At 43.0% G+C, this 66,056-nt stretch overlaps 1 protein-coding gene across 1 annotated transcript; it reads left to right on the top strand.

Annotated features, from left to right (window-relative positions):
• Positions 1–12,397: 12,397 nt before the first annotated feature.
• On the top strand, positions 12,398–32,640 carry SSR1 (signal sequence receptor subunit 1). The gene is made up of 8 exons (XM_056854410.1): positions 12,398–12,503; positions 21,071–21,198; positions 23,034–23,121; positions 23,246–23,508; positions 25,133–25,209; positions 25,668–25,746; positions 26,622–26,715; positions 31,785–32,640. The coding sequence occupies exons 1-8, from the start codon at positions 12,416–12,418 to the stop codon at positions 31,850–31,852; spliced, it is 885 nt and encodes a 294-aa protein (XP_056710388.1). The 5' UTR covers positions 12,398–12,415; the 3' UTR covers positions 31,853–32,640.
• Positions 32,641–66,056: the final 33,416 nt, after the last annotated feature.

The following is a 66,056-nucleotide window of genomic DNA, read 5'->3' as shown; positions in this document are numbered from 1 at the left end:
AGCCAGTTTGATTCTCCTTAAAAGGTAGAAAAAGTCAGCATATAGAAAGCAACTCTTCTTCTTCTATCAAGTCGCAGCCAATAGACATTCAGAGGTGGTTTGCCACTGCCTCCCTCTGCATAGCAACCCTGGACTACCTTGGTAGTCTCCCGTCCAAGTACTAACTTGCTTAACTTATGAGATCTGGCAAAATTGGGCTAGCCTGGGCCATCCAGATCAGGGCACAAAATACAATAAAACCCCTTTTATAAGTACAGGGGATACGATAATTATTGAGCATATGTACTACAGTTGTTGCGATATGAACAAGAAATGGTGGAGATTACCAATTTGCAGCTATTTTTGATGGGAAGTGGGTGCAGTTATCCATTCTGACAGCCAGTGTGATTGTAGTGCTTAGAGTCTCAGACTGGGATCTGGGAAACCCAGGTTCAGGCCCACACTCTGCCATGTGAGGTTGCTGGGTAACCTTGGGCCAGACACACACACACGCCTAATCTACCTGCCAGGGTTTTTGTGAGAATGGTGTACGGTAAGATGCTTTGAGTCTCCAATGGAGGGAAATTCAAGATGTAAATAAAGTCCAGCAGAAGTCTTATTCATGAGAATTTATTGCATCAGCAAATGGACTTCACAAGACCCTTCCGCAAACTAGTCATATATACCAATAATGGTACATTTTAACCATCAAATTCAATCCCCATCCATCATTCAAAATAAGACAAAACTGGCTGTCTAGCCCATGCCCTAAATACAGAAACTGGCCTCTGGGGTACAAACGAAAGTGCATTTGTACAATAGAAGTGATTTGATATTATGGATAAAATTTACTGCTTGTGGGAGGAGATGTATAATATACCCTACTTTCAAGCTTTGTGATTTATAGTTGCTGTAAGACTGGTTTGGTTAAAAACAAAACACAACTGAATGAAATATATTAGTTTTGTCTTTCCCTTTGTCCCAGGGATAATTTATCACTATCAATGTTTACTTGCAGAAACACAAGAAGAACCCAGCAGCCATACAGGAGTTAATAATTAAGGCGAGATCGCCTGAAGGCACCTATACTGTGGTGAGTTCTATGGAAGGAAGAGCACAGATACTTAAAAGAGAAGCTAAGGAAGGGGTTTGGGGTTTTTGCTGAATGTTTTTTGCAGGGTTTATTTTAGTATTTTACATTTCTGAGAGAAACACTGCATCCTAAGCGTACTTTTACCCTTTTAAGTGTGTTGAAGTCAATAGGCTTATAAGGGTGTAACTAGTTTGAGTGGCATTGAAAGTGTCTTAGATGATTCTGTAGTACTTGTATGTTACATGGCTGCCTAACTGTACTTGGTGGACTATGTCTTCTGGGTCCCACTGAAATATACACTTAGAACACGTTCCTCAAAGGAGCCACAATGCCCCCTGGCACCTTTCCTGGTGCCTGCCAAATGTCTTTAGAAAGTAGGCAGGGCCAAGTGGGGCTTTTGCACAGCATGGCTTCTGATTTGCCACTGGAGGTCTGGCTAACGGTGGAATTCCAAAACAAAAATCATTTCTTTGGCAACAGCTGCCACCGCAGCACTGGCACTTTCACGGCATGACTAAAGGTATGAAAGCCAGAAAATGTTTTTAAACAATATGTTCATTTTAAAAAGGCATCCTGTTAAGCAGAGCTTCTGCCTGAAATGTTGAAAGTTACTGTTAGCGTTATGCATAACCTCACTCCCTGACATTTTGTGGTTGGTTCCATCTCCTGCAACAACAATTTTGTGGTTGGCTCCACCTCCTTTGGCAGCCATCATTTTGGGGTTACGCCCACCACCCTATGTCAGAATTCCTAAGGTGCCCACAGGCTTCAAAAGGTTTGGGGAATTCTGACTTAGAACAACAAAGTGCAAGTAAAAACAAGGACTGAAAATGTGGTGATTAACCAGTTTTTAAATTCTGTTTAAACTTTTGATTGTGTATAAATTTCCAAAATGTCAACATGGGTGTCTCTTTGTGAGAGACACACATCTCCCCCCACTTCAGTAGAGTCCATCTTCTCCTACAGCCCTCCTGCTGACCAGACCCCCAATCAGCTGGGTGTCAGAGGAGAAGAGGGAAGGTTAAAGGCTAGGGTTGCCAGGTCCCTCTTCACCACCTGTGGAAGGTTTTTGGGGCGGAGCCTGAGGAGGGCGGGGTTTGGGGAGTGGAGGGACTTAGTGTCTAATTGCCAAAGCGGCCATTTTTCTCCAGGTGAACCGATCTCTAGCAGTAGCAAAATCTCAGTTGTAATAGCAGGAGATCTCCAGCTAGTACCTGGAGACTGGCAACCCTATTAAAGGCACAAAGTGCATCCTCCATGCTTCCTACCTAAAGCATCTTGCTGTTGACACCACCATCCGCCTGCTGAGGGACAGGGGGATGGAGAAGAAATCCTGTTCCGCCTCCCCTCTGCAGGTGGATGGCAGTGAAAGTGGCAAGAAGTTTTGAGCAAGAAGCATGGAAGTTGCACTTTCTGCTTCAGCCATTCCTCCCTTCCCATGCCCCGCTGATTAGCGGTTGACAATTCAAAGTGCGGCTGTTGCTGCTGCTGTTCTTCTCCTCCACTGCGGCTCCTCATCCTCTCCTTACCTCCAGCCATTACCCTGTCTTTGTTATCCTACCTCTTTGGCCATTAACGCATGGCCAGAGAGTCGTTTGCTCATCCCTCTCATGTCGCACACTTTTAAAATCCGCACGCCATAAACTGAACACATAAGAGGGACTTGAGTAGCTGCTGTGACCTCTCTCTGCCCCTCCACCTTGCCTTTCTTCTCCTGCGGCAATAAGAGGTGGTGGCTGTAGCAGCGGCTGGTCCGCTGCCTCTCTCGGCCTTCCGCCTCGCCTCCCCCCCAACTGTGGCTGCTGCAGTGGCGGCCGGTCCGCCGGCACGCTGCCACCACCTCTGTCCTAAGGTTTCTTTAAATCTTCTTTCTAATGCTAACCATGATCTCGCAAGATCTCAGCATTTCTTCACTAGAGTTGTAAGGTCTCCACAGGGCAGACCTTGCTTCTATGGTTTGGGAAGGGGTGGAGTTTAAAAATGTTTAAAACTTTGTTGTTGTTACAAAACTAGGCATTTTCCTAGATTTGGAGGAAATTTTCTTTCTGTACATGGACCCAGAATGCTTATATTTTATCTGTATTCTAGGGGCATTGAACAGGATTACAGATATATGTGGCCTAGAGGCTTTAAGCAGTAGCAAAAGTAAAGGCTGATAGTTTATTCTGAATTTCTATTTTATTCACAGGATGCAGGAACTGGCCAAGAGGAATCTCCCCATGGTTCAGACCTGCCTGATCTTCTACGAACGAAGCTGGGGGAATACCACAACCAAACCGACGATAACTGGAGTGCGGTGAGGAAAATCAGAGATGAGAAAGAGGGGCCTGGGAATAATTTCAGTGGGATCAAATGCAAGGAGGAAGTCCTCATTCCAATTTAGTTAATTCGTTAGTTCATTCAAGAGATATTTACTTTTCAAAGGAAAAAGGAATTGAAGTTGGCACATTTTGAAGTGCAGAAAAAGTAAGTAGCAACAGACTACTACCACTGCTTCTCAGCACGTTTAGCACCAGTGATGTGCCAGGCAGTGTAGGAACCCAAAAATGACATGGGTTCAACCCCAGAAGACCTGCAGTTTATTACAGATTACCAACACTAGGATGGGGGGCGGGATCGTGAGTTAGACATAAAAGAGTGAGAAGTAATTATGAGGAAGGTTAGGTAAGAGGGCTGGTGTAGGCAAGGGTATGTTTTTCTTGAGCAAAAGGAAGAGCAGGAGGTAGCCAGATAAATTCAGAAGGGAATGCTATTTGAGATGGGAGAGCTATCAGGGCCACCATGGGATGGCCATACACAAATATAGTAGCTATGAATTTAAGCAAAGGGTCCCTAAGGCTTGAGTTTCTGAGTCTGAAATGCAACAAGTTAAAGGCAATACTTTATTAACCAGGCAAAGACAGAAGACAGACTGCTAATAGTTATACTAGGCCCAGCCAGTTCAGAGGCTCTGGACTACCTGCTATTCATGGATGTTAATCTGAGCCCACCTGATTAGATCTTAGACTCACGACCAAACCTCTTTTTTTTTTTTAAGAGTTCGGTCAAGATTCCCTGCAGGCACACAACAGCTGTGGGGAATGGCTTTTAAAAATAAAAAAGAGCCCAAATGGGCTTGGAATGCTATCGCAAAGGGAGGAAGGGCTCTTGCTTTCCTCCTCCAAGCCAGTTTCCCATACCAAAAGAGTGCTGGGGGGGATTATTTCTCTATTTTTGCTGCTCCATGAGAAGTACTCTGTGCATGAGGAACAGCAAAAATGGGAAAATAACTCCCTCCCTGAGCTATTTTGGCGAGGGAAAACGGCTTGGGGGAGAAGGCAGGAGCCCCCCCCCCCGGGGCAGTGTTCCAAGCTTATTTGGGCTTTATTTTTTAAAAGACATTCCCCTCAACTGCTGTGTGGCTGTGAGGAACCAAATGTGGGTCCAGGGAAACCAGACCCAGCTCTTTGAAAACACAAACATGTCATTTGGCCCTAAGATCCCAAGGTTCCTGGTTTATGTTCCAGGGCCCTTGAGAAGGAGCAGCATGACACAATACGTATAGGGGGCAGCCCATTCCTGAAGGGGCGGTAGATCCGCGGTGGCCAGGAGTGCGCAGCTGCGCCTCCTCCTCAGAGGCTTCCTGGTTTCAAAAGGAAAGAAAAAAGAATTAATTAAATTAAAAACCAAAAATGCCACCATTGAGCAAAGGAAGGCTACACTACCAAAAAAGGTGGCGTAGCAACTCCACTGCTTGAGGGGATGTTCCCGGGCGAAAGGGGTCAGAAAGCTGACTAATGTCAGCTCCACTCCCTGGAACACCCACACACGCCGGCACGGGCTCCCACCTCCAGGATTTCGCTGCTGGCATAGCAGCGCCAGCAACAGAATCCTACGCAGCTGTGTGGCTTACTGGCGCCAGCGTGAATGCTCCCCATGCCAGCATAAGTGCCCCTTATCTGGGCACTTACGTCGGCGCAGGGTCATGCTGGCTCCTAAACTGATTTGCCCCCCCTTCAGGATTGCAGCCTGAAACAGAATGAAGAGACTCAGAAGCAATAATTTAGCAGTTTTTACAATCTGATTCTAGCTTAAGGAAAGTTATGAGGATTATTTAGGCTGCCAAATGATTTTTGCTACTAGATTTTAGTGTGGTTTTCAAAAGGTTATTACTTTTAATATTTTTATGTGTGTTTTTAAATTTATCTTTTTATGTTGTAAGCTGTCTCAAGCAGGTCTCTAAAGATGCGGAATATAAATGTTTTAATTAAAAATATAGGGGTCCAGCTACCAGTAATATTAATTTGGAAGCAGAACTTTCTTTATGCCAGTCGTGTTCACAACCTAGGTAGGAAGTGGTTCAGTTCCATTCGGTGTCTGTTGACCATCACAAGCATTTACAGCAGGAATAAATCAGAAGTGATTTGAATCTGACATGTGCCCAGAGGGTATACAGCCTTCATAAGAAACAGATGGCCATTAACAAGCCAAGGTTAGAAAAATACACGTTTCACTTTAGTATTCAGATTTACTCAAACAGACATGGCCACCAATATAATGTCACTGAAACACTATTATTGCCTTGACAGCTAAATAGCCTCATTTTTTTTTAAGTTTAAAGATTTGGAAAGTAATTTGGCATCCAAAGAAGAAGAGTGCAAAACTGTTACTGGGCAAAACAAAAAGCTTCAGAATGATTTTGGTAGCTTCGCATGCAAGGTATGAATATGTGTTGATGTTATTTTGACAAGGTTAGTAAAACTGGTAACTTTCACTGCAATCAGATGCTGAGAACACTAGAATTGGTGGATCAGAGAATGTCTGTGTAGTCCAGCATTGTTTATGGCAATGACCAGATCCCTCTAGAAGTTCTTTTATGAGCTTCTTTCTTGAAACAAAACCTAGTACTGATAACCCTAGTAAGGCATTGCTTGGGATGAGGTTCAGGCTGCATCAGCTATTCCCAGCAAGCCCAGCGACAGATTACAAGATAAACATCTGGTGCAGACACATCCTTGTGTGAAATTTCCTCTCATTTGTCTCAGTTTCCTTCTATCTGATAAGTCATATTACAAATTGTTATTCCTGGCCATGAGTAAAGGAATCCTGAGGGTGTAACTACTTAGTTATTTCTGCTCTAAATTTTGGGACCATCTGAACAGCTGAAGCTGAGAAATCACTGTAGGCCAGGGGTGTCAAAGTGGTGGCCCGAGGGCTGCTCACCGGCCTGCGAGCCAAGCCTGCCCACCCCATTCTCCCGAGCAATCCTGGCCTCGTGATGCTCTAGGAATTGAGCCTATCTGTATGAGACTGGGTCAGTTTTAGAGCATCATAGGAGGCAGGAGGTGACAGCATCAGTGACATACCCACCTAAGCTCCACCCCCAACAACTCCCAAGGATCACGGGGACAGGCCTATTAAAAGGTGACATCGTATGAGAAAGGACTGAATATGCTGATTGAAGACTAGAGATAGCCAATTCCAAAATATCATGGTAAGTTGAGTGAATTATGTCCCTTGTCATTTTATTTTATTATATTTATACTTTTTCCTACAGGCTTCAGGTGCCTTACAGCAAGTTCATCATAACTGTCATGGTACCCAGCGGGTACACCATCTACCTAATGGATATGGACGGTTTTGAGAAAGGATGATAAAACAGAATAAATAAATACATAATTTCAGTTCCCTAGCATTTTCATGTCTCTTTTATGGCCCCTTTCCGTAAATGTAATATATAGTTTGTCAAAACAGGACACAGTATTTGCTTAGGGTGGTCAAGAAAGAATAATCGTCCTTCCCCCACATACCACCAACCAATAATATTATAAGGAGCATAGGAAAGCAGAGGTCCCATGGGACATCATCATTGGCTGCCTTTCTAGATACTTTTGTCAGTGAAAGGGGTCTCACCTGTCATTTTTCTGCACCTATTAAATCAACTGAGCCCAGAGATCAGAATATGGGGCAGCAAATATGATTAGGATATAGATATTTATTTTATTTTAAACCATTTTTGTGCCACCTTTCCACCCAATCAGGGCTTACAAAGTGGTGAATATAAAGGAATTAAAAAATTTCAACAATTAAAAAATAGAGTTAAAATTATAATTGTAACATTCAGTTAAAAACATAAACAACACTAGAAGGAGGGCCAATAACTGTTATTGGGGGTATGCCAGACGAAACAAAGAAGTCTTCACTTGCTGGTGAAAGATGCTGATAGAGGGAGACAAACAAATCTCCGTGGCAGGAAGTTCCAAAGTTGTGGTGCCACGACGGAGCAGGCCCTTTCTTGGGTTGCCACCCATAGACGGCAGGGGCACAAAAATCAGGGCCTCTGGGGATGGCTGGAGTGAGCGGGGAGGTTCGCATGGGAGAAGGTGGTTATGATGCTTCCCCCTCCCTTTTGCATTTGCTGAGTGGCTCCTTTTTCTTCTCCCCCCCTTCTCTCTGTCCCCCAGATGTTAAAATGTATATATATTCTGACCCAGCCTAGGATGCTGAGGAACTGAAACACCCTTCGTTGATATATATATATATATATATATATATATATATATATATATATATATATATATATATATAGTACACAAAAGGCTGATATGAATTCACAACACAAACTGTTTTATTTCACTCTTACGGGGAAAGACTGGGGGTTACCACATTATGTATTCCCAGCGATGTATTAAGAGTTTGAAAATGTTATAAAAAATACTGTTCGCACTTTGTTTGGCCCCTTTAGCTGTGAAGAAGTCTTCCAACCATTTTTTAGCCGTGGCATCCAAAACCCCTTTTAAAGCGATGTTTTTTATAACATTTTCAAACTCTTAATACATCGCTCGGAATACATAATGCGGTAACCCCCACTACTGTCAGGAGGTTTCAGTTTTAAACTTGGCAGGTAAAAAGGCAACAGGAATGAGGGAAACTTCATATACCTATATACAGTAGATAGGGCGTTACTGCACTTTGTATTCCCAGTGATGTATTAAGAGTTTGAAAATGTTATAAAAAAAACATCGCTTTAAAAGGGTTTTTGGATACCACGGCTTATAAATGGTTGGAAGCCGTCTTCACAGCTAAAGGGGCCAAACAAAGTGCGAACAGTATTTTTTATAACGTTTTCAAACTCTTAATACATTGCTGGGAATACAAGTGCGGTAACCCCCATAGTTTGAGGCAAAAAAATGTAGCTGTTTTGTTGTGCCAATAGGTGTTTGTAAATGTTGATAGACATCACTTGGCTGTCACTCCTTAGATAAACAAGCCCAATCTTATTTGACACAAAATTGCTAAAGTCTGTGAAGGTAGGTCCCAATTTTCCTTCTTTAAACACTTGATAGGGATCACCCCCCCTTTCCTAGGAGCTATTTCCCTCAGGGAAGGACTACCAGTTCCGCTTCCCTATTTCAGAATCCTCTCCCATCCTTTGCTCTCCTTTCTCCACTTCCCAGCTGCCAGCTTAACCGCTGTTTTCCAACTGGCTCTCTAACTTAGGGAGAGGAGAAGCCTAGCCTGTCCATCACAGTGGTCCTTAAAGTATGTTGGTCCCAGGCCGAATAGGGCTTTAAAGGTCAACACCAGCCAGCACCTTGAATTGAGCCCAGAAGCAAACTTGGAAGCCAGTGTAGGTAGCACAAGACTGGAGTAATATGGTCCTTACACCCAACTCCAAGTCATCATTTTGGCTGCAGCATTCTGTACCAACTGTAGCTCCCATACATCCTTCACAGGTGGACCAACATAAGAGTACATGGCAGCCAGTGCGGTGTAGTGGTTAAGAGTGGTGGTTTGGCACAGTGGACTCTGATCTGGAGAACTGGGTTTGATTCCCCTCTGCTCCACATGAGCGGCGGACACTAATCTGGTGAACTGGGTTGGTTTCCCCACTCCTACACACGAAGCCAGCTGGGTGACCTTGAGCTAGTCACAGTTCTATTAAGAGCTCACTGAGCCACATCTACCTCACAGGGTGTCTGTTGTGGGCAGGGGAAGGGAAGGTGATTGTAAGCTGGTTTGATTCTGCCTTAAATGGCAGAGAAAGTCTGCATATAAAAACCAACTCTTCTTCTAAATAATAAATAAATGTGTGTGTAAAGTTCCATCAAGTCTCAGCTGACTTATGGCGACCCTTGCAAGGAGTTTTCATGGCAAGTGAGAAACAGAGGTGGTTTGACATCGCTGTCCTCTGCAGAGTCTTCTTTGGTGTTCCCCCTTCCAAGTTCTGACCCTGCTTAGCTTCCAAGATCTGATGAGATCGGGCTATACCATGCTACCTTCCCACCCAAATAAATAAATAGGTATAAAATAATGTTTATTTTTTCCCTTTGTGTCTTTGCTGGTTAGCTCTTAAAAGACTGAAATTTTGATCTGTGAGCACGTACAGTTGCAAGTTCTGTGATCTGTGAGCACGTACAGTTGCAAGTTCATCCAGTGGTGCTGTTCAATGAACTAAAGATAAATATTACATTTCCCCCCTGAACACATATTACTTACATTCAGGTGAAAGAATTTCCCTCAGTTTGACCAAGTTAAATTCTGATACTGAACAAGAATCATGCATTGGATTGGGGGCAGGGCAGTTCTCAGTGGGTCAAACAAAGGTTTTATAGTAGGGTAAGATAAAATAATGATTACAATTAAGACTGTGATTCTTTGCAGATTTGCTTAGGAGTCAGTTCATCTCCATTCAGAGGCCTTCCCTTTTAAATCAATGTGCATGTGTTGCACGGCTGCAGTCCCAAGCAAACTTGCTTAGGAATAAGTCCATTTAGATTCAGCAACACTTACTTCCATACAGAATCAAGGACAGGGTTGTTAGCTTGAACTAGGCTAAAACCAAATCCAACTCCACCCTGTAATGTAATTATGCATCTGAGGCTGCAATCCTAGATCCTAAGGAGTAATGTCAATAAGACTTTTCTGAGTTAAATGAATGCATTATACAGGAACACTTGTGTAGGGAACTACTGATACTTATGTGCAACACAGTTAGCTAGTACTAGAAGCTAACTGGATTATACCCAGAGTTATGCCTCTGACAACAGTTAACTTTTGACAGTAGCTTTGACTAGAAATGTAAGAGTGTGCTCAAGTCCTTATGGTTTATTACTAGCTTGCAGGCACTGAAGCGATACACATGCTCAGTCTAACTAGTAGTTCTGTATCACTACAGTCTTGTGATGACTCCTGGATTTATCCATTCAGTTTCCTGGTCATCAAACTAGTAAGATGAAGCTGGATCCTGGACTGTTTTATTAGCAGATACTATGGATAAACTATCTTGTGCATGCAACAGATCTGAGAATCTTATTGTACCAAGGTCACTTTCATGACAGTTACTACGTAATTATATAGCTCCATCTTCCCAGGGGTTCCCTTAAGTCTGAGAACTATATCAACTGTGACAAAATAGTCAAATGGAATGTTGAATGCATTTCATGTAACATCTCTGCTTTTTATTCCCAAGGAATAGTTTTAGGGACTGAATTTTCATTAAGATAAATAAAAGCAGCGGCTATGCATTTCTTTGATGTACGTTCCTTTGTCCAGTTAGCATACAAAGAAGTGCAACTTGGCTCGCTGCTGGTTTCTTGGCACTTATCCCAATGAGCTCCAAATGCCCAGGTGCTCCCATTCTCACAGGGCTTTTCCTTCCCAACATGTAGTTTCCAAGGCAAAGTGTTATGTTATTCAAACAGATCATGCTGATAATTGTGTTCCAGTGTTTGGTACAAATGCAAATACACCTAGAAAACAGATATGGTACCTATTGATGCTTGACTCCATGCATGTTTGCTCAAAAGTATGTTCCTCTGTTCAATGACATAGCTTTCTCTGTAAGTGTGCTTAGTACTGCAAATCTGCAATCAGTCCTATATGATTACTCAGAAGTAAGTGGGGTTTAGTCCCAAATATGCATACACATAATTGCATTCTAAGACTGTGACCCTATGTTCTCTTATTAGGGAGTAAGCCTACTGATCTCAACGTACTTTTGTGTTAACCTGCATAAGATGATAACACTAAACATAGTTAAACAGCAAGTGAACTTCAGGAGTTTCTTGCAGCTTTTGCTTTACTGCCTTACAAGCTAACAGTTACTCACAACAGGCGGGCCCATCCTGTTTTCTTCCTGGTTTTATCACGCATTATGTTTTCACTAGTAGAAAAGGGCAAGAGTCCAGTAGCACCTTAAAGACTAACAAAAATATTTTCTGGTAGGGTATGAGTTTCGTGAGCCACAGCTCACTTCTTCAGATACAGCTAGAATGTGAATCCATCGGTCTTTAAGTAGAGGAGAGTGAATTCAGACAAGCATTAGTATGTAAATGTTAACAGTATGTAAATGTGAATAGCAGGCATGATGGGATTAGGTGTGGTATGCAGAAGAGTCTGTGATGTCCAGGGGAGAGATGGGTGTGGAGAAATCAGCATTGGCCATGAGCCATGAATGCAAGGTCTTTATTCAGCCCAGGTAAATGCATTGACTTTAGTTTTGAATATCAACTGTAATTCAGCAGTTTCTCTTTCCAATCTCCCTTTGAAATTCCTTTGTAAGAGAACGGCTACTCTTAAATCTGCAACAGAATGTCCTGGAAGGTTGAAATGTTCTCCCACTGGTTTTTGAATATTGTGGTTTCTGATGTCAGACTTATGTCCATTTAATCTTTTGTCTAAGAGACTGACCTGTTTGTCCAATGTAGATTGTGGAAGGGCATTGCTGGCATGTGATGGCATAAATCACATTAGAAGATGAGCAGGAGTATGAACCTGAGATAGTATGGCTGACATTGGTGGGTCACTGTTTTCACTGTAATCATTACCCATGAACCTCACGTGCCTCAAATGTTCTCAGGGAAAGGAATTCTTACGGAGAAGAATCTATGATAAGGTTCTAGAAAGATATGCTTTAGTTCAGTGCAATGAGGCCCCGTATGCGTTGCAAGAACCTGAAACCGGAGGACTCTCCCTGAACATTACCTGAGCAGATGCAACAGCAACAGATCTAAAAGTTGCGCATGCGCCCTGACCACCTGTCGGGGAAGAAAGGGCGTTCGACAAGAGGAGCGCGCGCACGCGCACTTACTCGTAGCGTGCTCCTTGAAAAGGAAAGGAAAACGGACAGGACGGACGCTAAAGGAAACCACGTGACTGTTCTTCTCCTTCCACGGGAAGCCACGTCCTCCGTACGGGAGGGGGAAGGGGCGGGGCCAAGGGGCCGTGCGTGACTGAGCGGTGACGCGAGGGCGCCACAGGGTTAGGAAGGCGGGACGTTGGCCGGATGGGAGCTCCTCGCCATTTGCTTAGCGGTAGCAAGAAGCAGCGCTCGCCGCCGAGGGCGCTAGTCGGCTCGCCGCCATGAGGAGGTCGCTGCCCCGGCTGCTGCTGCTCGTGCTGCTGGCCTTCCCCGCCGCCTTGCTGCTCGGAGGTGCCCGCAGCGGTTCAGGTGAGCGGAGCCAGCGTGTGACCCGCAGGCGCAGCGGCAGAAGCGGGCGCGCGCGCTCAGGCACGCGGGTAGAGGAGGGGGCGGCGGCGGCGGTTGAGGGTTCAAAATTTTGAAATGGGAGCGTTGCCTGACGCGCGCCGTTTTGGCTTGGTGGGTGGTCGGGGAGCGGGAGGAGCGCTCCTTCGCCCTCCGCAGGGCTTGTCCCGGGGAAGGGGGCTGCGCTTCTCCCGCCCTCCTCCTCCTCCTCCAAGGGGCTGACGTGTCATTTCGCCGACTGCCCCTGTCTCTCCCCCGTGGTGGCCCTTGCCTGCCCTTCCTTTCCCTTGGCTCTTCGTTCTCCCTTCCCCTCCCTTGCGGTCCTCAATCACGGCACGTGGCAAACTCGGGCGCTGCGTTAGCTTCCTTTCGCCTCCTCCAAAATCACGCCTGTTCCTCCTCGCTTGCTTCATAGTTGCCCTCTGAAGGCTAGCCTGCGAGGCTAACTGCAAAACCACCTCTCTGAAGAAGCGAGCCGTGGCTCACGAAAGCTCACACCCTACCAGAAAATATTTTGGTTAGCCTTTAAGGTGCTACTGGACTCTTGCCCTTTTCTACTCCTACTGAATGTGAATCCATCTGTCTTTAAGTATAGTATATAAGTCCTCTCCTCTACTTAAAGACAGATGGATTCACATTCTAGCTGTATCTGAAGAAGTGAGCTGTGGCTCACGAAAGCTCACCCTACCAGAAAATATTTTGGTTAGCCTTTAAGGTGCTACTGGACTCTTGCCCTTTTCTACTCCTACTGAATGTGAATCCATCTGTCTTTAAGTATAGTATATAAGTCCTCTACTTAAAGACAGATGGATTCACATTCGAGCTGTATCTGAAGAAGTGAGCTGTGGCTCACGAAAGCTCACACCCTACCAGAAAATATTTTTTGGTTAGTCTTTAAGGTGCTACTGGACTCTTGCCCTTTTCTACTCCTGCAAAACCACCGGACAGCTTTTGTTTTCAAATTTAGTTTTCGGAAACTTTTTGGGGGGTTCCCTTTGAAATGCGTACAGGTGGTGTTTCCCAATGATCGTGGAGCACAATTTGCAGCGCTGGCCCTGAGTTAACTGCGTGAGTTCCTTTTTCTGGTTGGAAGGAAAGGTCAACACTAACTGATGCTCACCTGTGGAATTCACTCCGCTTCGATCAAGTCGTCTCACAAATAGCCTTAAACCGCAGTCGTTGGCTAGTGAGAGGCATTTTCTCAAATATTTTGGCCTGTTGAAGGAAGTTTTTTATGTTCATGAAACTTGTGTGAAGGTTAATTTAAGTAGCTGGATTCAGTTGGTAGAAAATGTAGCTCTTATACACCAATACATAGATTGTCAAGTAAATGTATGCAGTTAGCAGATGTCATTTGGACAGCTAAGAAAGTAAGGCAACGGCTAGTAGGAAATAATGTCAGAAATACATTTGTTTAGGTTTATATCCCACCCTTTCCCTGCCAGGGCCAGGCTCAGGGCTGCTCACAACAACAATACAATAAATACAAGAAATAAATTAATTAGAATTGAATAAAACATACAAAATTATAACACTGTTGATAAAATATCCAAGTCTTATATCCCTGGTTAAAAGGTGGCAGCCACATCTAGTCTGATCCCGCATATTATATTAAAACTAATATTTTCCAGCAGAAGCAGTAAAACCCTCATAATACTTATTGGTGCTGGCAACATGAATTGGTCATAATTACTAGACTGCATTTTGTTGCCCAAAGCCTCAGTTTCAGTCTGCACCCAGTGAATGCAGTACCGTAACTGCATTGTTAGTTATAGTACAGCAAAGCTGGTTTCCCAGAAGTGTGTGCTGATGAACAGATCACTTTGTGTCTTAGATGTTGACTGAGTCTTCTAGACCAGTGGTTCCCAACCTTTTTTTGACCAGGGACCACTAGGACTTTTTTGTTCGGTGCAGGGACCCCAAGGTTCAAAATAAAAATTCCGGGAATTTGAAAATAAACTTTAATCATAACTGTTAGTTAAACATTAAACTTAGAATTATATTTGGATATATATATTTTATAATAGAGAACTTTTAATTGAAAATATTAATTTATTATGGGTTTATAACTTTGTTTCGCGGACCTTAATTTAGTTCTCGCAGACCCCTGGGGGTCCATGGACCCCTGGTTGGGAACCAGTGTTCTAGACTGTTCTGCAGTAGTGCTGATGAATTAGGTGAAGGGAGTTTCACTGTGCTTCCATCTTTGAAGTTTACCTAGCCCCATGTAACCTGATTGCTTACATCCCTATGGATAAATATTTTATTTACTTCAAATATTTATATCCCACCTTATTTCTTGGACTCAAATTTTAAAATTTATACAAAATACTTAACACCTTTAACCACATGCATGGCACAAGGATGGATTTTTGTTTACTTTCACAAGCCATATTTGTAGAAGGTTCTAATGCAGTGCTGGCAAACCTTTTAGAGACTGAGTGCCCAAACTGCAACCCAAAACCCACTTATTTATCGCAAAGTGCCAACACACTGTGAGCTATGCTCCCCTCCAACCTAGCTCCTCTCCAACCCCACCACTGGAATCACCTTTGCCACAGACTCAACATGCTGCCGTCCGCACCGCACCCTCATGCCACATGTGAGCCGCCCTTCCGCATGTGACAGGGGAGGGAGGAAGTGCTCCCATTGGGCTGCTGGGCAGAGAGGCGGGTGATGTGAGAATTGCCCTCAGGCACGCGTGGAGAGGGGGAGGGGAACAGCCCGGCCCCGCGTCCCTCTGGCTTTCTAGTAATGAACTCAGGCGAACTCTGTGCTGGGGCGATGACGTGTGTGCCCACAGAGAGGGCTCTGAGTGCCCCCTATGGCACGTGTGCCATAGGTTCGCCACCACTGTTCTAATGTATGTGGGTGGGTGAACTGGACAGGCTGACTGAAGATAAATAATTCAGAATTAAATGAAATGGTATACAGAGTTTATAAGGTACATAGGTAGTACACTTCATGATCTAAGCCAATCTGGTATGTGCTATCCAGTAGTACATGGTAGTCTACATGAACATTTAGCAATAAAAACATGTTCCTTTGCCTCTTGAGATTTTCTTTAATCAAAACTTGTGTGCAGTAGCTTGCTCCTGCAAGTGGTAGCTATTTCCACTTGTAACAAATCCATACACATTGCATTTGTTTTGGAAGAATTCTGAATCACATAAATTGATGGACACAAACCAAAGTGTAACTATTTTGAGTATTCTATATGTTGTAAATATCATTCTTATCTATTTCAGCATATTCCTTATTTATGATCCCTTCAAAGAAATACACATCATCATGAATATCAGAATTGAAGGGGAGAAAAACAAACATTGCATCCAGTAATCTCTGTGGAAAGCATACAATAGAATACATAGTATGCACAATAAATTAAATATCAATTAGCTGTTTGCATCATACAATACGTTTGATATTGTATGACATGAAAGAACTTGGAACGTGCAGTGTTTTGGGTTTTTCTTCTGATAGTAACTACATGGATATCTCTTGACTTCACTGGTGTGTTTTAAATTGTTTTAATTACAGCTAGCATGCTTTTAACAAGACAGAAGACCAGTGGCACCTTAAAAACTAATGAATATTATTCCAGCATAAGCTTTAATGAGTCAGAGCTTGCTTCATCAGATGCAAAATAGCGTGCGCCTATAAGGGTGATAATATTTATATTCACAATATTAAGGTGGGGTGGGCGGAGAGGCTACAAAAAGGTTCCAAACTAATCAGTAGCTATTTGTATTTAGAATTTTGCTTAGGTATATCATAGGGAATTTGCATTTCCATTTATACTTATTCATACAACTTGGATGCATGTTTGTGTGTGGTATCTACTTCTACTCCCCATGCAGTGATAGTAGTTCTTTTAGAGGTTTCATGTTGTATTGTAGGCGATCCTGTTTCATATGTCTGATTAGTGCCAGATCAAGGTCATATCTTCGAGCAAGCTACAGTTCTTTATGCAAATATTTGATCAGTTTGTTGAAGGGATTTGTGTGTGTATCCTCCTCTCCCACGTTGAGCGGCACCGAGGGTGGTGCAGACATCCTAATACTACTTCTAACACGAAAACAAAAAAAGGTTGAGATTGTAACGTACTGTCAGACTCTAGGACTCCGTTGCCTCTCAAGAATCATCAGCTTTACTCCAGACGTTTGCAGAGAGTTAAAGTAGAATTTATTTGAAAGGGAGAGTACAGTAATCTAGGAAACACAACGTTACAATGGCGCAAAATCATTTGGAGGGAATTCTTATAGAGTACACAAGCTAGAAATGTTTACAAGTAAAAGCTTTGAAATGCAAAACATTAGAGGTTCCTCAACACCAAGAGAGAGAATTCACACCTTGAGATCAGAGCAGGATTACAATCGGGAAGTCACTTTGAAATGGGGATTTATCGAGCCTCTGGCTATTGCCCCTTCCTTCCTTTCTCTTTCTCACGGGAAGGAGAGGTGAAAAGAAAGTCACCTCGCTATCCAGGGTTCGATTGCATGCCCTCGCTGACAAGTACTTGTGGTATTGTATGCTCTTGCTGTTTGTCCAGTGAGATGTTCTGATTGTGAACTGTAGAGATATTTCCACTGATTGGGAACAGATGAGGAAATGCTCAATCGAGTTGATTCTCATTTACAATATAGTTGTTGCTGTTGCTATAATACTAGTTCAGGGCAGCTTTTCTTAATTCTTGGAGAAATATCTGGCTGTTGAGTACATTCCTTGTCCCACAAGAGAAGCTTCCCTCCCACCATCATGATGCCACATCATCACTCACTCTAAAATATATAGGGGAGATCTAAGGAAGTTGGGAAACATTTGATGCTTGAAAAAGTTCAGACATTTGGTTGTATTTACTTATAACATTGTGAATATTTGTCTCTAAGAAAATAATGAGAGACTATCATACCAGAGGTATTTAAATTATTAATACTAGTTAAGAAAGGAAAGACTTGACATATTTCCACCTGAACATTCATTTATGTGCTTAATTCCAGATCTTAACTTCATACTCCTTTAAAATGATCTCAAGTCTTTGCACAGTCAACAGCCAGATTAAACCTATATAGTGATAACAGTGCTGGGGGCAACTGTTTGACTCTGTACACGTGTGCTAGAGAATCCTTCAGCATTCTGTTTTGTTCCTCTTGGTTCATAACTGCAAGGATAGGTTATCTAAGAAGTGCAGTGAGATATCATTTGCATACTGGTGACACTTGATTCTATTTTTCCTTTTCAGCATCAGGTAAGACATTGAATGTGTTAGTATGTATCCAACCATGCAGTTCTTAAACAAAATGGTATTTCCAGTTGTAGAAGAGGGTACAACAATTTCTCTTAATTCCTCTGCAGTCTCCCACTGTCTCCTATGCTGTTCCTAAGGGTCTGCTGACCCCCCCTGAAGAGTGTTTGGTGATGCTCAGTGGAATGTGGGAGGAGTGGGAAGCAGGAAACTCCTCCTCTGACATGTCCATGGATGGTTGGATACATGCTGCTACTGTTGGTTACTTGGAGGTGATAATTGGTTGTATTTGAGCCACTAAACGGAAGCGTAATCCAAATAAGAATGAAGCGTTGTTGGCTGATTATTGCCAATCAAGGCGAGAAGTTAGTCTGTGTAAGATGGGCTGCCAATCCCCTTAAGAATATGTTTGTAGTTTGAAGGCGCTATTAGATCCACGTCTACTGTGGAAGCCTCCCGTCAGGTTAATAGAACCTTTAGCCAACTTTGGAAGGAGAGCTGGCCATGGTCTCTTCCTTGAAAGACATGATTTGGCTTCATGGATAACATCCTAGCTGCATTACAGTAATGTACTCTATATGAGATTGCCTGAGGAAGCTGTTTAGAAGCTGGTAAAAAACACTGGCGAATTGCACCAGTTTTAGAAGCTGCAGTGATTGGTAGGTTGTTTCTGAACCCAATTCAAAGTGCCTTTGAAGTCCTAAATAGCCAAGGAACATGGTATGTATACTTACTCCCATATATGAGCCTGCATTTCCACTGAGGTCTGTGAAGTCCCTGCTCTGTGCCTCCCTACATTTTGAAGGGAAGTAGATGGCTATAAAGAAGAAGGTCTTCCAGTTAGTGGCACCTCAGCTCTAAATCCCCCCCCCCCCCGCCGCTGCCATTTTCCAGGTGCTAAATCTCTTAATGTAACTCTGCTTTTTACTTGGGTTTGTATATTGATCCTGCTTTTTTTTTTTTTTTTTTTTTTTTACTGATTCTGAACCTGAGTTGTTTTTTTATTGGCTTAGATCCTGTGGGTCATTTTTTCTGATGGAAGAGATTTTCTTCACCTCACCCTTCCCTTTGCAGGCCAAAATTCCCCTTGAAATACTCCTTCTGGGGCAGCAGTGGACCCCCAGGAACAGAGGAGAAATTGTGGAGGTCTGTAGTAGTAGGAGAGAATCAGCTAAGACGCTGACCTGGAGAACCAGGTTCGATTCCTCACTCCTCCACATGAAGTCTGGTGGGTTACCTTGGGCCACTCATAGCTCTTTCAGAACTCTCTCAGCCCACGCAGCAGCATGCAATGGCAAACCATCTCTGAAGGTCTCGTGTCTTGAAAAACCTATGGCAGGGATGGGGAACCTTTTTTCTGCCAAGGGCCATTTGGATATTTATAACATTCGCGGGCCATACAAAATTATCAACTTAAAAATTAGCCTGCTATATTTGGTCAAACATTTAGTCAAGAGACACGACAAAAGATGGCTTCGAGTGTCTGCCATGTAGAGCGACTTGCTTTTGAGCTCTGTCATCCCCAGCTGGGCCCAAGAGATTCAGGCAGGGCAGCAAACACAAGACGGAGTGAGTGACAAGCCGCTCGGGGCTTATAGGCAAAGGAGCCTGGTCCAGTAACACCCCGATCTGGCATTTTCCTGCCCTAAGCGTCTTCTGCAGAACTTAGAGGGGAAAGAACCAGAAGGGGGAGAGGGTACGACCAAGCCCCAAGCAGGCAGCTGCCCAGATGACCCCCCCGTGCGCGAGCAAGCAGGCAGGCATCCAGCTGATGGTGCACTTGCCCACTTGGTGGCACAGGATGGTCTGTTGCACCAGCCGGGAGTAGCCATCCAGCCGCACGCCGGAGTTGCTCCTGCTCCACATGGTTGGGGCTGGATTCTACAGCCGGCTCCTGCTACCTCCGCCTGCAGGGATGAAATGAGGATACACTGGCTAAGAACTCGCCCCCGTGCTCCCTTTAACCCCTCCATTGTTGCCACTTCTGCCCCCAACCCTCTTGTAGTACAGAGGGAATACCTTCCTCCACGGCCCGGGTGGGAAAGGGTTAGTACAGTTTCTTGGGCGGTCCTAGCAGCTCCATAGTTAATGACTTTTCCGCAAGGGGGAAAGAAGGTTCCTTTTCTCGGCAAAACAAACTCACATCCGCTTTGAATAGAAGCTATTCCTGTCCGCTGAAGGCAGTGGATCTGAGCTAGAGATCTGCCAGGACCCATGAAGGGCCAGACCAACTGATTTCGTGGGCCTAACGTTCCCCACCCTTGCCCTATGAGGTCGCCATAAGTCAGCTGTGATGGCACGTGCGCACAACTAGATAATAGGAAACGTTGTGTTACTGTGAAGAAATATCTTTTCGTTTTGAGTTCAGCAACTGTTCAATATGTATTTATTTACAATTTTTTCACTATCATTTCACAACTGCTAACATTTAATATTTTATTCACCCTATTTTTAATGCTCATCACTGTAATCATCTTCGGAGTTCTCAAAGTCCAAATCTTTTTTTTTCTCGTAGCTACATGTCTATAGTTTACAAATAGCAGTGCAAGTAAGTCCATAGGACAGGCATGATCAGGTTGGCAGTTAACAAGCAATGCATGCACTTGCATAATAACATCTCCTAAATTGCAATTGGCACAAGTAGTTGCATCCAGTCGAAGACATTACCTTTTTCTATAAATTTGTATTAATTACATGATTATGGGGAGGGAGAATGCCCACCAACTGTGTCTTGAAATGTCCAAAGGGTGTTAACCTCCCGTATCTCCTGCTTACAAGATACTTATGTGCCAAAACACTGCAAATTTTCCTATGTGTGTGTTCCGTCTTTTCTCTTTTTTGTATCTTTAAGATGTGAGGGGAATAGGGTCTGAAGCAATCGGTTGAAAATATGTTCTTGGGCTACATCAAAATGTTAAGAGTTGTCAACAGACGAAGGCTTCATTCCGTTGCATATGAAGGATTAAGTCGCACTGAAATCAATGGACTTCATTTCTGGATGAAATTCATTGTAAAGTTTACAATGCTTCTCTATGGAGGAGGAGGCCTTTTTCGAGTTTATTTTCGGTTCAAGTTTATCAATATGCACAACCCTAGCTGCTACTACTGTCTGATGGGGCCCTCAGGAACAGCATGGTGGGTGGTTTGGGTGTTCTGCAATAAGGACAAAAATTTCCCCAACCTGTTCTTTTGGTAGAATAGTGCCTTTGAATTCAAGCTTTTGTAAGTAAATTAATTCATAATTCTAAGGGATGTCTGTTCAATTTCCCATTTAACCTTTCTGTAGGTTCTAGCTTGCTAGTAGCTGCTCAAGATGCCACAGAAGATGAGGAAACAATGGAAGCAATGGAAGATACAGTAGTTGAAGATGAAGATGATGAAGCGGAAGTTGAGGAGGATGAACCCACAGAGCTGGTATGTTCCAAAGGATTTTTCTGTTCCTGAAACTGATGTGTTTAAAGCAGATGGCTCTTACCAAAATGCTCCAATTGCCATGGTTAGCTTCCATATATCAAAATATTTGCAGCACTTCAGATGTAAATATACATTTACAAAACTATTTCACTTAGTAAATAAATCAAGAACTGCATTGCCAAAATTGGTGCTTCAAAGAGAGAAATGCAGCACTAATTTGGAGGGAAGAAACCTGTGGTGAGAGTTTGGCATGACTTCCTGGCTTGATTGTGGATGGGCCACACTTTAGAAAACCTGTAATTAGATGTGTGATCTGCTTCCTCTAGTATTGGGAGCATCTGTTCCTTTTTATTGGTGGAACGTATGGATTGGTACGATGTTCTGGAACTAAGTTTTTTCATCTTTTATATTGTATGTAGCTAGCATATCTAATTATTTGGTTCAGGAGTGTCTGATGTTTTGGAAATTTTAGGGATAGGTTGCAAACTATTGCTACAGAAACAAAATCATGTCTATAAAGGGAATGGCTTTATAATGAGGGCATTTTCAAGTCAGGTGGTAGTTGGTACATGTCAGGGTTTAGACTCATGGACACTTGGAACCTCTGCAAGGATGGGGGGCTGGTTAAGAGGGTCTGACTGGGTTATTGATGGATCCTGACTTCTCTTTGGGATTTCCAGTAAGCAAAGCTGGTATTCCTGTTGTAGCTTTGGTCAACCTGTGGAATGCAATATTTACCCAGGCAGTGAACATAATTGCTCCAGAGCATCCCCTCCCCTTCTGGGTCCAGTATGCCTCTTGGTTTATTAAGGAGATTGCCCAAGTAAAATGATTGAGCAGATGTTTAGAACATCAGTGGAGAAAGGCTTGAAGTGAGCACAACTGAACATGAGTTAAAGCTCATTGTTATGTCTATCCTCTGGTGCCAGCCCAACTTCTCTCCCACCATTGCATCTGTGCAATGCCATCTGATGGAGCTTTCTCAGGTTGTAAAGGGACATTTATCCCAGGTGCCTGAGGTTGTAGAATCAGAAAATGTATGTGCCCACTGGGTGACTTTTGTGATGCATTGTGGAGATAGAATAGCTTTCATCCATGACAAATGCCATGGTTGGCTCAGTTCAATCTCAGGATGTATTGGAACACAGTCTGTTCCCAGCTATAGTGGATGGCTTTGTCAGGGTTGACTGAAGTAGAGAAGGGGCTTAAAAATATTGTCGAAGGCTTTCACGGTCAGAGTTCATTGGTTCTTGTAGGTTATCTGGGCTGTGTGACCGTGGTCTTGATATTTTCTTTCCCGATGTTTCTGAAGGACAGTGTTACTCCTCTGAAGATGCCTGCCACAGCTGCTGGCGAAACGTCGGGAAAGAAAATATCAAGACCATGGTCACCAGCCCGGATAACCTACAAGAACCAATGGGCTTAAAAATCTCTGGCCCCTATGTCTAAGCCCCAACCCTTGCCCATTGGGGCTGATAGTATCAAGCTGTGTTGGTAGGTCAAGTGGATCTGGGAAGTAATAAATTCCTCTCTGCTTTGAAATAATTGGTCAGTGACCAAAACAGCTATTGCCCTGCGGTCAGCATCCCATTCTTGGGCAAGGTGCTCAAGAGAGTGGTTAGCTATAGAGTTTCAAGTGGTCTTGGCGATTAATTATCTAGACCCATTTTAGTCTGGTCTTGGCTAGGGACAGTAACTGTTTGATCACCCTAACCGATCTTCACCAGAAGAGTGATAAGAACACGTTTCTGTTCATTCTTCTGGACCACCTTCACTGAAAATTCATTGCTTCAATGTTCATCATAGGGTTTTCAAAAAGCCTTCTCTTGTCTTAGACAGAAGAGAAAGAGGAAGAAGACCTATCGGGAGAGCCTAAAGCATCACCCAATGCTGATACAACCATCTTATTTGTGAAAGGAGAAGGTAAAACATGGCTGAGTTTGACATAGCACATCTTCCTTTCTGTGGACTCCTAAATCAGTTTAATTACATTTTGCAAATTTCCATTATGCATATCCGTGTTAAGCACGTCCTGATTTTTCCCTAGATTTTCCAGCAAACGACATTGTAAAGTTTTTGGTAGGCTTTACCAACAAGGGTACAGAAGACTTCATTGTGGAATCACTGGATGCTTCGTTCCGGTACCCTCAAGACTACCAGTTCTTCATTCAGAATTTCACTGCTCTTCCACTGAACACAGTTGTTCCACCACAGAGACAAGCCACATTTGAATATTCATTCATTCCTGCAGAACCTATGGGTGGTCGGCCCTTTGGGCTAGTCATCAACCTGAATTACAAGGACCAAAATGTGAGTTGTGAATTAGGGTCTGGTGATTTCAGACGGGAAAGATTTCTTTTCAACAGCGTTGACCTTGGCATTTGTTGGTCATGCAAATGGTGCTCATCAGCATGTCCATCTTGACACTGTTGGGGCTCTGGCTATTATTCTGTAGGTCCCATTCTATAGTTACATTTCTGGATAATCTAGAATTTGAAATAGTTGGCTTAGGACCAATGTCAATATAGTTTAGGACCTGCATTTTAAACTCTGTTTTGCCTCTAAAATTTTTCTAGTGACATTATTCGCACTATAAATTAGAACGGGTAGGGGGAGGCATAACTCTAACTCAATTATCTTTACCGCTTTCCCAGGCCAGGTAGAAAGTGGCTTCACTCTCCAGTTGCTATGCTACTTGTTTTGTTCAAATACTTTTTACATCTCGTATTCATAGTGTTGAGCTATGTTGAATATTCCTCACCTCTTGTGTGTCCAGATAAAGCTTTGAAAGTGGGTGTTGACAGCCTGGTGTTTACACAGCGTCTAGGCTCATTGTACAGTAAACTTGACATACTGTTGCTCATTTATGCAGCAAAAATGTTCTTGCTTTCAGCTAGCTCTTGCTATCACCAAACATCTCTCTGCTCTTGGCTCTCCCAGTCTGCCTTGCACCAGGCTCTTCACTCCATTCCTATGTCCATTCTCTTAAAGATACAGTAACATAGCAAGTGTCTTTCAGGCATGCCTAAAGGGGAGGGGATTGGCACCAATGGAGCCTTGGCTATCTTAATTGCCTGTGTTCCATCTGCAAAGTGAGTTAACCTTAGCCAAGCACCCTAATCATATTTTGAACACAGAAACAATGAAAGGGGGTGGGTAGTGGGAAGACACACTTTCAACCCTGTTGTTTCCTGTATCATAATCTGTCCTCTCCCCCCGCCCTCGGGTTTATATTCCACCTATCAATATTAGCATTCACGGCTTACTGCTTGGAACTTGCTTTCTCTGTCCCTTAAAGTGCATTTAACATAATTTACTTTTGTGTTTATTATGTAATTGGAAATCGTTATGATGTGTGAACAAAAGCAGGGGGGCAGAAATTATACAGGAGCAGCTGCTAGTGTCACATGGAGCAAAGTTGGGATGATTGGATAAGTATGATGGTTTTAGAATTGTGTATTTTAAATTTTATATTGGTATATTTATTATTATTGACTATGTTATAAGCCGCCCTGAGCCTGGCCTTGCTGGAAATGGGCGGGGTATAAATCAAATATTATAATAATAAGGAATTGAAGATTCTGTGACCTTAGGCAGATGATTAGAGGGAAGACATCTTGGTCATCTTCTGGTCACTGGGGGTGTGGCGGGGAGGTAGTTGTGAATGTCCTGCATTGTGCAGGGGGTTGGACTAGATGACCCTGGTGGTCCCTTCCAACTCGATAATTCTACGATTCTAAGAGCTGTAAACAGGTAAAGAATGCTAGTCATCCCTGAATGCCTACAGTATCATTAGTGCCATCTGCTGGGCAGACATAATTATTGCATTAAAGTGGTTGTTAAAAATTAAGAGGGCCTCTTAATAATCTAGCCTACCTATTGTTAAATTAAATCTTATCAAAAGATTTAACTGTTAGTGTGTTTTTCATTTTAGGGGAACTTTTTCCAAGATGCTGTTTTCAATCAAACTGTTACAATTATTGAAAAAGAAGATGGATTGGATGGTGAAACGTAAGATTAATAATATTTTTATTTGCTAATGTATAGTTGTTTGCTAGTGCTTTAAAACTTGAGGTTGTTTTTTTCCCTTTAGTACTAGTAAGGACTGTTCTTGGTTTTAGCCATCAAAGCTTTGAGAGGGATTGACGAAAGTTTTATTTTCTGCATTAGAAAACTAAGTGGACCATTATCGAAGTGACAGTTTACTCTGACTCTGAATGTGTACCTTAATCTGGATGTGCATTTGGCTGGCTATCCAGTGTTATCTAGATGGAACTGGTGTCTCATGATTCACCATCATAATCTGGCTCCTGCCATATGGAGATGAACTTTAGGAGTATTCATATTATTGTAGGCTACGTGTATTGGGTGGTATGTGTTAAGATGCTCCGTTTTAATCTGACCAGTGTAGTTTTTGTAGCTTTCTGGAGTTAAATCAACTTTCTGGACTTTTTCCCTCTTTAAATAAGGATCTTCATGTATATGTTCCTTGGTGGACTTGGCCTTCTTGTGATTGTTGGTCTGCATCAGCTGTTAGAATCTAGAAAGGTAAGTAAATAATTTTACATAGCCACTTTCCTCGACTAAAAGAATAAATGTTGCTAGCCCTGTTCATAGATGGTCAGAAAGTAACAAGGAAAGCTTTGTATTCTGTTCTTGATTCCTCAATGGAAAGGTCACACCATGTTGCAGGGAGAGGGGTTCTTAACCCAAAATCAGCCATGTAACTAATAAATCCTTTAAGTCAGTGGTATTGTTTCTGATTATCTTTGCAACTGACAACTTCATTGGACTACAGCTACTAAAACTGTAACTAAATAACTTTAAGATAAGACTAGAATTTATGTTTCACTGCATTAGGCAGTTAAAGATGCAGTCCTTCATTATGTCAGAAAGGTGAAATGCAGTTGTGGTATGGGGAATGTGTGGCATTCCTGCAAATCCTCAAGGTCTACATGCCAGGCCTGTTCCTGATCTTCAGACATGAGGCATGTATCTGGCATGGCTTAACTCAACGCTAAAAGTGGCAAAAACAGAAAAATCTTAGTTTGTGATAGGTCTCAGCGGTGCTACTGAAAATGTCCTTTAACCGTTTTAGATAGATTTTTGAATGTGAGCTGCCAAATTTTGTTTAACCCTTGAGGTGTTTTAATAGTTTAAAATCTGGCAAGAGGAGCTCTTGCTATAATTTTGGAACAAGAAAGAAGACAAAGACTTAAGGGGCAGTGATGTGCTAAAACCACACTTCAGTTAACATAATCTTGGGTTCATAGTTGGTTAATGCTTCTGAACATATTAAATGAACATAAGTTTTATTTCCCTTAGATTTGCACATTAATTTGGAAATTGTGGGAGTGCCCTTTATAGAGTCGAAAATCTCATTCATTCTCCAGAAGAAATAACTTTGTTTCTAATACTTCCAGAGAAAAAGACCAGCTCAAAAAGTAGAGATGGGGACATCAAATCAGAATGATGTTGACATGAGTTGGATTCCTCAAGAAACTTTAAATCAAATCAGTAAGTATTAAGGCTTTTATAGACTAATAGTTTAACAAATGAAAACATTCTTACATGTTCTCTTTACAAAGGAATGCTATAATTATCTTCCTGAATTTGCTTCCTGGAAAGATTGACCTCGTAACAACTTGTGTCTTTTAGTCAAGTGATTAAAGTTGGTGTCAAAACCACTTTCACAAGTTCACTAGAAAGCACTTTTCAGAAGGAGTTCCCTTTTTACTACTAGATTGCTTTAACTTTTTCATCAGTAAGCCTCAATCTAAAATTGAGATTGCATAAGAGTCTGAAGACCTTAATATTGAAATAGCTTTCATACTAGTTAGAACAGGGATCCCCAACCCCTTTGTGCATATAGACGTGCGTGCGTAAAGTGCCATCAAGTCGCAGCCGACTTATGGCGCCCCCGTTGGGGGTTTCATGGCAAGAGACTAACAGAGGCGGTTTGCCAGTGCCTTCCTCTGCACAGCAACCCTTCTATTCCTTGGTGGTCTCCCATCCAAAGACTAACCAGGGCTGACCCTGCTTAGCTTCCGAGATCTGACGAGATTGGGCTAGCCTGGGCCACCCAGGTCAGGGCGTGCATATAGGCACCTTTGGAATTTTGAGAGGTGATGGTGAGTGCCACTCCAAAATGGCTGTCACAGAAGGCAGAGCCTCTCTCCTAAAGCCTCCTGGGAAGAAGAAAAGCTTGAAGGGGTGATAGAACTACACACTGACTAAGGATAGCCAGGTGCTTACCAGTCTTCCTGATCCTCCAGTAGAAAACCCTTTCATTTGAATGAGGGTAGCCAGTAACAAGCCCTGCCGTACAATGTTCCCACCCACTTTCTAAAAAGCTTGATGGGTGCCAAGGGAAGTCCTGGTGGGCACTCATGGGCACCACATTGAGGATTGAGGAACCCTGACTTACTAATATTGTAATTTTGTTAAATATTACTTAGGTTCAGATTGAGACAAAATTATGACTAGGAATACTACATTAGAGTAATCTTTTTTAAGGGGAGGGAGAGAGAAGTGTAGAGGTTTAGACAAGGAATCCAAATTTTGCTGGCTTCAATTCAGATATGTGGTGTTAAGTTTTTTATCTACTTTGTGGACTTCTAACATCTTTGCTGTCTCTTCTGTTTCGCTTTTCCTGTGGCTTCAGTGCAAAGTAGAAGAGGTGAGACAAACTTTGTTAGACTGAGGGTTGCTTCTAAAATAAATAAATTGCATTGGTTTCTTTATTGAACTTCCTATTTGGCAGTTGGTATACTTCTAATAACTGCACATAGTATTAAAACTTTGCACATCAACTTCAATAATCTCAGATGTGAAAGGAAAGACCAGATGCAACACTGCTCACATTTTAAGAGAAGAAATGTTCAAGCACAGACTTAACTCTGTGTAACCAGAAAGACTACTGAGGTAACCCTTCACCAATCCACTCCCAACTATTTAACCATCTTATTTGTATAGATTGACCTTTGTGGTACCTCCAAACCTTTTAGGGAAATACTAACAGTATTAAGCTCCTGCCAACTTCCTATCTACTCAGGTAGAACTGATTAACATCAAAACTGATTATTTCTATCCTACTTCTCCAGAGTATGTTTGAGATAAGTAACGAAAAAGAGCTAGCTGCCCCCTCAAAAGGGATAAGACTTGAAGATCTGCCTAAAGTTGGCAGGGGGTAAGGAAAGCTGCAAAAGGGGACAGGAATGTAAAAGCTTGCCCCATCGTGCCTGAGTTTGATCATTTGGTGGTGCTGTTTGAGGACCACTGACAACTTCATTTATTTATTTCATTTAGGGTCCTTTCTTGCTTAGACTGAAGGCAGATGATTTAAAAACAATGTATTAACAGCATTATAAAATTAGAGAATGCAAAACTGACATCAATATAACAATGCAATAAAACGACTGCAAAATGGAAAGAATGCAATAAATGGCATAATATATAGAATAAACAATGTAATAAGGCTGGATTTAAAGATGTGCTATATTAAAAATGCATGTGTGCAATTATTTTGTTCCTGAGATAGGCAGAACAGTAGCTAGCTGATAGCAAGAATACTTTAATCAGTGCTCTTCAGCTCAGATTGTACATTTCAGTATGTGTGTTCTCTTTAGTGCATGTCCTGTACAAAGTTAAGCTGCTTAAATCCCAATAAAATGAATTGGATTTAAGTAGCCTGACTTTATCGGAGTTACTAGATTTGAGTTCAGTAGCACCTTAGAGACCAACAAGATTCTTGGTATGTGACCTTTTGAGAGTCAAACAGCCCATTCCTGTAAAGAGGCAGTGGCGCCTCTTCCTAAGCCGATTCGCGCACCCCGCGGGAACAAAAGTATTTTCAAGGCTTTTTTTGTTTTCAACGGGGCCAAAAGCCCCATTGAAATCAGCAAGGCTGCGCCTGCTCAAAAACAGGTGCAGCACCGCTGTTCCCGGTACCGGCGTATCCGGTTGAGACGGGATAGGAAGCCGCCTAACCAGCAGCTTTTCCCCCCGGCCCGGCCCTAGAATGCCCCCCTGCACCGGCACGGCCTCTCTATGCCGTGGCCAGCACTACGGAGAAGCCGCACTGGTGGAGGGGGGAGGCGCAGTCCTGTGGCGCCCTGCTGCCGGCGGGCCTGGCCTTGCCTCCAGCGTAAATGCGTGTAATTGCGCGATTACATGAACTTACGCTGGTGGCGAGGTCACGCCGCCTCCTATGGACTTTCAGCCCATTTTTCAGGAATGGGCAGAAAGCTCCCTTCGTCAAGTATCTGATGAAGGGTGCTTTGACTCTAGAAAGCTAATAACCCCAAAATCTTTTTGGTCTCTGAGGTGCTAGTGGACTTGAATCTAGCTGTTCTACAGCAGACCAACATGGCTACCCTGTGAAACTGTCAGGATTGCAGCTTTATTTAAGCAAAAGATAATGTAGAAGATGGAAAAGGAATTTGGCTGTATAATTATCCTAAATAGTCATTTAAAAAGACAGGTACCAAATGCATTGGCTTTTAATTACGCTTTGGAATGATGTTCCAGTTCCAAATACTTGGCACCCTTACTACAATGATCTTAATTTCACAAGCTCAAGTTGCTACTAATTTTAGCCTATGGTCTCCTATTTCTAAACTCTACAGCCATGAGCCATGGGGATGTAATGTTTCTTTCTCCAAAGAGTATAACTTTTTCTGTAAGGCTGGTCTGTTCTTTCTTTATTCATATGATGAAAATAAAACCTTGAGTGAATTACTGCAATGTTAGCATAGTGCTATCTACATGTTGTTGACAGAAGTAGACCGATTCTCACATTCTGTATCAAAATATCAAGCTAGTATAAAAACGTCTATGTAGGTTTGCTGCAACTTCTCATACCTACTTTCATAAGGTAAACATTGCATCATAATTTTTGAATTGCCAGAAACTAGGTAGATGCTGGACAATGTTCTGAATGTATGCTGTTTGATATTAATGATTTTCTAGAGACACTTTTGTTCTGTTTGACTAGAAAATCATTGAGTTCCTGGAAGCTTTTAAAATGCTTTCAGATACCTGCTTGAATTTGGTATGCTTTAGCAAAAAGCCAGTAATTGTATTGTGCTTGTGCTGGTAAAGCTTCTGATTTTGACTGGCTGAATTGGACTGGTGTCATAGAATGATTCTATGAGAGAAGGGAAAGTAGGGGGTTAAAGTCTTGGCTAGGAAGAGTCCCAGGATGTGGGAAGTTGAGAGATGAAGCTCAGAGGCATGAACTGAAGGAAATGTGGGTGGCAGGTGAAAGCTAAAAGACAGACGTAGAAAACTGAGGGATACTCTGAAGGTATAGCATAAAGTCAGGAGAACCTACATGGTATGAAGAGAGGAAGAGGAAAGTTGCAGTTGCTGGTTGAGGGCAGAGCAGCTGAATGAAACAGGACAAAGTAATGACATGAAGAGCAGCAACCTAAGGAAACAATGAATGTGAGAATGGGGCAAAACTGTTCTTAAGGCATAGACAGGAGGGACTGTGCCAACTGTGGTAAGACAGTGGGCAGATAAGGAAGGTCTGGAAGCTTGGAGATTGTGGGCCGGGAGCTGAGGGGTATAGAGAGGTCAGCACCCTTTCAGAACTGTTGTGCCAGATCTTCTCTAAATTTAAGACTTGACTGCTTGGCTCTTCCTGCTTCTCCTGTCCCATCCTCTGTATAGGTCTGGGGCCAGTGAGAGGGAAACAGCTGTTCCCGCAGAGTTACTTCCGGCAGTCCCATTCAGCACAGAGCAGCTGAAGGATGGGTTCTAGTGTTACATGTGGTACCTTAAAAGTTAACAAATATATTGTATCTTTTGCTATTGTATATTTTACACTCTGGGATGCAATGGGACTTCTTGTATTTGCTGCAGAAGATTAAAAGGACTGCCTCTGTAGGTAAAAGTAGTCCCCTGTGCAAGTACCGGGTGATTACTGACCCGTGGGGTGACATCACATCCCGACGTTTACTAGGCAGAGTGTGTTTATGGGATGGCTTGTCATTGCCTGCCCCAGTCGTCTGCACTTTACCGCCAGCAAGCTGGGTATTCATTTTACTGGCCTTGGAAGGCTAGAAGCGGAGTCAACCTTGAGCCGGCAACCTGAAACCGACTTCTCTTGGGATCGAACTCAGGTCGTGAGCAGAACTTTGACTGCAGTACTGCAGCTGACCACTCTGCTCCACACGGCTTCACTAATAATACTGGGCATTCTTTTTACTTCATGGAAATTTTATTTCTACAGCTATTAAGCTTCAGGTTTTTAATCAAAATATTTATAGATTTACATGCCATGGGGAAAAAGTGGGACATAGTACTTCCTTCATCCTTAGAATCACTATGAAAGGTAGTACCTGATTGAGCAAAAACATCTTGGTCAGCATCCATTGTTCTTAACTGAACTAATACTGAATGCCTTGGTCTCCCATTGTCTTAAGAACATATAGATAAATCACTACGTTGCATGTACATAACTGACAAAGCACATAGTATTTCATAGTCACCTCTTGCATGATAGCTCTGAGTAAATAAAATTAAATTTTCCCCTCTTCACAGGATTTTAGTAACTGTTCTGTATTTCTCTTCTCTTCCAGACAAAGCTTCACCAAGGCGGTTGCCCCGCAAAAGGGCACAAAAGAGATCAGTAGGGTCTGATGAATAATTTTTGTTGATACAGTGAGCCTTTACTAACCCAGCCATCCAATCCAATCCCTCTTGTGTTTGCTTGAATTGGGAGTTGTGCTGAAAAGCCATATCAACTGAAGAGAATACTATGAAACATTTGGACTCTGCATTTGAGTTGTGTTCAGAGAACATTGCTAAAAATGCACTTCTCGTTCCTTATAAGAAACTTTTAATTAAGAATCATTGTGCTATCTGAAATGTGCCTTTAGAGTCTTTTCATAATGCTGATCTGTCATCTGCACGCCTTTGTTTCTGATTTTCTTTCAGAAATGCAAATGTTTCCTGTCCTGTTCTGATTGTATCCTGTTGTATAAAAAGGTCTTCATGCATTTTCCTATCTCTCCAAAGTCATTGAGCTCATTCTTTGCTACATGTATGCAACTACTTTTTGGTATGCATGCTAAATCTTGTCATAAAGCACTGAACTGCATTTTGTGTAGCTAGTATTCTAAAGGCACAAGCAGGGGTGTGACTGCTTTAAGCAGTCTAGTTTTTTTTTTTTTTTGCTGCTGCTGTTTGACAAAGCGCACACTGAATGAGATCCCCAGTATTCTTGCATATGTGTCAAAAAGGGATTTCTGTAGCAGCGGAATTCGAAATAACGGAATGTGTGCTCACTTTGGCATTTAACATCCCTTTTTATTGCAATATAACTGTACATCTGTATAAATTGTTAGTAGTTTGATTTTAGTCAATAGATCTGGTGACAGTAGCCAGATGAATTACTTTGGAATGCTAAGTCTAATGGATGCAAATTGAGCCTCACCAGTAGGGACTTTCCCATCCCTTGGAAATCGCTTGGAAATCATGGATAGAAAAATGCATTAATTCTTCAATAAAGCTGGATACAAGGTATGCTGGATACAAGATCTGGTTTTCATGAAGGTGTCTTTGGGCAACGGCTTACAAGATACACAACGGAAGTGTGCTCTTTATGTTCCCATGTTTGATTGTATACAAAAGAATAAGTTCTAAAATGACAGTAAAAAACATAAATTAACAGTTTTATTTTTGAGGTGTGTGGCTCCTCTTCTCTTTTTCCGCTGGTCTAGTTGCCTTTTTAGAGTGAAATTCAGAGCTAGATTTCACCTACATCAAAGGGAGATCCCAGCTAGAAACTTGGTTCCATTATTAACCACTAGACTTGATGATAAGAATTGGAAAGCATGTTAAACTTTAAATTCTGTAGAACCTTTTCATAATTTAAGATTATATAATATCTTCTCAGATTAACATGGTTATTCTGATGTATATATGATATTAACTTCAATGCTGAATTTGAAAGTGTAAGGAGAATTCAAACAAACGTATAAAACAGTAACTTGAAATGTGGAATTCAGCTTCTACTTTCTGCTTGCCTCACTGTATTGTTTGTTCTGCTAAAATGGATGAATTTATGAGTCAAAGGGCTAGATCCTACAGTCCATTTCTGCCAACAGAAGAGTTTCTTATTGATGCCCTGTTGCTGCTGCAGATACATGCATTGTGCCCAGCAGTGTTCCTGGGCGTTCTCTGAACCAAGAGGGCAATATTGGGGGGGGGGTTTAAAGTGAGAGAGGGAAGGGGAGGAGAAGCTTATGCCTCTTGGCTAGAGCTCATAAAATCCAGCCCAAAGACACAAGAATACTTAAGTTTAAATTAGTCTAAAATGCTGGCTCTACTTTACAGCTCAATGAAATATATCAGTCATTTTGCTCTTAAGTTTCACTTTAAGAATTTATCAGGAGTACCATTATAATATTCATGGATAATTAAGTCAGTATTCTCAAAATATGACTCCTGAGCGTAGTTTATCTTATTAACCCTGTCTGGGTTGAATATTTGTGTCGGACATATCCTGCAGTGGGTGGAAATCGATGGTAGATCAGCAATATACTTAGCTGAGTTTTGAGGATCACTGACTATATTAATAGTTGTAGGAGGGTAGACAGCATTCCACAGGATTTTTTCAGTCATTCAGTTACTTGCCCCTGCCCCATCCCAGTGCACCAGGGTATCCCTGTGGGATATGAAAAAGGGTTTGAGGGGATGGAATCGGGGGTTGATTCTATACCTACCTAAGCCTGGATTGATAACTGATTCAAGTAGAGTTTCCAGTCCCCCAGTGGGAGTGAGGGATTCCCCATTTCCCACGGTGGGAGAAAAATAAAATAAATGGCCACCCGCATCACATTCAAAATTTGCTCTTAAGAGTGTGAACAAAGACTGAACTTGTATGTGGAATGACTTAAGCTAAATAAGATGATGCTTCCTTTCAAGCTACATTTTTAGTAGTGTAGGGGTAGGTTATTGATGTACATACATCTTTATGTGTTCAATATCACTGTGACTACTAGGCCTGTATGTGTAACTTTTCCCAGAAAAGTTATGGCGTAGAACTGGAATGCTGTGGTAACAGGCAAGTTGGATATGCCCTTAGGTTACAATAAGCCCAAACTCAACTTTGGCTAGCTTTTATAACATGGTTCAAAGTACCATTTAATATAATTGCTAGTGAGTCCAAACTATTGTTCTTTGGCTAGAACTTCCTGTAAAATATGCAACTTTTGAGGAAGAGGAGCAGTAATCTATAAATCACAGTTCGCTGTATTTTATTCCTTCAAAAATCAACTTTTGTGTCCGAGTTACAAAAGTAAAACTAGATTCTGAAGTTCTAGTCAAAGTGACAAGACTATTACCTTTTTGCTGAGGCTCAAGACTTGCTAGAGTATAAAATAATTTTGCCATAAGTGCTTGGGGAGATTGTTTCCATTGAGGCAGAGCTTTTACTGTTTTGCCTGCTTTGCTCCCTGGAACCTCCTAGACTTTGTCTTGTGCAAGGCAGACATTAGTAATACAGCACTGGGCTGGATCAATCTTGAAAGAGAATTCACCACATAACCTGTAGATAAATCTTTGTTCTATTAAACCTTCTGCTTCAGTGATCTCTATCGTCACGTACAATACAAAACTTACAGTAGCAACCCAGAACCCTTACACTTGCTACCCTAAGAACATCTTGTAACTGAGAGCAAGGTTTATAGCACAAAACTAAGTAGTTCCCCAAATTCATCAGACTGGCAGTGTGGGTTCCCCTTGGTTTCAAGAAAGGGCCTGTCATAGTAAGCAACAGCAAAAAAAAAAAAGATCTAGAAACAGCACTCCAGACAAGCAACTCTCTCTATATACATTCATGATATATAAACAGAAATACCCTGGTCTCAGAGATTTAATGAGACTTTTGTACCTGATGGCCATCAGCTAACTCTTAAATCTTAAGTTTGATTTCTTTTTGGTGTGTGCCACTTTTACGGACCCCAGAGAGAAATCTGAGATTTTATTGCTAATGCAATATAAAACAACTCTTGCTTGCTACTAGAAGCCATTGCAAGGGGCTGCCTTAAACCTCCCATCATTTGCCCCCTACCCCAAGTTTTATATGCCCCTCAAGATTTGTAGGTTCTTCCCATCAGCAGTCACTGCTCTATGTGCTTCCTTTTTGTAATGAATACCCTTCATAAACTTTAAGGATAGATAGTAATTGAAATACAATTGGGCAACAATTACACATAAACTTGTCTGTTGGCAGAAATTAACAGCAAGATTTCCTAATCATCTGAATGAAAGCAAATTAATTGATCAAACTCAATTTTACAGATTTCAGTTTGTCAGATCCGGTGTAGTGAATATGATTAAGTTTAATTAAGTGCATGTTGCAAAATAACATGTTGATGGTAGAGGGTGAAAAATCCCACCAGAGCAGTTCTGGATTTCTATTGGCATGTTGAAATCACTTGCTGGGGTTGAGGGAGGCTTAGACAGAATTAATACAAACCAGATCTCATTTTGGAGAGAAGTTACTTTACTCAATGTGAGTTTGGGGGATGTCTTCTTAACAGGCAGGTGTGAAAGTACAGTGGGGCTGAACCCACTACTTGATTGGTGTTCAATCATGAAAGATTCTAGTAATGTAGCTCTTGGAAAACAAATGAAGTTTTCCTGATATTTGCTTTGTTTTTGTCTGCCACATCAGCAAACAAGACCTATGCATGTTGGCTTTTGTTGCTGCTGTGCATTAAGAGCCAGAGAAAGAGGCTGATTTATCAAGGAGATTCTCCCATCTGGGCTCTCAACCTTGCACTATTAGAGCATTGCAGAACCTGCTGCTAACTAGCTTGCCTAGTAGGATCAGAAATATGGTAGCACTCAGAAGATGGGTTTCTCCAGCAACTGCAGAGCATGTTTAATATTATAGTTGCTGGATCACTAACTTGAATGCAATCTTGTCCTTTTGAACTATTAGCACCAAGCATGGCACTTCCCTGAATGAGAACAAAAAAGTCTGCGCTAGAAGAAAGAAACTAGACTTTCATACTCTTGTCAGAGGTTGGAGGAGGAGGGAAAAGAGATTTGCTAAATTCCATCTCTCAGGACTGATTGGCAGACAGTTAATTGCCAAAAGCTGCCACACTGTGGCGCTGTCTGGAAGCAAATTACTGTGTGTGATAAGGACAACATAGTTCCCCAAAAGAATGTCAGGGTTTTCCCCAGCAGTAAAGAAGCCACCGAGTCATGCCATGCCATGCCACACCTTAACCGCCTACCTATTTGGGGCTGAAATGATGAGCCCTGGAACTCTGAGGCTTAAACTGGCCATACTTCATCCACAGGCTATGCCATGATTTTTGAATTCAAACTTTTTGATCAACGCAAAGCTTTGTGGAGATATGGCAACTCCCTGGCCTGACAGGAAGGCATCTTCTCAAGATTTGTGTAGGGTGACAGTTGAGACTGAAAGTTGCTAAGCATCAGTCTATCGTGGCATGAATTTGTTTCAGAGATAAGAATTCAGATTCATGAGATGATTGACAGGTGATGAATTAATCAATACCCCATGTTCTTCAGCCGAAACTGGCAATAATTAAATGGCTGTCATTTATTCAGGACTTAAATCAGCAGTGAACAACTTACCTTTGCCATATTAAAATCCAGGTCATCAATCTCTTTTAGGATTATTTCACAGGAGAAATGCTGCTTTGTAATATCAGTATTCTGTTCTGTACATTCCCCTGTGCACGTGTAGGGGAGATTCTTGCAGTTAGCACCAAAACAGGGTGCTAGCAAGAAAATGGCACATAATCTCTGCTGCTGAAACTATTCATCAAAATGTTGCTACAAGGACCCATTGTTAAGTACTATAGGCAGGTCAGGAGCAGCTGCCAACCTGAACCCCTTATAATTCAGAATCTGTTGGTTTAAGAGAGAACTTTAGTTTCCTCTACAAGTGGCCACTGGTCGCAGATTCTGGCAGAAGAAAATACTGGAAAATGACACAAGCCTGGGCACCAGTGGGTTTGCCTGCAATATTCCTAAATAGAGGCACAATTCAAATGTGATATTCTGAATGCTTGCCCCTGGATATTTTCCAGCTCTGTTTCTATGGATGCACCCATAATGAAATTGAGATAATTGTCTATAGGATTATTGTGGCTTCAGCATGAGCTGATATAGTGTAGTGTTGCAGAGACAGTATCAGAAAATCTATGAATTCACTTAACAGCCTTAGAAAGTCACGCTCTACCTCATTCCTCCCCCCACATTATGGAAGTGCTTTTTCTGGGGAGATAGGGGACCCCCAGGAACAGTGTGAAGAGGGCGTTGGTAACCCCTCTCCCCTTCCACCTTTAGAATTCTCTGCAGGAGCCAACCCACTAGCATCAAAGCAGGGTTAATATTTACTTACAGGGCTGCTATAATTTGATAATGTCCTTTAAGTGCTTTGAATACTTGAAAGCACTTCATAAATGCTAAGTATTATTAAATAATGTGATGCTATAACCATTTAGGTCTGAAGAGTATTAAGAGCTCTACAAGCAGAAAACAGCCTTGAGCCTGGTGCTTTCATTTTAGATGTATAGACCTACATGGGAATGTGGCTGGCTGCTAGTAGAGAAGCTTTTGGATCGCACGTGCTCAGAAAGCAGGCTGCATTAAGGGCCAAACTAAGAATATCCTACATTTTGCTTGAATTGTAAAAGCCTCTGAAGAGTGAAGAGAATCCAGATTAATGCTGTGGCACACAGGGAGGAGGATTTAACTCCTTTTTTGCATGATTTCTTCCCAACACTAATTCCCCTCTTCCTCCCAAGTTGCTTTTGCTCCAGAGTGTACATAAGTGAGTGCATGCACAGGTCCCTGTGTAGTGTCTCTCAGCTTAACAGAGTAGTTTTGTGAACAAGATGGGAGAAGGAAGAACCACATAAGCTGTCCCAACCTCCTTGGAGGAAGGACGGGATAAAAATGGTTATGATAGATGGGTCACTTGACTGGGAATTAGATTTCCTGTTGTTGGTGATTTCTTTCTCTTGGAAATGAAATCTTTGAAACTTAACCTCTACAGTTCTCCACTGGGCTCATCTTGTAAGGGTTTGAATATCTCCCCATCACCACCATGCACAAAGTAGTTTTCACAGGAGGGCCAATGAAGTTCCTTTAGTTGACCCCATCTCAAATGAGTATTTTTAGTGTACAAGTAATGACACAGGTGTAAAGCTGCCTTATATCTATAGGGGGACAAGCAAGTACGTACTAAATATACAGGGACAGTTCACATGTTACAAAGTCTTTGTGTCCCCCATATACCTCCCTCTAGGTCCTGTCAATCAGCTGCGCTGCAAGAGCTTAGTGCCTGGAACAATTCCCAGGAATGTATGGCCTGATTTAGATTAGGACCATAGCATGCAGGGAAACAGCTTCTTCCAGTGCCATTTTCCCAACCTGAAACAGCCACATGGAGCTGCGATTTAGGGAAGAGGTCCTTAAAAGAAGGTTTGGACTACAGTGACAGTACTACTTAACCTCTTCCCTCCCACCCCCTACAAGACACCAATCTTCTCCCTAACCAGCCTGTAATTGTTCCCCAGCAAGAATTCTGCAGGCAGAGCAAGAGAAATGAGACAGGCCTGATTATTCCTGTCTGCCAACTCTGGCTGCTTGGGACTTGATTTGGCTATCAGTAATTAGTGCTGGCTTCTCCACTTTTACCCTGCGTTAAAGTCCAGACCCAACTCCATGTTTGTTGATTTTGTTTATATTCTACCTTTCTCCCCAATGGGGGGCCAGAGCAGTTGACATTCTCGTCTCCATTTTATCCTCACAGCATCATCTCTGTGAGGTAGGTCGGGCTGAGAGCATGCGACTGGCCCAAGATGTCCGTCCCAACCTAATTGAGCCAAGCACTATTTCTAACCCTCAGCCCATCCATTTGACACAACTGCTAAACCTGTTTCCCTTTTTCAAATAACTGCTAGTGCAGCCTCCCTGTGCACCCTGCCCTTTTCCAGCACAGATGTCCTAAATCAAAATTAGCAGAGTATATTTTTTAAATGCCCCCTTGAGGCAACTTGCTCTACAACATCTAAAATGTACCCTGTGGAACCTGCTCAGTGGATGCAGCATAATTATAACCAAGTCTAAAATGTGGTGCATTTTTTCAACAAACATGCTTAATCCAGCTTCCTACTTAAGTGACAACGGTTGTTTCAGCTGCAGGGGCCTGATGTATTTGGCAGCTAGTGAGATGCCTCATATGAGAGCAGGGGCGCCTCGTTTGACAAGAAAGCTGGTCAGATGTGGGAAAGCCCCCCCCCCCAAAAAAAACCCTCTGGTTTAGTAACAGGCGAATTCTGTCCCCCTCCCCCTTTTTGCCTGAGATTCCATTTAATTACCTTGTTTCCTCTGAGCTGCTTGGCAAATGGCCTTGTGTCTGGACCAAAGCGCTAAGCATCTTACACGCATCTGTTCTATCTAATCCCCAATAACTAGGCCCTGTGTTTTAAAGCAGGGGGAGGGGAGTAAGCACTAGTGGAATTCCCGTTTATGCTGCCTTGCGCTGTATGGACAACAACTGGGCGGGAAGGTTCGCAGGAATGCTCAGGACTGCAGCTTTATTATAGATTTCCATGAAGCTGCAGGGTCTTGCGGCACCTTAAAGAATAACAAATGATTACAGCATAGGTGTTTTGTAAGCCAAAATCCTCAAAAACTGCTATTTTTTCAAATGCCACAAGACTGGTCTATAGCTTCATATAAGTCTGCAGTTCCGATCAACCCGGGAAAGCACCTTGCGCTCTCTCCCACCCAATGGCTGCAGAGACGTGCACACTGTTTCTGCCAGTGCTTCCTTCCCTTCCGTAAGACTCTTGTTATTTTGGCTGTAGCAGATTAACACGGCTGTGCCTCTGGAATCTGAATGTGTGGTATTCCCAAGATAATGAATGTTAATTTATGAAGGGTTGGATCAGCTACGTGCTAGAGCAAAATACGGATGACTTCAAGTAATGAAATTAGGCCTCAGTTTTTATGTGCAATCCCTTAGACATAAATGCCGTCAGGAAAGAGTGGGATGAGCCAACATGCATGGGAACGGGCTATGAATAGTGCTGTGGGTTACGTAGGACTGCTGTTCTTTCACCTCTACCCAAATCATGGGGAGAAGAACTTTTTGTACATTTCATTGTATCTGTGCAGACACCAATTTCCCCTTTGCTGTAATCTTGAAAGATTTATTATCTTCTAAGAGTGACTGCCAAAAGGAAATGTTCTCACGCCTGGCCTGCATTATTTTAAAAAAGTACATTTTAAGCACAGCTGAAGTACTGTTAAAGAGGTGGTTGGTGGGTAGAAGATGAAGGGGGCTGTTTTATAGACATCTGGCCATGGTGGAGGGAGGGGGAGATTTCACTGAGCAGTAGCAGGAGCTAATTTGATATATGGGATAAACAGGCCTGTTTGCCAGTGGGCTGGTTGTTGCATCTGGAATTTCCTCACTTGATTGGTAGCCACAGTTGTGTTTGGTTCATGACGGACAATAAAATATATTTACAGTTGAAGTTCTTGTAATAGAAAAGTCCATGTGAAGAAACATCCCTGACCTTCCTCCTCACCCTAATATTCACTCTCTGAATTTGATCCTGCTTAAAATGTCCTGACAAGTGTGTGACTTTTGCCAATTTTCTACTCCATTGGCAAACCCTTCTTGGGTTGCCACCTGTTCCTTTTAGTTATAACACTCGTTCATCTTTCATTTCCAATTGTCTTTAGTGTGAAACATATACAGTGAAGCTGTTATTTCTTTACTTTCTATCCAACAGCGACGAATTTTTCAGAGTCATTACAACTCACATAGATCTGATAGATCACAATGGATAGCCATGTTAGTCTGTCTGTGGTGGCTGGAGATACCTGGATATATTTAACCATTTGAACGTATACATGTTGTAAAATGTGGTGCACGTGCATACATTACAAAACCACAGCACAACATAATAGAGAACACTATATATTGTAAAATGTGTAAACAACATGTTGGTTGTCAGTTCAAATATGTATCACTTACATTTTGCATATTCTGTCTTTGATATATATGCAGTTCTTTATAATAGTGAATACCATGTGATGCTCTTTAAAATTTTGCATTTTAGCCCAATCCAGTTTTAGTCATGCACACCTTATCTAGTGTGCAATAAGAAAATTACACAGAAGGCCAGTGGCACCTTAAAAGCTAACAAAATGTCTTCTAGCATTAGTTTTGGTGAGTCAGAATTCCCTTTATCACAATGATGAGTTGTCCTTAGTGGGAATGCAATGCCATCCCTATTTAGATCAAAAGGAGCACCCAGAAAGTTCAGTGGGAGCTGGAGTTTTATCCATATTAATTCTGTATGTGGAAGCCATTAACTATCAACTATTATTTGGAACAAAGGTGGGACAATGGTGCTGCAGTCTTGTTTGTGGGCTTCCTAGAGGTACCTGGTTGGCCACTGTGTGAACAGACTGCTGGACTTTATGGACCTTGGTCTGATCCAGCATGGCCTTTCTTATGTTCTTATGTCCCTATCCCACTCTTCCTCCAAGGTGCTAACATTGTTGCACATAGTTCTCCCTTCATTCTATCCTTGTAACAGCCCTGTGAGTTAGGTTAGGCGAAGAGAGACTGACCAGCCAACCAACTGACCAAAGGACACCCAGTGAACTTGACGACAGCATGGGGCTCTGGACTGGGTGTCTCCAACTTTAGTCTGGATCTTTGTGATTGGATCAGGACAATTGCATTTATCATATAGTGATAGCAGCTCTTCAAATCTTGGACTCTGTCCATTTCTCCCTTCCCGCCAGAAGGGAATGAAATTCAAAGGCGTTCCCATTCCAAGATTCAGCTTCATAATTGCTAAGAAAGAAGAATGCCTTTCAGGTCTTTCACTTACAAGTTCCTCAAAACAGTTCAAACAAATCAATTTGCTAACCACATATTATTGTCTCTGGCTGACCAGGTGGGTTGCAAACTGCAGTGTGGAGCCATTGCCCAGTGAGAAGGGAGACTGCCCAGATCACAGCAGCTTGGGGAAGGGGGAGTTTTTCACTACTGGGATCTTAAAGGTAAAAGAACTCCGTTCCAGTCTGGGATCTGTCAACCCCTGTTATCACATCAAAGCACACATAATTCCCATTCCTTTCAACAACAATTGCATGTATGCGTTTGATAAGCATGATCAGATCCAGTAGTCCTGGCACTCAAGACTCATACCGATATACACAGAACCACAGCCTACTACAGGCAGGGAAATCAGAATGGGCAGAAGTCCCCCCCCCCATGCCCTAATAAATTCCATACAATGTTTTTCATCCCCCCAGCCACGTGTATCACATTTATACAAGCTGGTATTCTGGGCTGCAGCGTAATAATGCAAATGCTGGGGAGCTATTCAGAATTATGCACCTGAGGGCTGTTCTCAGTCACATGGCTGATTCAGGCCTGCCATGGACTGGCCAAGACCCAGCTCGATTCAGACACTACAAACTAAACCATTTATGACAGACATGAACCTGGTTGCCTGCTAGCCTCATGTACTTCCTTTTTCCTTTTCCCTCCCATGTGTATCCAGGTTGTTGTGACATCCCAAAGCAGGCACCTTTTAGGGTTGCCAACTTCCAGGTGTTAGCTGGAGATCTCCTGCTATTACAACTGATCTCCAGCCGATAGAGATCAGTTCACCTGGAGAAAATGGCCGCTTTGGAAATTGGACTCTATGGCATTGAAGCCCCTCCCCTCCTCAACCCTCACCCTCCTCAGGCTCCACCTCCAAACCCTCCTGCCAGGGGCGAAGAGGGACCTGGCAACCCTAAGGCACTATCACTAATGCAGGCTAGTGTCTACCCCAGCCACTGGGATTCTAAACCATGGTTTAAGTGAGATGACTGCTATGTACAGAAACACCAATCAGGAAAAAATATTATTTGGCACAAACGTGCTAAATTTTCTGGTTGAAGAGTGTACCTATCAGTCACATATCTACCCTCACTGCTCCTCCTTTACTCCAGGCAAACAAACTTTCAGAACTCAGGGAAATAGAAACTTAAAGCAGAGAGCTGCTGCAGACGTCATGGTACTGCTAGCCAGAAGTAGCCTATTGGCTCAGGTCTGGAAGTCAGAGGAAATTTAATTTAGATCAGGTACTCCTAGGTTAAACCAACAGGGTGTGCTTGACTCAGATTTTAATTCATTATTATCTGAAAGCACATCCTTTTTGAATAATTTATTTTGAGAATGTGAGTTTTCTTGGTGCAAAATTCCTTCTTCCGTTCTATTAATCTTGCAAAAATCATCTTGTACTTATAGCCCAAGTTCCCTGATTTGACCAATAATGCAGTTAGTATTTTAAGATAATAAGTAGTGTGAAACATTATAAAGCCACCATTCAACAGCAAACTCTTGAATGGACAGAAAACTCTTTGCATATGAAGACATGTGACGGCCTTTAAATCTGTTACAGGAAGGAAGCAAGCAATGTACCAGTTAATGTTTGCTTTATGGAGAATGGGCCATCGATGAGAAGGAAGCAAAATAATAACTTTATTGTATGTGACTGCAAATTATTCAAGGGTTCTCTGTTTTCATTAAAGACATGTCCCCCCACGCCAGGATAAAATATTAATGTATTTCCAGTTTGTAAGGCATCTGGAATGGGAAGTTGGGAGGGGGGATAAGTATCCTAAAGATGAACTCTGCAGGCACAGTTGTATGAACAGCATTCTATTAAAAATGTGGGAACCCGCAAGGACTTGCAGGAGGCATCTCATTTTCCCTCCCTCACTATTCTTTCCCTTTCCTGAAAGCCCCCATAGCCTCTTCCCTTTTCCTGCTTCTTTCTCCCCTTCCCACCCAACAGCCAACCTACATTTATCTGCCCCTTTGTCTTCAGGTTTCCCTCTCCCCCCATCAGCAGCCTCTACCTAGGAAACCTATGGCCCAGTTGTGTGGTGCTGGCCACTGGAGGACCAACTTGCATGGTAGCAACCCTCAAGAACTAGTGTGGGTGGTACCTCACTTTCCCCTGTATCTTCCTCCTCACACTATTTCCTCTTTCCCTCCTCCTGTCAACCTCCATATCCTCTCCCCTTCCCTTCCCTCATTCTTACCTTCTCGGCCATTCACCAACCTCCCTTTTGTCTGCCTCCTATCTTCAGCTATATTTATTATTTAATTCCTTCATTTATACCCCACCTTTCTCCACAGTGGGGACCAAAGCACATTATTCTCCTTTTTTCTCCTCACAACAACCCTGTGAGGCAGGTTAGTCTGAAAGCACGTGATTGGCCCAAAATTATCCAGTGAGCTTCCACAGGAAGATGAGGATTCCAACCTGGGTATCCCAGATCCTACTTTGAAGCTCTAACTGCTACACCACACTAGCTTTCATAAGGTGGCTGCTGTTGAACAGTAGCAAGCAGCCAATCCTAGTTGAGTCATGCAAGTTGGGTGGTATCAAGTCACCCAAAGGTTGATTCCAGGCCTGGGGTTGCTGCCCTCCAGGTAGGACCTGGAGATCTCCCAGAATTACACCTAAGCTCTAGACTACAGAGATCTGTCCCCCTGGAAAAAATAACTGCTTCCGAGGGTAGACTTGCATTATATTCAGCGGAGGCCTCTTCCCTCCCAAACCCTTCCCTCCTCAGACTCCACCACAAAATCTCCAGGAATTTCCCAACCTATAGCTGGCAATGCTAGGACTCATGCCTGGCCCCAAGGTGCCCTCTCTCAAAGGCCAAAATAGGCCTGGAAAGGGCTCTGCCTCCCCCTTGCTTTTACTGACAGAACCAAGCCTTGAAATGCAGTTGTTGCCTAGCAAAAGCCACTGAGGGAGTCTGTTGTTTAAAGCTACAGACATTCCTTTTATAATTTTGGGGGTTTTTTTAAACCTATTTTTTAATTTTTAGATTTCACATTTTCCTGCAAACCTGGACCCTTTTTCAGGTTATTAAAAAGATCCATCTTGCCTGTTCACAGCTCCAGTCACTGGATTTAACTATCCAAAGATTTGGCCGACTTCACCATTAGGATAGAAGATGGTGATATTAAAATTCTGATCCAGAATATCTAAATTATGCACCAAGAAAAGGTGAATTCTGTGATCAGTTGAGACAATGCAAACAAACAGATTTGCATCATTTATCTTATTTTGCAAATTCTGCCATTGTTACTATTTTGCATAATTACCTCTAGTGCTAGAAGTGACATTACCTTTCCAGTTTCAAGAATATCTTCAGTAAAATGAAAGCTATGATTCTTAGGAAGTTAAATTCTGCTTTCTGTCCATCACCCTGTACTTTTCCGAGCTGCTGCAAAATCACAGTTTACATAGACCTTTGCCCATGGGGAGGGTCAGCAAGGGAGACCTATTGGGATATTTGGTTAATACAGCAGAGTTTGCCCAGTCTCAGAAGAGTGATATTGAGTGAAGTAAATAATCCTACCAAGAACTATACTGGAAAAAGTAAAACTTACATTTATTCAAGTAGATTCTGTTCACATGCAGGTTGTAGTCGAAAGGAAGAAAGAGAAACCTAATCCAAAGAGTACTTTCCCTATCACAATTGGCCAGCTGATCCAGCATCATGTGTATGGGATTATGGGGCATTGTTTCTAAAGTAGAGGCCAGTATATATGTGTGACTCCATGAAGATCCATGTAGAGTGGGGAAAGAACAATAGACACAGAGAGGAGGGGTCAGAGGGCAGCTCCCAGGTTAAGACAAGGAGAGGGACATCTAGGGTTGCCAGGTCCCTTTTCACAACCGACGGGAGGTTTTTGGGTGGAGCTGAGGAGGACAGGGTTTAGGGAGGGGAGGGACTTCAATGCCATAGAGTCCAATTGCCAAAGCGGCCATTTTCTCCAGGTGAACTGATCTCTATCGGCTGGAGATCAGTTGTAATAGCGGGAGATCTCCAGCTAGTACCTAGAGGTTGGCAACCCTAGCGACATCCCATTTGAGGAGATAACATTTATACATACTTAGAGTGATGTAGCACACACCCCCAAAGTCCAGGGAGCTTCAGTGTATGTCCACCACTATTACAATGTCCAGAGATTTTCAGTATATGTCCATTACTATTAATCTGGCAACTTTAAAAAAAAACCATGAATAAGCGGTGTCTGCATTTTAAGATAGGACAGTAGCGTGGGCACTTGAGCAGGCTTACTATTGCGCAAAACATAATGCGACCCTTACCCCCTCCCCCATTCTTGCGATTCTCACCTAAAAATGGTTTCTCACCTAAAAAAGGTTTCTGCAGGCCATAGCATTCGTGCAGCTGTCCTTACATGCTCTTCAGGTCATATGTTACACCCTAGCGCTAAGGCTTAGGTATACTAATAACTATGCCAACATGATATCGCAACACTTGACATTTTCATGGCAATGTACAGGTAGAGTTGCTTGTGCAAATATTTATACACATAGGTTTAGATTAACCTCAGGAAGTCATAAATAAGATCCAAGCCAATACTGCCTCCCATCACACCAGTGTTTACTGAGAAGGAAATTCTATTGTGATTCAACTGTGTTACATATATTCTTAACTGAATGGGCTGCGGTTGCTGTCATGATCCTAGGCCCAAGGCTAATACGTGCAGCTGCCTGTAGCCTCAAGGTTTTGGAGGGGTGACTACCTGCTCTACAATCAGCACAAGGGGCACTGCACGCCATCTTGGGTTTTGATTTTTAATTTCATGATTTTATGCCTTAGGGTTTTCTATAACTGTTCTGTGGATAGGGTTGCCCAGAAGTGCCGCATCGCAACAGGCCATTTACCACCCAAACTCCCAGTTTGGGTGGTAAAAGGCCCATTGCGATACGGCGCTTCCGGGTGTAAAATGGAAGTGACGTGATCACATCGCTGCGGCCACGCGCATGCAATCCCTGCCTCAGCTCTGCCCCAAAAACCTCCCGCTGGAGTCGAGGGGGGACCTGGCAACCCTATCTATGGATGTTTTATGGATGTTATGAATTTTTATATGGTTTTAGAGGTTGTTACCTGGCCTGAGCTGGCTGCGGACAGAGAGGGCAGATTAGAAATATGGCAGACAGACAGACAGACAGACAGACAGACAGACAGACAGACAGACAGACAGATAGATAGATAGATAGATAGATAGATAGATAGATAGAGGCATCCTCAGGCCTTGCTGCCAGTTCCCCTGCAGGCTTACATTTCCCAGGCACCCTCCAAGCCTTATGATTAGGCTGGGGGGAACGGAAGGAAAAGCAAAAGGCAGTGATTAGTAGATCGTCAACCTCCAGGTGGTGGCTAGAGAACTCCTTGGACTACAGCTAGTTTCCAGATGACGGAGATCAGTTCCCCTGGAGAAAATAGAAGAAAAGAGCAAGAGTCCAGTAGCACCTTAAAGACTAACAAAAATATTTTCTGGCAGGGTATGAGCTTTCGTGAGCCACAGCTCGCTTCTTCACCTGCCAGAAAATATTTTCTTGCTCTTTTCTACTACTGCAGACAGACTAACACGGCTACCCACTGTGGATTATCTTCCTGGAGAAAAGGGCTGCTTTGGAAGGTGGTCTTCATGGCATTATACCCTGCTGAAGGCCCTCCCCTCCCCAAACTCTGCCCTTCTCAGGCTCCACCCCCAAAATCTCCAGGTGTTTCCCAACCCAGAGCTGGCAGGAGGAAGAGCTTGGGCACAAAGCGCAGAAGGCCCTGCACAGGGAGGGAGGGCGGCTCGTTCCCTGAAGCTGAACGGCGATGAGGCTGCTGTTAGAGGAACTTCATCCCTTGCCCGTCGCTGGGGTGAGTCTGGCCTTCCAGAGATCAGATCTTGGGACAGGAACAGGAGCCAAGTCAAGCAGTTGCATTACGGAGATGTGCTGTTTTCCAGCTGGTTTCTTTTCTGCATGAGTTTTGCCCTGTGCAGGTGTAGTCCCTTTATTAACTCTGCCCCATTTTCACAACTGTTCTTCTATTTACTTAACTTAGGGTTGCCAGGTCCCTCTTCGCCACCGGCAGGAAGTTCTTGGGGCAGAGCCTGAGGAGGGCGTGGTTTGGGAAGGGGAGGGACTTCAATGCCATAGAGTCCAATTGCCAAAGCGGCCATTTTCTCCAGGGGAACTGATCTCTATTGGCTGGAGATCAGTTGTAATAGCAGGAGGTCTCCAGGTAGTACCTGGAGGTTGGCGACCCTGTATTTGTTTAATAAACTGTTTCTTGTTTATTCTGCCTAGGTCCTCATGCTTCAGGTTCAGGCTTACACCTGGCAATGCCCCACCAGCAGGGCCACTGATAGGGGAGACAGGGGGGTACAAAATTCCCCGGGGCCCAAGTCAGCTTGAGGGCCCCGTGAAGCTAGATTCATCCTACATTTTTTAAAAATGCCTTTTTTCTCTTTTAATGCAATTCTGCACTGCAGCCACTAGAGGCACAGCCGAGCAAACAGAAAGAAGTTCTGATTTCCTGATGCTGTTTGCTTTTGGGGTTTTTTTAGCAGCGGTTTTGATTTTAGAAAGCCCTCCATGGCTGCAAACTTTTTTAAACTACAAGGCTGAGGAAGACATTTTTCTATCATGAGTTGTTACTAAGCTTATCAACCAGCTTGGTATGCCTTCATTTCTCTCTCTTCTGATTTTGTCTACTCCCCTCCCCTGCTTTGCAGCCTCATTCCTTCTCATCTTTACCCTGGCTAGAGAGTTACAACATACTTAATAGTGAAGTGCCCTGGTTGTCTTATAGCACTGGTTTCCAACCGGGGGTCTGTGGACCCCCAGGGGTCCGCAAGATCTAAATTAAGGTCCGCGAAACAAAGTTATAAACCCATAATAAATTAATATTTTCAATTAAAATTTCTCTATTATAAAAAATAGATTTAAATATTATTCTAAGTTTAATGTTTAACTAACAGTTATGATTAAAGTTTATTTTCAAATTCTCGGGATTTTTATTTTGAACCTTGGGGTCCCTGCACCGAACAAAAAAGTCCTAGTGGTCCCTGGTCAAAAAAAGGTTGGGAACCACTGTCTTATAGAGTCCAATGAAGACAACTAGGAGGAGGTTAAAAAGAGCAACAGTTCTTTATTTAGCTAAACACAGACCTGGGGGTGAAATAACCCACAAATAAGATGCAGAGTTACTCACCCGAGAAACAAAGGAAAGTTAGTATCATTTGTGCATGTGCATGGGGCAGGCCCATGGCTGCTGCCAAGCAGATTGATACACAAAAGCACCAATGCACATTCAGTGTCTACTTCACTCTAATTAGCATAACCTAGAGATCTTGGCCGAAGGCTGTCTCTAAGCAAGTTCTAGGTCTCGTGATCTTAGTAACTAGAAAACACATTCTTAAGGATGAAGGTAATTCAGAGCTCTGTACTGGTGAGAGGCCGTACCAAGCACAGAGAGCATGATTTGTTGGTTCATGGCCAACTTCCCAAAGCTTCCATGTGTGTGCGTATGAATACATAGTGTTCTAAACCAGCCCTTATATTTGGGCATTACAATAGTAGAACAGAAAACCTCTTTGTCACGTTAGTATTTGCAAAGAATGAATAAAAGCAGTGAAAGAGTGTGTCCCCCCCCGCACACACACACTTTACATGCCTTGTGATCTGTATTCATCTATATTAGAGGTTATAAACATGGAATGCCTCAGTTGAATGCCTTATTTTCAGTTTATATCACATGCTGGATAATTAGGGCTGCCAGGTCCCTCTTCACCACCGGCAGGAGGTTTTTGGGGAGGGACTTCAGTGCCATAGAGTCCAATTGACAAAGCGGCCATTTTCTCCAGGTGAACTGTATACGGTATTGGCTGGAGATAGGGTTGCCAGGTGCCCGCTGGTGGCGGGCAAACCCCCGGCAATTGCCCCCTCTGCCCACCGACCACCTGAGGGTCGGGGGGGCAAATGTACATGCGCGCGTGCATACAGCCTCGCAAAGAGCCTTTACCTCTTCGTTTGAGTGGTTAAGGACCTCTTTACCACTGAAACGAAGAGGTAAAGGCCCTTTGCGAGGTGGAACTTCCGGTTCTAAACCGGAAGTGCCACGCGGGCGTCGTCCCATGCTGGATATCACATGCTGGATAATTAGGGTTTAGCGCACGCGCTAAAACGCGAAAGCGTCCCGCCGGAGGTAAAGAGGGACCTGGCAACCCTAGCTGGAGATCAGTTGTAATAGCAGGAGATCTCCAGCTACTACCTGGAGGTTGAAATCCAAAACAATACCCTATGCTGTACTGAGAGTGACTCAAAACAAAAAAACACCATTGGGGAATGGAGGGAACTCAGCAGGGATGTGGTGATGTTCTAGGATGCCTGTTTCTTGTAGACTGTACCGTATACTACAGAGTCTGCACTCTGAAGCTGCCATTGCTTGCACGGGAGGTATCTGGAGACCAATTGTAATTCTGGGAGAACACCAGGCCTAAGCTGGAAATTGGTAACCAAGAATGGGCCCTTAGAACCAAACTCATGTTCGTTTCAGTATCCGTCTTGAGTCTTTGCAAGAAAGACAGACCATAAATGAAATGAGTAAATAACATTTCATCTTATTATAGGATTTATATTCTGTTTATGGCTCCTTATATTCGGCTTCTGGCTCGGGGGGGGGGGGGCTTTGTTGTGTACATGGTGTTTTGTATTGCTTTTTACAGGCAAAAACGCTAGCTTGTTTTCCCCCTCCAAGCTTGTTTTTCCTCCTCCAAGCTCTTAGTTGTAGATCAAGTCTTTCAGAACAGTTCATCACAAATGAGGACCTGAATAATGAATATATAATTAGATGCAGCAGATCCTAACTATAGGTGCTGTGTGCCTTTCTTCCCTCTTAAAGGGTCCCTCAGCATCTGTAAACATAGCCTTTTGCTTTTGCTAAGAACATGCTCTCTGTTAGTTCAATGAGATTAGTTTACACAAGTGCTCTCGTGGGAACAGAGCAAGGAGGGATTCCAGGCATGTATACTTCATAATCTTACTGGGATGGAATAGCGGTCTTCGCTCCATATTACTGAAGTCGCTTTTCTTTTTTGGTTTGTGTTTGTACGTCTCGGGAGACCAAGCACAAAGGTGGACGAGGCTCCTGTACTTTTAACAGTGGTCTATCCCAAGCCAAATGAGGCAGGTCAGGAGCAACCCCAGGTGTTTATTCACATATCTGCCCTGTTCATGCATAAAGCAGGGTGAGGAGGGGAATTTATTCTTTACATGGAAAAGATGATATCCCCTGCTCCCATATTGTAGTGTTGTGGGGGTTTTTTTATAAATTTTTTATTGCATTTTATGATTAAACAAAAAATAAAACAAAAATAAAATCATAATACAGTACAAAAAATACATAAAAAATACAAAATCACACAAAGAGCACTATTACATCCAATGCTAGTACATTATATACTATCCTTTATAAAATATATAGTGCCCAAACCTCCACCACCCACCTTTGTGCCCTCCACCCTTGGACTTCCGGAGCGGTGTTATGACAGTATTTAAAAACCTATTATTATATTCATTTATTAAAAACACATTAATCTATAATTCATTAACTATACCTGTAAAATCCATTTTTGCCAATTTATCCCAATATGCAGCGGCCTTTGACCATATTTTTTTAAATTCATCCATATCTTTACCATGTAAAGAGTCTGTAAGTTTGGCCATCCGCATATATATCCATAACTTTTCTCTCCAGTCTTTGATTGAAGGCTTATTTATTTGCTTCCAGTTCTTAGCAATTGTAATTCTAGCTGCAGCAAAGCTATATTGGCATATGACTCTATCACCTTTATCTACCATACATTCTTTTTAGGAATACCCAATAAACAAAAGGCAGGATCTTTTTTTATTTGGTAGTGTTGTGTTTTGATTACTAAAGCACCCCTCCCATCCGTCTTGTATCAGAGCCTTTCTGAGGTTAAAAAAAATTAGGTTCCCCCACTACTGCCTTATGGGGCAGGCAACTTTGGCCCTGGGAGGCCGTTTTGCCAGGTGTGGCTTGTCACGCTGCAGGTGAAAGGAGAGCCATCGTTATAGAAACCAAGGCCAGCCCTGTCTTTGGGTAAGGCGAGGCAGACTGCCTCAGACACGGGATTTTGCGGTACCATTGGAAAGCAGACGGTTGTCAAGAACGTTGTTTATTATATGAGTGTTGCCCCCTGGGGAAGGGCCATTTGGGTTTTCCGATTCAGCAGTGGAAGGGCCTTGAATGATTTCTGGCAGAAGGTACCAGAACCCTCCCCTTCTTTTCATCTGGTCATTTTATCTACATATGGTGAAATGGTGAGAAGGGCCTATTCAAAGAAAAGTGTTGAGGGAACAGTAAGTAGAGTCCTTCAATGGAAAAGGCTCTCTTGTCAAGTGGCTTTAGGAATGGGGCAACAAATCTCTAATCTGGAATATTCAGTGCTCTGTTACACTATTTAGACGGCTTCTGTCAGTCAACAATGGACTTTATTAAAGCCCCATGTGCAAGAACCAGAGTGGTGTAATGGTTAGAGCATCAGACTAGGATCTAGGAGACACAGATTCAAATCCCCTCTCTGCCGTGGGATTGTCCCTCTCTCTCAGCCTAACCTGTGTTGCATGGTTGTTGTGAAGATAAAATGGAGAACGGAATGATGATATAAGATGCTTTGGGTCCCCACTAGAGTTGCCAAATGTCCTGTCCTTTTAAGAAAAATGTCCTGTCCTTTTAACAGAGGTTTAATATGGGGAAATTGCCCACTAAAATAATATCTATTAAAGGACCAGGGCATTTTTTTATCCAGGTGTTGCTTTTTGTATTGCCCAAGGGAGAAAAGCAAGCTATAGATATTTAAATCAATTTCCACACCTGAAATAACAACTGCCCCCAATCCCTGTCAAGTTCAAATGTACCAATGGACTACTAGGGTTGCCAGATACCTGTAGGAAAAATGCCCTGTCCCTTTAATGGAGGCTTAATAGGATATTTACCAGGTGATGTTACTTACCTCCATTCCATGGGAAGCTTTAGCTATCCATTTCCACACATTAAGCTGCTATTAAAGGGATAGGACATTTTTCTCTAGGCCTGCTGGCTATTCTAAAGCTAGCTTAAAAAGTGTTGTTTCCGAAAGAGTCTCTTTAGGTTGTTGTCAGCTTTGGATCCTAAGATGCCCTCAGTATTTGTAATATGAAGGCAGAACTTCATCAGGTGCAATTTTTCCCATTACAATGCTGTCATGAAGGTGAAATGCCCCTTCCACGCACTTCTTATGAGTTCCTTGACAGCTTAAGCCTGGCAATTCAGGAATATTCACCACAAGGGCTGAAACCAGATACTAAGGCAAATCTGAATCCTCATTTATATTTTTAAAATGTTGGGACTGGGAAGTCATTCAGCCATTCAAAATCCCCTGCAATTGGATTCCAGTGAGAAAACCCATTCTGGACATTCTGCACAATTCCACAAATGCCTTCGTCCATGGCAATACTTGTTCCTGTGACTTGAACAGCAATTTGCTTTGCAGACAATAGCAAATGATAAAGATGAAAGGCATCACCTGTTCATCTTTGCAGATCGAGTGGCTGACAGAAGCCCTAAGAGCACTTTTTTCTTGGTCACTGAGCAGCCTTTATTTGCCCGTTTATTTATTGAGCGCATGTAAAACCTACCTTTTTCCAGAGCCAGACCTAGGGCTTTTCAACTGGACTCCCAAAACTGTGCTTTCAGGAATGTCTTGATCTACAGATGTTGCCAGATGAAATTTTTCACAGCATGATGCTAAAGGTGCAGCTGCAGAGTCCAGTGGAAAAGTTGGCAATATTAGCAGTCACTACAGACTAAATAAAATACTATGGCAGCTACCGGCTGAGACATTGTGATGAATGAATGTTAAAATAGGCAGTCCCAAACATCTCTGCCTCCCAACCCGCCCCCGCCGTGGAAATCCCTGTTCATTTCTAGTGTGCCCACTCAGCTGGAAATCTTTGTCAGCAGATTCCCACCTTGAATAGCTAGACTGGAAAAGAACACTTCCCACAACAATTAATGATAAATGATCACAGATCTAACTGGGCCATTCTGAAAGTCAAACCTATAAGCACTGAGTTTTATATTAAATATCACTAATTTTTGCTCAAGAAAATATATTTAAAACCAACAGATCCAATCACACGTACATGAGCTCAAGTAAGCAAATGTATGTATTATACTATTTTAGTGTGTTATTCTCTGATTTTTGTAGTTTAGTTTTATTGCATCGTAGGTTGTATGTATTGCATTGCATTGTTTTTAATTGTGTAAACTGCCTTGAGTTTTAATCAGAAAAATGGTTTACAGGTGAAATAAATAAGGTTCAAGGTCCTGGTGTAATCACAAGCATTATGCTTTCATTTTTATAGTGCTGTAGTATCTTTTTACCACGGGGGAGAAGTGAAACACAATGAAAGAACTGACTCTGTCATTAGACAGGTTGAAGCAATCTCATTCAGATGGCATTGTGTGAGATGCCAATAAAGAGTTGCAAAATGTTAATTATTCAATTTGTTAACTATACTTTTGTTACCCTGGGGGGAAGAGCGCTATATAGATTTTCTGCCTTAGGCACAAAAATGGTCTTGGGCTATCTGAAGAGAGCAGGCCCCCTGTTTCCAAACCACATTGCTCAATATGTGGGGTAAAGAGAAGTGTAGCTGAGGTCCAACCGAGTGACGTTAAACGTCTTGTGTGTTTCAGTAAGCTTGGCAAGATGCAGATTTTTTCCCCAGCATCACAGAATAAGGCGTATTTCATTGGACCGAGGAGAGAAGTGGTAGCAGCAGTCCTGAAGAAAGCATTTCCCAAATTTCTTTGGGAGCTGGGGGAAATGTAGCCATCAAATTCCCCTCTCTTGGAGACTTGCCAGAGCCCTGATGAGCATCTTTAGGAAAGTTTGAAAATAATCTGCTCCTTGTCCTCTAACCTCTTACAATCTGCATGTTGGCCTTTAACCTCTCTCCTGGGTCTCTCTCTTGATTTCTATTGATTTAGCTGTTTTAATTGCACAAAGAAGTTGAACAAACCTTGGGGCGGGCATCTGATTGCTCCAGGAGAATGGCGTGACCTTGGACTGTGAATTCTTTACATAAACCAGGCAAGCAGCTCTGGAACTGAGTTGTTTTGCCTCAGTTTTTGTCACTACTTGGACCTGCCTGCTCCAAGTGCCATTTGTATGGACTGAGAGTCAGTGCATGGCATTTGGTGATGGTGGGTAGGACCTCCTAGGCTGCCTCCTATGCAGCCAGTGATTAGATGGACAACTTGACAGTGACATCTGGAATTTCCCCACCTCTTTTCATTTTGTGTCCCTCCCTTCTTACCCAGTTTCCACGTACAATACAATAAAATTAAAATGGAGGAGAACGTGGGACTTTCCCGGGGCAGTAATTTACAAGGGCAAGATATTCCAAGTAAAGTATTAAAAGAATGGTATTTGAATTGAATTGAATATAAATTTTATTTATACCCCGCCCTCCTCTGGTGCGCATGTGCACGCCAGGGGAGGGCGAGGTATAAATAAAATTTCTATTCAGTTCAAATACCATGCTTTTAACTGTTTCCGTTTACTTGGGACATCTTGCCCTCGTAAATCACTGCCCCGGGAAAGTCCCAAGTTCTTCTCCATTTTAATTTTATTGTATTGTACAATTTGATTGTATTCTGTGTGTGTTTAATACAAAATTTTAATACATAATTTAGTACAAAACTTTAAAATACAATTAAAACCATGAAAGCTAACTCAACAGTTACATACAGATGGAACCCTAAACACTATTCCACCTTGGGGAGGATGAACCCATATCTTTCCTAGGTCCCAGATGTCTTTCCACTGGGCATTGCTACAGTAGGAAAGATCTGCTGGAGTCCCACTTAAGGTGAAATTTTGTGCATGCGTTTCTGTAACTGCCAAAATTTACATTGAAACTATAGACTACATTTGAACCACAGGGAGAGTATCAAGGGAACTGATAATCTGTTGATGTAAGTGGGTGTTCTAGTTAGTGCTCCCTCACCCCAGATTTTATGACTTTTAGCAAACTGGCTCTTATTTAGGGATCATGACCAAAGATGACCTAGGCAATGTGTAGTTGGAGCCTCCATCTGCCAGCCACGTTGCGGCTTCCCTCTAGTTTCAGCATATCCCTTAGGTATTCTTGGCTCGGTCAATCATGATCTGCTTACAGGTTTTGTATTTTTTTTATATATACCAAGGAGGAAGAATGACAGCAGCAGGTGCTTAGTTAATTCAGTAATTGCCTTTCACATAGTGCATTTGCTTTCCCCGAAACCTTTTCATACCAGTGGGGGGAGAGAAAGCCCAGGGAACTCCACCCTGCCTGTCTGCTTCGCTGGAACATCCCAGTCAGAGCTACTCAGGCACGTTGCACAATTTAATTACCACTTCACAAACCCTGTGATTACAAGTGACAGGACAGCTCATGCTGGGAGTTAGCGGACGGATTCTGATAAATGCCTCTCAGCTGAAAGGACAAAGATCCCTCTTACAAACCCGCCTGGAGGATGAGTCGATCCCGTTTGTTTGTTTTTTGCCGCAATGATGGAGAACTGCTAATCTCACCTGTGCTGTGTCACCGTTTCCTGTCAAACAGGAAACAGCCAGGACTACGTATGGTGGCCATTTAACATGTTATGTAGTTCTAAAGGCAGGCTTGTGTTAGTTGCAGGCCTACACTATCTTCTAATGCTGTAGAATCTGAAGCTCAGGCACGTATCTTTTAAACCTCAGATGCATCCTAGAAATAAGCATCAATGAGGAATGTGCTTCTGTGTAGTGTGTTTTTAGGGGGGGTGTACACAGGACGGACTGTATAAAGGAAGCCACGGCCCTCAGTTTGCAAGACCCAAGCAAGGCTGTTAACGATAGGATTTTTTGAAGGATATTGATTCATAGGGTTGCAATGAGTCAGAAGCGACTTAACGGTACGTAACACACAACACACACACACAAGGCTTATACTTGTGGCAGCCTGTGGTCAGGATGAGATCTTTAATCTATGGGTGAGATTCTTACCCAAGAAGGAAAATTCCCCACAATAAAAAATATTTTAATGCAAATATAATGTAAAAACTGCAATCTGATTTTTCTAAATATTTCTGTTGCTTTCTGTTTCCCCTAGCACTAGTAAATGATAAAACATGACCTCAAGATAATAACTAGGTGCGCTGAGTCCATCCTTTAAAATCAATAGATAGGCTGTTCCTACCCTACTCATGCGAGAACCAATGTGAGATAGAGGTTAGAATGTTAGACTAAGATCTGGGAGACCCAGGTTCAAATCCCAGCTGTGTATGCTTGCTCGGTGACCTTGGGCCAGTCACACCTTCAACCTGACCTACCTCACAGGGTTGTTGTGAGGATAAAATGGAGGAGAGGAGGAATTTGTGATCCACTTTGGGTCCCATCAGGGAGAGAGATGGGGTATAAATAAATACCCTGAATTCTGCCTGTGCTTTATGCAATGGGAGACTTGTGTGTGAAAGACCTTGACTTGGGGAGAAGGGTTGGAATGGGCAAACATCTGCTCTCTCCTTGTCCTGTGACTCTAAGCCATGACCTTTTATGCTCTTCTGTGCAACGTGCCATTCCTTTGGCTGGTGTTCAGGTCTGTAATAACAGCCCACAGTCTGAGATGCAGCACAAAGTTCATGGAGACTGACCATCAGTACTTGCCAAAACAATTTTGGGCCTTGTCCTCTGTATGGTCACACTTCTTTTTTTGCACTGGTTGAACAGAAAGACAGTGTAAATAGAAGAAGAAGATGAGTTGGTTTTTATATGGCGACTTTCTCTACTACTTAAGGAAGAATCAAACTGGCTTACAATCACCTTCCCTTCTTCTCCCCACAACAGACACCCTGTGAGGTAGGTGGGGCTGAGAGAGCTCTGACAGAGCTGTGACTAGCCCAAGGTCACCTAGCTGGCTTCGTGTGTAGGAGTGGGGAAACAGATCCAGTTCATCAGATTAGCCTCCGCCACTCATGTGGAGGAGTGGGGAATCAAACCCGGTTATCCAGATTAGAGTCCACCGCTCCAAACCACTGCTCTTAACCACTACACCACACTGGCTGTCATTACATTTTTGGCAGCCACACAGTCCATCATATACAACTGTCAAGCATTCTAGCTATCTGGAAACCAGCCTAGATAGAACCAAGCATCCATTGCTTTAGGGACATTACTACTAATTGTAAAAAGAAGCCCCAGGGCTTCTGCCTATTTAGAAGTCATCTGTTGTGAAAGCCCTTACTCCAAGCCCCAGTACTCTGAGTCCCAGATGTTGATGGGCCTGTTCTACTAAATCAAGGGCTGGGATATATTCACAGCAGCCACAGGGACCTTCTTTAGTATTAGTTCGTAAATTATGGCAGTTGCTACTTAGCAGTTTTAAACACTCAGTTGTACTAATTGCTGTAACAAAGCAATAAGTTCCCTTACTCAGTTTTACAATCTGAGTAAAGCAGAAATGATAAAGAGGTGGATAGGGCTTGACGGAGAAGCTGCATTCCTAGCTCTAGGATTGCCAGCTCCAGGCCGGGAAATACCTGGGGATTTTGGGGGTAGAGCCTGTGGAAGGTGGGGTTTGGAGTGGGGAGGGATTCAGTGAGGTATAATCCCATAGAGTCCACCCTCCAACACTGCAATTTTCTTCAGGTGAACTGATCTCTATCGCCTGGAGATCAGTTGTAATAGCAGGAGATCTCCGGCCACTACCTGGAGATTGGCAACCCTACCTAGCCCAGTGATTTTAAAACAGTGTTCTGAACAACCCTCAGGTAAGACTCGGAACTTACTGCCTGCCCACCTCTGTGCTTTCCCTGCAATTACAGTTGAAAGACCATGTTGGGTGTTTCCTAAAAGACATTGTTGAGCTATTCATTTATTTTATTCATTAACAAGATTTTCATCCTGCCATTCTCCCTCCATAAGGCCACCTAGGCAGCTACCAAGTTAAAACAAATTAAAAACTCATCTTTAAAACCATTAAAACCAATACACAAATACATCATTAAAACAAGTTAAGACCAGAGTTTAAAATAAGTGCAAAAGATGAAAACAACAGTTGAAACACTGGGGAGAAAGGACGGATCACTGAGGGAATGCCAAGTGAAACGAAGAGTACCCGTGTGCCAGAAACCTCTGTGGGGTGCATGCAGTTCCTAGGCAGACAAGATGCGGAGAACATCTGCTTCGGCAGAGGCTTTGAAAACAACTGCCCAAGTCCATCCTCCCCTTTGTATCTGCAATTGCACCCTCCCTGTTGACACTGATGCTAGTCCAAGCACTGACTCAGCCCAATCTTTCTCCAATGTGCCATCAGATTCTGAGGTTGCTGAAACTGGCATTTCCCTAGCCACATATTTTGCTGCTGGCTTTCAAAGGGGCTGTTCAACAGCTGAGGTCAGGCCGCACCTTTTTCTGCTCTCAAGGCCTGCTCCTACAAACAGCTGCAGGTACCAGATAGAGACAGAATACTTGTTGAACCTGTGTTCAGTGCTAAGGCTTCACCTGAGGACATGTGAAGTAAAGAAAAGAATGCCTCTGATCTGAGCCCATAAACAGTGCCTTTCCCTTAACCTTGAGCAACTGTACCAGGCCCTGCATTATCTCCACACTGGGAAAGAGAGGACCATTTACACAGCTCTGAGCTCCTTAGGAGAAGGGTGGGATAAAAATTAAGAAGTCTCACCTTAATTTAATTGATCCAGGCTACTGATAATGGCACAGGAGTACAGCCATTACAAAAACTGGTAATCCCAGGGACAGGAGGTGTTGACTTTGAAGCAAAAGCTACGGATTATAGGCAAATAATAAAGACCCTAGCAGCCTGACCACAGTTCATTCAGGCATATCCCTTTGGCTGATAAAAGTGCAAAAACATTAAAACGTTGCACCTTAAAGAGGCTAATGAATCAAGAGCAGAGGAAGATGAATAAGTTGGCATTGCACTGACCAAAGGGAGAACAAAATCTTCATAGCATCTTTTAAGGAGGTGGCTAGGTAGGAGATCTGTAAATATTAGTGATGTGTAAAACTAAATGATTGTTTAAAGCAAGGAATGACTGTTGACATAATTTAATTCTGTTTTGGAGCCAATTCCAAAAGATCAGTCTGAAGTGCCATGCAAAATCCTTTATAATATTTTTATTTACCCAGTTGTGGGTTCAGGGGGAGGGCATGTAGTTTGCCGGAAAGTTTGTCCTCAGTTCAGAAACAGGCAGCAACACCAAAGTTTTAGGAATCATTAATATTCTTAATTCCAAGCAACAACACATTCTATCACACTAGGGTTGTCAGCCGAGTGCTGGCAACTAGTGGGCTTTGTAGGGGGCAGGGATGTCACACCATTATTTCTGGTGCAAACCTAGAAGTGATGTCAGTGCATCAGTGTGAAGCTCTAGGATTCCACCAAAACTCTATGGAAACTATATCCTCCCCATTTTCCTTGGCTCTAGTGTGGAAGTCTCACTATAGTGGAAGGCCTGGATACCTAGGGTTGCCAGGTCCTTCTTCGCCACTGGCAGAAGGTTTTTGGGATGGAGCCTGAAGAGGGTGGAGTTTGGGAAGGGGAGGGACTTCAATGCCATAGAGTCCAATTGCCAAAGCAGCCATTTTCTTTAGGTGAACTGATCTCTATTGGCTGCAGATCAGTTGTAATAGCAGGAGATCTCCAGCTAGTACCTGGAGGTTGGCAACCCTATGGATACCTTATATTACATGACTGAAGGAGAGGGTACTTCAGAGAGAGAGAGGATGGAACATGTACCTAGTCAGAATTCTAGTCAGCAGCAGAACAATTCAGTAGCAAACAGATTAAAACAATTCAGAATTTTCTTGTTCCATTCTTCTTCTTTGGGCAATAAAAAAATCATTCCGTTTGTAACAATCCCCAAACCAAGGGCGATTATTTCTCTCTTTGAACCCAAAAAGGTGATTAGCACTTGATAATGCCATTTAGCTGCAGTGTCCCCCTTTAGAAAAGAGTTGATGGATAATGGGTGAAGATCATCACCTTAGGCAGGCAGAGCCGGAATCAAGGAATTGCACAGAGCAGTTCATTTACGTTATGATTCCCCCCCCCCCCAAACATTGCGATGCCACGTTCTCTGCAGCCAAAGCAGCAGTTGAAACAGTGTAAAACATATTAAAGCGCCCATAAAATTACAACGTCTGTTAAAACATGGTCATAAAAAAATCCACGACTACAGCAGCAGAGCAAGAAAACCAATCCAATAGTCTTCAGCCTGTATAATCTATGGGAAGACAGTCATAAAAATTCCCAAGCAAGAGGTGTCTAAATGCAGGCAGCATATGGAGTAGGTGTCTTCAGTGCAAAAGTGTTGTTCCATGCCTTCATAGCCCTCATTTATATATAAGCTGGGCTACAGAGCCTCCTTGACAGAGAGCAGGGAGGAACATCTTAGAACTGGGATGGACCCTTCCTTCTTTTCTGCCCTGACCTGGGTGTCAAATCTTAGTAACTAGGCAGAGTCAGCCCTGATTAGTACTTTGATGGGAGACCACAATCCAGGGTTGCTACTCAGAGGCAGGCAATGGCAAACTACCTCTGTTAAATCTCTCTCCTTTAAAACCCTGCTAGGTCACCATAAGTCATCTGAGACTTGTCTGCACTTTCTGTCACAAATGTATTTCGGCAAGAACAACAGGGCATCTTTCAATGCAGAGTTCCTTCAGCCTAAGCCCATTGAAATCAATGGGCTTATGCAAGAGTAGCTCTGCATAGGATTGCACTGTACAAGTACCATGCACCTGCAATCCCTTGCTACCAGGAAATGAGCCGCAGCATTCAGCACTAGCAGCAGCTTCTAAACACTCTTTAATGGCAACCCCCACATAGAGCATATTGTCAGCCAATACATCAGATTACCAAACCATGTGTGCCTGTAGCTAGATCTCTGCCTGAGAGAAGTAGTTGCAGCCGGCTCACCTTCTGAAATGATGAAATGTAGCCTCCCGGGCCTTTTGGCTAAGATCAAGTGTAGTGTAGTAGCCTCCTGGGTTACCAGGGCCCTCTGAGAACCCACAGCAAAGCATGGCCCAGGCAATACTCCTTGTGTCCTTTAGGGGGAGTATGACTCTATCCAGGACAGGCAGCAGAGACTGTAGACCTAGTGTGGTCCGCTATCAATGTCTCTGTCTCCATTAAGCTCCTTCATCTGGCCCATAAATGCATCCAGTCATTCAGGGACCATATGGCGACTCTGGGATTTGCTGCAAATGTGGAGAGGGAAGCTGGGTGTCTTTAGGATGTAGTTCAAGACGGTGAACTGATTCTGTGAATTTAGGCGGATCATGAGAGGGAGGGCAGGAAGAGTTGGGTCAGTGTTTGGCTCTCATGGCCCCTTCTTACATGCCCAAGGTAATGCCGATCGCCACTTTGGGGTCAGGAAGCAATTTTACTCCAGGCCAGATTGGCCAGGGATCCTGTAGGGTTTTTGTTGCTATCTTCTTGGCGTGGAGTAGGGGGTCGCTGGGAGTGTGGGGGGAGGTAATTGTGAATTTCCTTCATTGTGCAGGGGGTTGGACTAGATGACCCTGGTGGTCCCTTCCAATTCTATGACTGTATGGTTTTATTTAGGACCGCATTTGGTTATGTTTACTAGCAGTCCTCAAGTGTGATTTTAAAATTTGGTTTTAATGTTTTATGGATTTTATTTCGTGTATTTTATTTATGCTGTAAACTGCCTTGACCTTCTTGAGGAAGAAAGATGGCTAATAAATGTTTTAAACGAACAAAAAATATAAATAAATAAATATTATCACATTGATAAAATCACAAACCACTGGATGATTTCCCCCAAAAAGCTCCATAAATGAGCTGGAAAGCAATGAGACAAAATGGAACGTGGCAATACCCCACATAACAAAGCTCAGGGGATGAAGCATCAGTTACTCCATGCTATTCTTTGGCAGCGCTGTGTTAGGTACAATAGAATCACTTCTAAGCAATGTGTCCAATCTCAGGAAGTGATTTCCTGGGCCATTATTTCAAAGGTCTTAAGAGGCCCAGAAAAATGTACATAAATATACTTCATCCACCACAGCAATTAAAGTGATAATACAAGATGTATATTAGCCTGCAGCAGCACAATAAAAGAGAGCCAGTGTAGTGTAGTGGTTAAGAGCGGCAGACCCTAATCTGGAGAACCGGGTTTGATTCCCCACTCCTCCGCACAAAGCCTGCTGGGTGACCTTGGGCCAGTCACAGTTCTCTCAACTCTCTCAGCCCATGTGGAGACAATGGCAAACCACCTCTGAGCGTCTCTTGCCTTGAAAATCTAGGGGGTCACCATATGTCGTGACTTGATCACACACACACACACACACACACACAGAGAGAGAGAGAGAGAGAGAGAGCACAATAAAGCCAAGAGTCCAGTGGCAGAGAATTATGTAAGCTACCTTGGGTCCCCGTTGGGGAGAAAGGTGGGGTATAAATGAAGTAAATAAATAAATAGAGTCAAAGCTCAGTTTGGAGCTCTGACTCATAGAAGTGTCTGCTACAATAAGTTCTGTCGGTCTCTAAGATGTCCCTGATTTTATTTAGCAAGTAGCTTCAGTACCAAACACAAACTAATACGGATCCTGAAAATCCATCTCATGCCAAAATGTCTGGATCTGTCCCATCACTAGGGTTGCCAACCTCCAGGTACTAGTTGGAGATCTCCCGCTATTACAACTGATCTCCAGCCGATAAAGGTCAGTTCACCTGGAGAAAATGGCTGCTTTGGCCACTGGAGTCTATGGCGTTGAAGACCCTCCCCAAAACCCCGCCCTCCTCAGGCTCCGCCCCAAAAACCTCCCACCGGTGGTGAAGAGGGACCTGGCAACCCTACCCATCACTGCCAACGACAAGTATAAATATTTATTCTAACACAGGAGTAGATGAGGTAGGACTAAAGGAATGAGATGAGATGCCACGGCACCGAATTTAAGGTGGCACAAGGGATTGAAAAAAGAAGAAAAAGCAGCTACAGCTCTGAGCTGTAGTGTTTTGTTTGGTTTCAAACCTCTCAGCTTTAGTCACTTAGAACATCTTATGTTATGGTCCAGCCAAAGTTATATGTTTTAAGAACACTAAGGACAGACTTTCCAGTATAATTACACCCACCCACCCCCCTTTGTGAAAGACGGTTAGAGACAGATGGCCAGGCTGTTAAATATTCAAATTCACCGGGTCACCCACATTGCTGAAATGCCCCTCTGTGTCCCAGCTAACAGCATTCCTGTATATCCAAACAGGGTTTTCCAGATATTCAAGATGTCTGGTAAGGCCACTACAAAAGTGCTCAAAGTCATACATAAGAAAATAAAATGAAGAAAATGGACAAAGGGGGGAGATATTAATTTTTTAAAAGCCCCCCCCCCATGTCACGTATTTTGCTTTCTTAGAAACAGGTTGATTTCAGGTTGCACAGCCATCGAAGCAATCTGCTGCTTGGGCCTGGTGCATTGAGAAGGGTTTATTTTTCCACTTGAGAAGGAGGCCCTATGAGATATGTAGCCCTGGGATGATGCCAGCAGCTATCGCTTTCAAGACCTTTTACACACTGTGAAATGGGAAGAATGTGCCCATGAAACGTATACGTTGTCTCATTTGTGTACATGCTTACTCCCCCCCTCCCCAAGCCAGTGATGCCATGAGTGCCAGAACGTGGGACGGCCAGCCCCCTCTCAAAACCCTGTGTGCTTTCCCAAAGGCCCACATGTAAGGCTATTCATGGTTGGTATGCAGACTTTGTCTCTCCCTTTCATCTAGCAGTGCTGGCTCTATCCTCGTGCCTTCTGATCATCCCTCATGTCCAAGTCAATCAGTGTCTGTGACCATGTTAATATTCTTCACCTAGCATGCCTTGGCAAACACCTGCTCTTTGACTCACACTCCATCACATAAAACTCCACAGTGGGTCATCTAAGGCCAGGGGGTTATCATACCTACCTCAAAGCCCATCCTATCTCCAGGCTGGTACTGTACCCTTCCCACTCATTGTTAGGATAATGCTTACCTGCAGCATCACCAGTTTGGATGGAGAAGGGCAAAGGCACTGCGGCTGGAACGTTCCACAACAATACCATAACCCACTCTTGGTGGTGGAGATGCCGTCAAGTCACAGCTGAGTTATGGTGACCCCGTAGGGTTTTGAAGGCAAGAGACGTTCAGAGGTGGTTTGCCATTGCCTGCCTCCACGTAGGTTGAAAGAGTTCTGAGATAACTGTGACTGGCCCAAGGTCACCCTTCAGGCTTCATGTGGAGGAGCGGGAAATAGAACCTGGTTCTCCAGATTAAAGTCCGCCGCTCTTAACCACTACATCACACTGACTTAAAATTACCTTGCCCTAAAGCTGTGTATTTTGAAAGCACTTGTTTTGGCAAATTTTAAAAATCAGAACAACTACTGCAATGTTATCAGTACAGGCAAAAAAGTAATATTAATAACACTTAATATTTTTTGTAACACATTTCAGTGCCTCTATATACAAAGTATACTGGGATAGACCCAACCAAGGAGTCTTCGTCCAATTTAAGTGGCTCTTCCTCCAACTGAAGAATCTCTCAAATTGGAGGAAGGCTTCCACTTTGCGCAATGTAGCGGTAGGATGCACCCCATTGTTTCAGTATTTCTTAAAACAGACCTGTAAAGTAGACTTGCAGTATTTTTACCATCCTCATATTGCAAATGGTGGGCTGACACTGAGAGAATAGTGTCTTGTCTAAGACACATGAGTGAATTTCAGTGCAACCCTATTCAGTTACTCCAGTCTAAACCCATTGACCTTAGTGGACTGATAGCAGTTTATTGCTGAAGTGAGATTTTAAATAGAGACCCAT

Source organism: Euleptes europaea, chromosome 8 (genome assembly GCF_029931775.1).
Source record: "Euleptes europaea isolate rEulEur1 chromosome 8, rEulEur1.hap1, whole genome shotgun sequence".
In the NCBI taxonomy this organism is placed as follows: domain Eukaryota; kingdom Metazoa; phylum Chordata; class Lepidosauria; order Squamata; family Sphaerodactylidae; genus Euleptes; species Euleptes europaea.
The sequence above is the reverse complement of the archived record's forward strand: the minus strand, read 5'-3'. Positions and strand labels throughout refer to the sequence as shown.

Coding starts and splice junctions, on each gene's coding strand:
- SSR1 (XM_056854410.1), top strand. CDS start 12,416: ATGAGGAGGTCGCTGCCCCGGCTGCTGCTGCTCGTGCTGCTGGCCTTC. Junction 12,504..21,070: donor AGGTGCCCGCAGCGGTTCAG/GTGAGCGGAGCC, acceptor ACCTTTCTGTAG/GTTCTAGCTTGCTAGTAGCT. Junction 23,509..25,132: donor TGAATTACAAGGACCAAAAT/GTGAGTTGTGAA, acceptor TTTTCATTTTAG/GGGAACTTTTTCCAAGATGC.